This window comes from Leopardus geoffroyi, chromosome E1, assembly GCF_018350155.1.
Source record: "Leopardus geoffroyi isolate Oge1 chromosome E1, O.geoffroyi_Oge1_pat1.0, whole genome shotgun sequence".
In the NCBI taxonomy this organism is placed as follows: domain Eukaryota; kingdom Metazoa; phylum Chordata; class Mammalia; order Carnivora; family Felidae; genus Leopardus; species Leopardus geoffroyi.
This window is the reverse complement of record NC_059330.1, coordinates 8,616,299-8,687,044: the sequence shown is the minus strand read 5'-3', so window position 1 is coordinate 8,687,044 and position 70,746 is coordinate 8,616,299. Positions and strand designations below refer to the sequence as shown.

Below are 70,746 nucleotides of genomic sequence, written 5' to 3'. Positions count from 1 at the left end.
ACTAAGGGGAGAAATGGACCCTCCGTGAGCTGCTTTCGGATTGTTCAATACAGGTAAATTCTAGTTTATCAAGCGGTAATGGCAAGAAATATTCATAAGTTGGTGGCTTGCTCTTGAAATGTGTTTTTTTTCTTAATGTTTATTTTGAAAGAGCATGTTTATTTTGAATTTTCTTAATGTTTATTTTGAAAGAGCATGAGCAGGGGAGGGGCAGAGAGAGAGGGAGACACAGAATCCGAAGCGGGTTCCAGGCTCTGAGCCATCAGCACAGAGCCCGGTGCGGGGCTTGAATCCACGAACTGCGAGATCATGACCTGAGCCAAAGTCAGACGTTCAACCAGCTGAGTCACCCAGGCGCCCCAGAAGGTCTTTTCCTGTGGCATTGGTTGGTAGTGTCATTCTTTGCTAACCCACAAAGGCCGGTCTCAGCCACATGCGGGAAGTACCCACCACATGCTGTGTTAAGTAGGTTGTGTGGCCTGGTTCGGAGACACGATCACCATCTTATACGTTGTTTTCCCAGGAGACGAGTGGGCTTACACGCAGAGACAAGAAACCATGTTTGTTCAAAAAGTCCTTGAACCAGCTGCCAGATGTCTGTTGAAATAGAAACAGGGAGGTGTGGGTGACAGGTCTGGCCTCCGGGAACAGCTGGGCGTCACTTCTGTCTCAGGGATGGGCGTGTTTTGGTCAATGGCCGAGGAGCTCATCCGAGGGCTTGAGGGCTTTTTCCTCCCTGGGGACGCCTGTCCGAGGCCCTTGGCCACTTCCGTCAGCCGTCAGTCCTGAAGGAGGAGCTGGAGATCCAGAGACCCACAGATCCAGAGGCTTTCCAATCTGATACGGTTCCTTCTAACCCAGGGTAATGGGATGAGCGAGGAGGCTGGTGTTAGAGGTTAAACGGCAGCGTCTGGTAGGTAATAGGGTCCGTGGATATTTGGCCAGACAGAGGACACATCTGTGTGTGGCAGAGATGATGCTGACCAGATACCGAGGACTGTCTTACATCATCCTGTCTCCTGCACACCTCGATGGGATTCCCTTGATTAGTTTTGGCCAACGGACGCCGAAGAAAAATGTCAGGCCGGGTGGTTCAGAGCCAGCGTGCCTCTTTCAAACTTCCTTCCCCCACTGATCTTAGATGGCACTTATTCAGATGACGTATCACGGGAAGAAGCAGGAGTCTTGGGTCCTGGAGTCATAGCTGGGAGTCGAGCCCTCATGGACCCCGACTGGCCCAGGAGTGAATGAGAAATGACCTTTGTTGGGTAAAGCCACTAAGATCGGGGTCCCTTCTGTCTTCATCAATACACGAGGCAGGGGTGAGCCTCTGCTCAGCTGGAAATGACGGCTGCCATCCTGGCTGGTGTGCCCAAGCGTCCCAGTTTTCCAAGGGAAGCCAGACAGAAATGGAGGTTTCCGCATGACTCCAGCTTGGAAACGCTGGCAGTGAGTTCGGGTTGAGAACATCGTGGCCCCGTGGGGTGAAGACATGTATGCTCCACGTCCTGTGGAGGGCAGCTTTCTCCTAACTCTGTAGGGAGCACTGGAGGGTAAGTCGCACCTCGGAAATGCCCCAACTCAAGGCAAGGGCCTTGCGCTTTCGTTGTCCTCAGCCTGGCAGTCTGGTTGATGGCCAAGATGGGGGTGGGAGGCCGGTGCGGCAGCTCCCGGGCATCTCTGACTCTCCGTGCCTGCAGGTGGAGTGGTCCAGAAGCCCAAGGACAGCCCTTCACAAGAAGATCGTGCAGGCACTGGCCCTTGGAAACACGATGACGAGGCAGGTTGAGCCGCAAACGCCCAGAAATGGTAAAATAGGATTTGACTGTATTTCAGCGGGGGGCACCGACACGATCCACGTTAGGCACAAAAGAGGTTGAAGGGGAAAATGTTTTGAAAGCAGCGTCACCGATCGGTGGAAAAGAGAGTCATTTTGTTGGCGGCTCGTGTAGAAGTCGTAATTGTTGTTCTTTATAAGCGGACGGTAACCGTGCGCCGTTGGGCATCTCGTTGAATTTCTCCAAGCCTCGGTTAGCTTGGGAGCGTCTGGTTGCCGCAAAGACCACAGAAATAGTACGTTAGGCACTTAGGGCCTGGCGCTATCTTGGTGCTCACTAAAGGTCCTTCTGGGACATCCCAGCATCTCCCTAACATCTTCGGGGGCACCTGGGTGGCTCCGTGGGCTAAGCATCTGACGCTTGCTTGGTTTCGGCTCAGGTCATGATCGCGTGGTCATGGGATCGAGCCCTGCGTCGGGGCTCGGCACTGAGCGCTGCTTGAGATTCTCTCTCTCCCTCTCCCTCTGCCCCTCTCCCCTACTCATCCTCTCTCTCTCTCTCTCTCTCTCTCTCTCTCTCTCTCTCAAATAAAAAAATAAATACATGTCCTCAGCATCTGCCTTCCGCACATTCCCGGTACCCCTTTCCGATGTTGCAAGCCCCTCCCCCAGGAAGAGGCTGCAGGGGACGCTCCCTAATGCCCTCTAGATTTTTTTTCTGGGATTTACTGATGCTCCTGCCGTCCGCAGATTAAGGAAGCGGTGGTTCCATCGAGGAGAATGGTTGCTGGGAGCCGAGGGGGGTCATCTCGCTGGCTGGAGCGCCCTTCCTGCAGGCTCTGCCCTGGCGAATCAGGGCAAGGCTGGCACGCAGACGGGCATTCTGTCAAGACGGTGACTCACGGGCGGTTGCGGAACAAAGGGCTCAGTACAACTGCCTCTTCTGGCCAATGAGGTGCTACACGTCGAGAGTTATTATTTTGTTATTCAGCACCTTGCCCAAGGGAGGGTTCTGCTCTTCACAAAAGTTGTCCTGTTATTTGATTTTCCATAGGCCTTGCCCCGGGGGGGGGGGGTGGTGGTGGAAGAGATGCCATTCGGCTTAGTGTCCAAAGCAAAGCTTTAATAGTCAGGCTCCCGCCACCGAGGAGAGTTCACGGTCCTGGGCCAGGGGCTCTACGTACGTAAGGGCCGGCCTCAGCTGTCTATGCAGAAATTCTACTCCGAGTGTGGTCCGCCCAGGGGACCTCTGCCAGCTCACGAACTGGTATAAGGCTGCTGTGGGAGAAGTCCAGAAACTGGGAGTACGAATTTAGAAGCTTTCACGGTAGTTTCACGTTGCACGGCGTCCAAGTCCACCATCAATGGACGCATCCATCTGGTATGTCCAGTGGGGTCAGGCAGCTTACTGATGGATCAGAGATAAAGAAAAAACCAAACACGGTGCTTCGCCTCAGTTAGGGTGAGCGGTCCTGCTCGACTCTGCATCTCAGCGCACCCCCACAAATCCACGGGACTCTTTACAGACCCGTAGCCTCTCCACGGAATCACAAGACTCTCAGAAAATGCCGGAGAGTTTCCAGCGGGTCAAGTGATTCCCACAGAGCCCGGGGAATCTGCTCCATCTCACTGACCTTACCACTCTCCTCCCGCAGGGAATCAGCTGAGCCAAGAATTAAAGTCAGTTTTCCGGGGCCCCGGAGCGCCAAAGGGGAGTGCAAGTCAATTTGCTACAGCAGGAAATTGACTGCCTCTGCCCTGTGGGCATAAAGTCCTGCTGCTAAAGAATGTATTTGGCACCTAATCCCAACTCTAGGATCCTTAATGTATCAGCTAGCTCTTTCTGTGTAACAAAGTGCCCCAAATCTTAGCGGCTTGGAACAACAAGTTATTAGTTTTCACATTCCGACCGCTGGCTGGGCTTTGTGTGGCTTGAAGGTCTGGGCCAGGCGCAGCTGTTCTCCCTTGGGGTGGCTCACGTTTCCGGGGCCTCAGCTGGCATGGCTGGTCTGTCAATATCCGGCAAGGTTCCCTGGGCTTGTTCGGATGATGGGGGAATAGTCTCCAGTAGTAAGAGGGTAAGCCCCAATGAGCAAGCACTCTCTAAGCTTCTGCTTCTGCCAAGAAATTTCCGCCGGCCCAAACGGCTCACACGGCCAGGTCCAGGCTCAAAGAGTGGGGGAAGAGATCATGCCTTTGGATGGAGAAAATAGAAAAGCTATCTAGCACAGAGGCAGGTGTGTAGGGATGGGAATCTTTGTGGATATTGGCTTTGGGTGCCAAGAACACTTAGTCATTTTCTGTTGACTCTCTCATCAGGGAAGAAGCCAGCAAAGTCCGGTGACCTTAGTGAGAGGAACTATATGGCTTTTGTTTCCTTTCTAGAAGGAACCACCAGTGTAGACTGGGAACTGATGCTTCAGTTGTGCAGCTGCTGATGCCACCAGCCGATTTCAGCCTTACCAGGCATGCACACGTAGCCGTGTGGGTAAGGATCTGCCACTGAAATTGCTGGATACACAATGGGTCCATCGGTCCCCTGAGCTGGAGACCACCTTAATGGCGTAGGGCTCTCTGGACTGTCAGGAGACTATGTACAGGTCTATGAACTACGTTGTTATTTGTCAGAGCTCCATGGCTGAATAGTTCACGCCTTCAGCCGCGTAACAGGTGCTCTCCCTCAGCCCGAGAGCGAGAAGATCTTTCTTCGGGTCTTCTAGTTGGCAGTCTACCCCGGCAATCCACGCCAACTACGTTCACTCCGGCCTCTCTGAAAATGGGAGCCACGAAGCTGGGTTATCTTAGGAAGCTGGGAACGGCCTGTGCGATGCTACCGCTGGGATTCTTCGGTTTCTCTGGAGGATTTTTTGCCCTTCTCTGCGTGCGTGGATCCTGGGGTCATCGCTGAGTTTCCGTGTGTCTGCTCCAGTATCTTCTGTGACTCACGTCTCTCTCTGCATAGGTGGGGGTTCGTGTGAGGGACTTTGGGATGGATCTAGGAAAAAAAAAAAGACAGGGCCAACAGAGGGAGTAACACGTAACACACTTTATTAGGTGGTGCTCGGGTAGGTCCCTCTTAGCATGAGACTGTCCAGAGGCTGTCGTGGGCCCAGAGGCTGCCATCCAAAAGGAAGAGGGAGAAGAAAGTCCTGGAAGACAGGATTCCAAAAGGGGGCGTATGTGTCTCTGCAATGTTGCTCATCAACACGGTGGGGAGTCTCTGGATCAGAACTCTGAAGGGCCATAGCAGCTTGGGGTCTTATAACTCTAAGCCTCCATGTCATTGATGGCCTCCAGATGGTCGCATGGGGTATGCAAAGCAGACAGGTTCTAGATGGATAGAAATCTGCTCTTTGGGGTTATTTTTAAAAAATAATCTGATGTGCAAAAGTTTGAATTAGACACAGCAGTCTTTCGGGCAAACAGGTCTCAGTTTGCAGTGAGAAAGCCACCTTTGGGAGGCTCATATAACACCATAACTGGGTTCCGCGGTGTTCTTCCAAAGACCATGATGAGGCCACCGCCCGGAGTTGAAACAACGTGGTCTTCTCCAATAGAAGAATAAACAAGTGACAAGGGAGGTCCTGAATGGCCACTGGGAGTGACGTGGCACGGCATGACCTCAGAGGACGTCCACCCAATTCCTTACTCGGGATCACACTGATGAATCTCTTGGTCGGCCTCCGTGGATGTTTTCTCTTCCCTGCTGGGGGAAAGTTAGCTGGCCCGGAGTCCTTCGCTGAAGGCTCCTGTCTTCAAATCGGTCTCTTCCTTTCCTGAAATGTCTATAGTCCGTTTGAAGGAATGCCATTTCTTCCATTTTTCCCTCCTTGGTAAAGACGAGAAAGAATGTCAGAGCTGGAGAAGTCACATGGCCCAGTGTTCCAAGAAAAGGTTCCAGGGAACCTACCTCTTGGAGAGAATCTGGGCACAAAAATTGTGTGGTCTAGTAAATTTAAAAAATGCTTCATAATCCGGTCCCTGCCTAAGGGTCCGAAGACAGAGTTGTGTGTTCAGGGATCCAAGATCATATAGGGGTGAGGCACAAGACTGTGTCAAGTAGCCCCCCACCCCCCCCCCGCCAGGAAGTCTCTTGAAATTACCTTGCTGGGAAGGGCATTTCAAAAGGGTCCTGAGGTATCCCAAAGGTTGAGGAATTCACGAGGTGGTGAAATTCAGATAGTAATTGTATCTTGATTTCATTATGGTTGCACACCATGATGGATGAATGAGGCATGAAAAGAGAGAGAGAGAGCGAGAGAGGAAGAGAAGACAACGTGGTTGGTGACAGACCATTGACAACTGTGTAAGACTCTCCCCCCGTTGGTCAAATGGACCATAACTGGTCAGTGCACTTTTACTCATCTGATCTACATCTGACCATGTTTGTGCTGTGAGTCGTACAAATTCTCAGATTCAAAGTCTCATAACTAGACCAATGGACTGTTGGCTCATTCAAGGTTCCAGGACACTTCCTTTTTTTTCTTTTGTTTTGAACTCCCGAGTCTCCTGATGTATTTACATAAGTACCAAAAAAGGTTGCCAAACTCACGGTCCGTATAAATGCTTACATTTCACCGTCGACATTGTAAGAGGTACAATCGATTTCACCGTAAGATGTGCCACTTAATTCAACACTGACCTGCTACCCTTGTGTCTGGGTGTGTGACTCCATTTGGGGACAGTACAAGAGATGAAGCCAGACTTTGCCCGTGGCTCTGGGCCACGTGACCCCTCCCTGGGGTAGGCCCAGTGCCCACCCCCTCCGTCTAAGCCGGAATGTCACAGATTCGTCTGATGGAGGCACAAGACTGAGATGTGTGATAATCAACCACAACTCGCCCGGCGGTACGTTCCATTCCACGCAAATGTGTTTTTCCCATTTTACGTTGAACTTGGAAACATCGTGTTGCGCTCCTGTCTCCAAACTCTGCAGTCTCGCAGATATGGCTTTCGTTTTTGTTGCCGTGCAACTGGGGATATGTCTGAAGGTATACATCTGTTGGCCTCTAGAGGTTGAGAAGACAGGGCCTTGTCTTTGGAATGGCGCAGTTGACACTTTGGCTCTACCTTTTGCCAGCTGTGTGCCCTTGGCACTACATTAACCTCTCGGTGCCCCAGGGATTGTTGTAGGAATTAAATGAGAGGGTTAGCACGGTGCCCCAGGAAGCAAGCTCCCCCCAAAATTATAGGTATAGCACTTTGTAACTTTTCCCTCCACTAAGCATGCATTGTTGACTTTTCTTCATTTCATTAAATACCCTTCCTCAGCATTATTTTTTTTAATGTTTATTTATTTATTTTGAGAGAGAGAGAGAGAGCGAGACTGCGCTAGCAGGGGAGGAGCAGAGGGGCAGAGAGAGACCATCCCAAGCAGGTGCCACGCTCCCAGTGCAGAGCCCGATGCGGGGCTCGATCCCACGAACCGTGCGATCATGACCTGAGCTGAAATCAAGAGTCAGATGCTTAACTGACTGAGCCACCCAGGCGGCCCCTCCCCATTAGTTTTAGTATCTACATAATATTTCGTCTAATGACCGCACCCAAATTTCTCCCCATTGCTTAAGATTAAGGATGCTCACATTTTGCTTCATCGTAAAAAAGAGCTGTCGCAGCCACATTTTTGCATATCCGTCCCCGTTGTAAGACACGGTTCTAGGATTTTAATTTCTGGATCAGAATTCTAAGGTAATTGCCGCATGAAACCCAGGCTTACCACTGAAATCCCCTGGATAGATATTCGCTGGCCTTTAACAACCAAGAGCAGACATACTTGAACGGCCTTGAACTTCACAAAGGGATTTGACCTTTGCCCGTGAACTTCTCTGGCTTGAGCTGAGGTTTCACACTCGATATGTGGTTCAGGGACTCCGAGATGAAGAGAACGTCTGTGCCCAAGTTCATTTTGAGTGCAAGTGCCTGCAGCTCAGAGATGCCATACCTCGATGCACCCTGGGACTTGTTCACTCGGGTTGCCTTCCAGGATGGCTTGTGCACACCTCGCTCTTCTTGCGGGAGATTGATGCCCCTCACCCCCTCACCCCCCGGCTCGGTGTGGCCTCCTCTACCTGAATCAACCATTGCCTTGGCTTATCACAGACCTTTCTGTCCACCTTCTTCCAAAAGGACAACCTCTGACATTAAGCCCAGGCTGCCGTCCTTGGCATTGTCCTGCCTGGACTGAGGGGCCCAGAAGATCCGTCCATTCCTGCCCGTTCTAGCCATTGCTGGGTGGCAAGATCCATCACCCTCCCCACCTTCCGGGGGCCTCTCTCCCTCCTGGAGCAGAAAAACATCCCCGAGGAGGGAGAGCCTTAGAAAAGTTTCAGAGTTTTTCATCTCCAGCCCAAATCACTTTCGGACCCTCTCCTGCTTCAGTGGCTCCCGGATCCTTTCTCTGCTGGCTCTCGACGTGTCAGAAAAGCCCACTTCCTCGCCTTCCTTTGGCATCAGTGGAATCTGGCTTTCCTAAGCAACAAGCATCCGGGAACAAAGAACCCCTTGTACTTTGCATCCTTCCAATGGCAAAACACGATCGCTGTGCTTTCGGGCTCCCCCAGGTGAAGGCGCTGGAGATGATACATTTGTAACTTTTAAAGAGGTAATTTAGGGAACAGCCCTGTGCCAGCTTGAGTGTGTGTGTGTGTGTGTGTGTGTGTGTGTGTGTGATGTGTGTTCAAGCTGCTTCTACCTGTTCCTGCTGTTCGTAGAGAACGTCTTCTGGGGGCTTGGATTTGCCACAAATTCCGAACATGTCTGTTTACAGAGATCCGCTCAGGGAAGTCAAAGAGGGTCCTTCCATTTCTTTTTATCTCCGTTCTCCTCCTCCTTCTCTTTCTCTTTTTCCCTCCGTCCCTCCTTCCCTCCTTGCCTTCCTTCCTTCCCCTCTGTCTCCCCCCCTCCCCCCGCCACCGCCGGGCTCGAGCTTTTAACACTAAGCTGCTCAAAAGAGCCAGTTGAGTCTTGATGAGGCAGTAACCTCACTTTGGAGGACCTTTTCCGACCAGATGTGTCCAGGCCTGGCCAAGAACGCCCACACAGGCTGCCGGCTGCACCGAAACAGGAAAGGCTTCATCTGTCATGTAAACACTCCCCAGAGATCGACCCAGTCAGTGCCTGGCGAGACAGACGCTCTGACGACAGCTTCATCAACAGGACCAGTGCCCGATTAAGACTCACCTCTGGTTTTCCCTTGTGGGGGAGGGGCGTCCACATAATGGAAAAATCACAGGTCTGGAAAGCGGAGGAACTCTGTACTCGCCCGTGGCCGGGGGACACGCAGCAAATGCCCCGAGCCCTGACCGCTCCGCGAGGAAGACGGTCCTGGTCCCTCCCTGTTGAACGAGACGCTATATGCAACGGCAGGGCAGCGGCTCTAAATGCAGGAAAAGGAAGGATGGGCTGTGTCCCACCTCTGGGGGCTGCCGAGATCCCACTCCCCGTGGACAATACCGATGGTCTTAGGAAATCGACTTGTCACACCTGCGAGATCCACCCGGCACAGGGCTGGACGGGTGTGCGACCCGGAGGCCTGGTTGGCACAACAAGGCAGGACCTTCAAAGGGGAGCTCACAGGACTAGCGGAAACAGTGGAGGCTTTGGGATATTTTCTCGCCTTTTTAAAAATAAGTTTTTAATGTTTATTTATTTTTGAGAGAGAGAGAGAGAGAGAGAGAGTGAGAGAGAGAGAGAAGCAGGCTCCAGGCTCCGAGCTGTCGACACGGAGCCCGACACGGGGCTCGATCTCACAAACCGCGAGATCATGACCTGAGCTCAAGTCAGACACTCAGCTGACTCAGCCACCCAGGTGCCCCCTTTCTTGCCTTTTTAACGGGAAAAAGAAAGGTGGCTGTAACGATAGGTATACCGTATCAGGATCCACGCCTGGTTCGTACATGGCCTTTGTCATGTTCTCGTGGGGTGTCTGGAGAAAGCCACTCGGTGTCTTGCCGGGCCTCAGTTTCCCCTCCTATGAAAAAAGGGTGATGGGGCACCTATTTCATAAGGTTGTTGTAAAGATTGATAATCGCATGGAATGTTCAGAACGGTGCCCGGCAGTTCGAGGGACCCCGGGGGATAGTCTCCATGTCTCTGAGGACACGCAGCTCAAAACAGAGAGGCTGGGGTTTCTTTTGGCTGAGGGGGGCCACCAGAGTGAGGAGAGAGGGGGCCCAGGAGGAGGCAGAGGGCCTGACCCAGGTGGGTAGACACAGGGGTGCGGGGGCCTGATGGATGGGCCGCTGGAACACAGCAGGGACCGGCTCTGGGGGCTGGAAGCTTCGAGGAGCTCATCAAAGAGGGCTCAGCCAAAGCCCGCTGGTTTTCAGGGCTTGGTTGCAGGAGACGGGGGGCGGGGATCGAAGGACACACGGGGCCAAGACAGCAGGTCCTGGGACAAGGAGCTCTTGGAAGGATGGAGGGCTGATCAGATTGGCACTATCCAGCCAGAAGCAAACTCCCTGCTTCCCACCTGCACCCTGCCCCACCCCACCCTTTCTTCCTCTGAATTCGTAGCCCTTGGGCACAAAGGCTCTCAGACATCTTCAGGTTTAGTCCGGCCTGAGGGCCAGCCACAGCCTTCAAGCAGGATCTTGGGGACATCAAGGCAGGGGGTTGTCTGGGGAAGCTGAAAACCTTGCTCGCTGGGCCCTCCCTCACCCCCTAAGTCAGGGGAGGATTGAGGGAGCTCCTCTCTCTTTCTCTTCTCTCTGTCTCCCTCTCTCACGCACACCAAATATACACCTACGCCCCTCTTTTACCTGGCAAGGCTCTGAAGCATAACCTGTCTGACGCTACAGCCCTCACTGGGCATTACTTCCATTTTGGGCACCGTGACCGAAGGCAGCGAGGCAGAAACAAGTGACCGTCCGATGCCTTCTGACCGTCTGTTACCCACACCCGAGCCCCAGCCCGGACCACTGAGTCAGCTACTCTCGCACACGGGCCCAGGCCAGGCTGCGTGCAAAGCTGTCTGTAATTTTACTGAGCAGTCGGAGCTAAGGAGACCTGAGGCCAGGCCCGGTGACACTGTTTCACTGCGCCTGGAAAGATCCTGGCTGATAGCAGGACGGGCAGTGGGCCTCTGGGACCCCCACTCCGGACTGTGGAGCCCGACAAAACGTAAGGTGTTTGTGGCCAAGAGAGACTTCCCCAGACTCTACAGGGCACTACGGATTGGCATCCCTGTCCTAAGAGGTGGGGAAACTGCCAGAATTCCAAGAGACTCCTTCAATAAAACTAAGAGCCCTTGTCTTGGGACTTCCACCCAGGAGACTGGAGGGGACACATATAGTGCAAAGAGCCTGAAGAAACTAGTGGCCTCCTTGGCCCAACGCTCCGTAGCCTTGCAACTGTCCTCCCAGCCTATCGTTCCTATCTATTGACGGTTCGAATGCCTTCAATCGAGTCTGGTTGACTTGGACCGAATGATCTCACGGAGGTCAACGTCATCCGCGTGATGCCCGCGCTCTTTCAAATGACGATACTGATTTAAAAAAGAAAAAAAAGAAACTTATCTGCAATTAACACATAGGACACCCCACACGGCACATTTCCTCCTCGGAGGAAAAGAGCAGGGCCTCTGGGGATCACTGTAGACCAAGCTGGGCACTGTCTCTTTAAGCAGAAGAGGCTGAGAAGCTCTCAGGCCACCATGACATATCCCAGCATTGGACCAGCCCCTGAATAAACTGGAAAGACGCCTGGCCTGGCTTCAGTTACACGGAGCACCCCCAGGGAAACATCTCGGGGAGCCTGGTTGGAAGCAGTGGGGCTTACAACCTGCCAGCTGCTGGTCTCTCGGCTGCCCTGTGGGGAGGGCCCCGCCTTGGCATCCCTCGTGTTTGGAGCAGAGAAATCCGCGTGGAGGAAGGGGTTACACCATTCGGCCCGGTGAGTTTTCTTGGCACACTGTCCCTCTGCAGAGTGGAAGCTTATGCTTCTCCGAGAACTGCCCAGTCCCCCACCCCCTGCAAATCACAAATGGGAAGGGCAGCAGGGGAGACAGGGCTTTTGTGTTGCAGATGACCGACAGACAGAGGGTTTTCAACTCCTCCTTTAGAAGCTGGGTATATACTCTGGCTGGGGAGGGGAGAGGCTCTATCTGAGAGCGTCTGGAAACCCCAGCACGTCCAGATTTGAAGGGAGAAAGGGGACCCGATGCTTTTTTTTCCTGATGGGACGGAGTTCTGCACACACAGCTGGCTGGCAGGGGACCTTGGGTTGGGAAGCAGGTTAGGGAGAAGCTTCCACCGGTAGTCAAGCCCTGGCCTGGCCCTGGGTGTGGCCAAGCCTGGTGGACACTGCCCCGGGCGGTGTTTCGTCTTCCACCCCGGGAGCCGCCGAGCAGGCAGGAGACAGGCGAGAGGCAGTAAGGGAGGAGCAAAAAAGGGTTCATGCTCATGGGTCCCAAAGCTCACAGCGTGGTGTCACCTGCTTAGGGACTAAAATCTTGGGAAGAAGAAGAGGCAGGCTGTCGCTTACGACGTGTATTCTTTCCTAGATGCATACCCTTCGGTAAAAAGGTTACTTGGGAAAAGAAAAAAAGAAAAGGAAGAGAAAGAAAATCCTGAGTTAAATATGCTAATTATCTGGAAAGTGCTTAGAATAGTGCTGGGTACATAGTGTCCACATCAGTGTTGGTGGAATAAATAAAATAAAAGTCTGAATGGCATGAAGAGAGGCCATAGTTGCTGGGGCATACCTGACCTATAAAATGACCCAGGAGGAGAAAGCACACTGTCATTCCTGTGGTTGGTTATGCTATTGGCATAAGCTACTTTAGCTCACGGGGTGGGCTGGCGGCGGGGGGGGGGGGGGGGGGAGGGGGGAGGGGGTGGGGGCTCAGCCTTGCTTGATGTGAGGGCAAAATGTGATATAACGGTAACCATGGTGACAGTTTACTGGGTCCTGGTCCCTATTACCTTCCGGACACTATGCAAACTGCCTCACACACCTTGTCCCCCCTACTCGCCACCTCTAAAGTAGGCATTGTCGGTCCTGCTTGTAGATGCAAAAATGGAAGCTCGTGGAACTTCAGGTACTTGCCCCAATTCAGGACTCTGAGTAGTCAGCTTTGTCTGAGCCCAGAGCCAGCGTGCCTAAGCGTTGCCCCACACCGCCTCTCCCAGACCATGTGTGCACCTGTCATATAATGCGCATTGAGCCAAACTTTCATATGTCGTCTTTTTAATTGGCTAATATAAGAGTTTTTAAAAGACCGTGGTTTGAAGAGTATTTCAGATAATGTATTTTTTTTTAATTTTTTAACGTTTATTTATTTTTGGGACAGAGAGAGACAGAGCATGAACTGGGGAGGGGCAGAGAGAGAGGGAGACACAGAATCGGAAGCAGGCTCCAGCCTCTGAGCCATCAGCCCAGAGCCTGATGCGGGGCTCGAACTCACGGACCGTGAGATCGTGACCTGAGCTGAAGTCTGACGCTCAACTGACTGAGCCACCCAGGCGCCCCCAGATAATGTATTTAGACTTAAAGACAAGAATATGCAATCAGCTACCATAAGCAGGTACTTTTTTACAATTTATTTTTGTTTATTTTTTGAGAGAGAGAAGCAGAGAGAGACAGCCTGAGCGGGGGAGGCGCAGACAGAGGGAGAGAGAGAATCCAACGTAGGCTCTGTGCTGTCAGCCCCAGGAGAGGCAAACTCGGAACCAGAACCGAGAGATCATGACCTCAACCCAAGTCAAGAGTCGGATGCTTAACCCTTCTGAGTCACCCAGGCGCCCCTAAACAGCTGGTTTCAAATAGTAAAATAGTATGGAGTTGTCTCAATCAGTTGGAATGATGAGGTTTTATGACAGGACACTAGCCGTCGGGGTGTGTGTGAATTGCTGCATTAGTAAGGAAAGACATTTAAAATCCACATGAAGGCTCTGGACTTGCGCACCCACTGTCCCATCGAGAGTCGTATTTGGGCCCACCTGCGCCACGCCCAGAAGGGCTAGCCTCTCCGTCCCTGTGACGCTGGGCGAACCACTTTCAGGCGACTATGAATCAGCGGATTTCCCTGGCTGATCTTCCCCCACCTCGATGGCCAACTCCCCACCCAATGGCCTGGGGACGCCAGCGGAGGCTGGGAGCCGGGCCAGGCGAACTTCGCCTGGAGCATACCCGGCTGTGGTCCGGGCTAGCAGGAGCCAGACCCCCTTCCCCCCGGTCGCGCTGTGCTGTAGTCGGCGGAACTCTCCCTCCTCCTGCTAATTGTCACCCAAGCGGGGCCCGCAAAGTGGGTCCCTTGAGTCCTAGGGAGCTGGCACGCGGCCTGGGCGCAGACACGGACAGCGCGGGAGGGCGCGGTGCAGGTGTGGCCAGCACAAATGCCAGGGCAGGCCAGGCGCGCCAGGACCCGAGAGGTGAGGGCCGTCTTCCTGCGCTTAAGTGCTGGCTTCCCCCCTCCCCGGAGGAGAGGAATCCGGCCTCGGTCCCCGCGTGGGCGCAGTGCACGTGCGTGCGCCCCGGCGGGGGCGACCTCGGGAGGGCTTTTCCCACGTGGCCGAGGGGGCGGAAGGGCCAGTTTATTGGCCGACACTTGGTCTCCAGGAGCTCGGGGAGCCAGAGGAAGCGGAGGTGAGAAAGCTCAGCCGCCGGCTAGTAGCGAGTAAAAGTCCCAGCGGTTTTGCAGTGATCGACTTTCTCCCGAGGCGGATTGAAGGCCGAGTAACTGTCTCCCGCCCTCCCTCCCTCCTGCCCTCTCTCCTCCCCCGAGTCCCGCCCCCCTGCACACGCTGACCCAGGGACACACCCTACTGCAGCGACGCAGACAGGGCGTTGTTCCCGTTAAAGGGAAACGCCGGGAGCCTCCCTCTGGCCCCTCGCTTCGCGCGCGCAGCCCCGCAGCGCAGCTGTCTTCGGGGACGCCAGCCGCCGAGCCAGCCGCGCCGAGTTTGTGCTGGAGGCCACTTGGAGGAACGGGGACAACTATCCCTTTGGGCCGTAAGTGCTTTGGTAGGGACAAGTGGAGGAGATGGAGGAGAAACGTGGGCATCTTCCGTCGATGGTGCCAGAAAGCGCGGAGCAGGCGCGGGCACTGGGCTGGCCAGGCCCGCGAGCTGTCTTTCCGAGCTCGCACAGGCGGACCACGGTCTGGCTCGTCTGGTTCTTGCGGGGCTTGTAGGGACACCGTGTGGCCTTGCCTTACGGTCCCTAAGTCGTAAGGGGCGCGGGTGGCGGTGTGGGGATATGCGGCAAGGGCTGAGCACTTTGGGTCTCGCTGGAGACGCGCCTACTTGGGGACTCATTGGCAAAGCAGTCCCTGCGGTGGACCCCGGAGATGGGGCTGCTGGCCCCCCGTGGTCCCCTCATTTCTAGCCATAGACCCGATTATCCTTCTTTTGTCCCTCCCGGCTCTAGGAGCCGTTGGATTTAATTTAAACCGTCTGGGAGACAATCCGAAAGCCGTGCTCATTTCTTCCCGTACATTCCAGGGGTTCCTTGGACTGTGTTGCTTAGGGAGAGCAGCGGAGGGGCCTGGTATTGGGGACTTTTAAAACGGAGCTATTGAAACGTGGTCTCCCCTGGCTCAAGGCCCTGTGCTGAGACGGTGCCCCCAAATGCAGCTGGCTTCCACAGCCATAGTACCCTCTAACGGGTCACCCCAGTCTCCATTTCCCCCCAAGAGCAGTAAAACGAGGGGCTAGGACCACATAGCTGCGTGGGGGAAGCTGTCCTGCCGGCTCTGGCGGGTTGCGGTTCTCCTGGGACTCAGCCCTCCACCCTCCGCCTCTCCTTCCCACCGGACATCTGCCACCCCCCCCCGCCACCCCCCCCCCCTCCTCCGTGCAGGCTCCTGGGCGCGCGTCCCGGCGCGCCGAGGCCGAATCGGGTCGTGTCTCGGCTCCGCGTGCCGGGGGCGCAGCCGGGACCGGGGAGAACCGGCGAGAGGCCAGCCTGGGAGCGCAGGGCCCGGCCCGCAGGGGCTGCGGCGGGAGGGGATGGGGGGGGGGAGGTGAAGCGCGCGGTGGGCGGGAAGCGCAGGGGTCCGGCCACTCTCTGCGCCTTTCTTTCCTGCCCACACTCCCCCGGCTCTGCGCCTCCTCTCCGGAGCCGCCGGTGTGGACGCCAGGCTGAGCCGGGGCCAGGACGGCTCCCCGGCGCTGGCAGAACCCGGTGGAAACTTGGGAGACTAACGGAACGCGGAGCGCACCGGGCCTGGGAAACCAGCTCCCCGCCGCGCGCTCTCCCTCGCAGCGTGCCGCTGGCGTCCCCGGGCCTCCGGCAGAAATCGGGGCGCCCACGCGCGGACCCCCAACCGCCACCCTGTAGGGAAAGGGGGCTCTCTCCTCCTCCTGCCTCCTTCCCCACGTGGGGCTGTGCTCCGGAGGCAACCCCGAGTGGGTGGAGGTGTGCCGTGGCCTCCGCTGGTCATTCTGGGAAGAGCTCTCCTCCCGGGGTGACTTAGACGTGCGTACCCCCTCGTCTCGTCCCCGAAGCAAGAGGTGCCGTGTGGCCGGCGGGCCCCCCGCGGGCTGCCGGGCGGGGATGCTGCGGCCGGCTGCTGCCCTCTCTCGGCCGGACGCCGGGAGGCGTGCGGGCGCCGCGACCCGGGCCGGGCGCGCAGCCAGGCCCCTGCATTCCGCCGGCGCGGGGACCCTCCCTCCGCGCGCTCCTCCTCCCTCCCTCTCTCCCTCCCTCGCTCGCTCGCTCGCTCGCCCGGGCCAGTTGGTTGGGCCTCACGTCCAGCTTCGGCTCTCTTTCCCGGCAGGCAGGAACTCCGCTGAGCAGAACCAGCCGCCAGAATGCTCCTCTTGTTGCTGGGCATCATCGTCCTCCACGTCGCAGTGCTCGTGCTGCTCTTCGTCTCCACGATCGTCAGCGTGAGTGCCCGGCGGGCAGCGGGGAGGTGGGCGCGGGCGGGGCACCCGGACCCCCCCCCCCCCCCCCAACCGCCCAGGGCTCGGGCCTCCCGGGCGGCGATTCCTCCAGGTCCGCGCCGCGTCGTGATTTGCAAACAACGTGAAAGTCTCGGGCGGCCCCCGGGGCGTTTTTGCAGTTTCTGGCAGGCTGCCCCCTTTCAGTTGTTTGGAGAAAACCCGAGCAGATTCAGGGGTAGGAGGGAGGCGATCGCCAGACTAGGTGAGCGGCGCAGGCCTCCATTTAAGCCAAATAATTTCAGTGCAGAGACTTCAGGGTTTCCCGACCTTCATTTGATAAAATTGCAGGGTTGTTTTTTTTTTTTTTTTTTTTTTTTTTTTTTTTTTTTTTTTTTTTTTTTTGTGTGCCGTAGGTTCCTTGAGGAAGGAAGTGGAGTATTTATGAAGGTTTGTTTTTCTCCACATGTCATGGAACACCCTTTAGGGCTGGAAATGGGAAGGTTAAAATAGGCTCTTCCGGAAAAGAGTTCACAGCCCCCGGTCTGCTTTGTGATGTGGGCATAGCACCTTCCACTCTAAAGCCTCCTCTGTATGAACACAGAGTGTGAGTGGGGAAGGGGCAGAGAGAGAGAGAGAGGGAGACACAGAATCCCAAGCAGGCCCCAGGCTCTGAGAACCTGGCGCGGGGCTGGAAGTCAGGAACCTTGAGATCACGACCTGAGCCAAAGTCAGATGCTGAACCGGCTGAGCCACCCAGGCGCCCCTACTGTGGTTTTAACTTCTTAACTGACGCGTATCCAAGACGTGATATTCTTGTCCGTTTCCAAGGTTGAGAAGTATGTCAGAGTGAGAGATTGTGATGTTGGGGATCTTGGATTGTTTCATCGTTTGTAAGCATTTTTACAACCTCTTAATCTTGTGGGATTGATAGGAATTAGGAGCCAGGAGACAGGCTCAGAGAGGCAGTAGCTTGGGGGAGCGACACCCAAGAGATCCGGGGTGAGGAGAGCCGGCTTGAATGCAGGTGTTCTGCCTCGAGTTCATAGCTCCTTCTGCTATAGGACATACTGTTGCACGTACTAGCTTGTGTGCGTGTGTGTGTGTGTGTGTGTGTGAGTGAACTTTTCTGTTCACAAAGTGCTTTTCATTTGTGAAACGCTGGCCCTCCGCCCAACACCATGTCTGAGCCAGACCCCCACCTCTCTCCTTTCCCCAGTGTGACTGTGGCCTCTGGCTGGGCCACCCTGGGCAGGGCAGGGGCAGGCCAGGTAGACGGGCGGATGAGGCCGCTCTTGCCTTCCCTTCCCCTTCCTCTCCCCTTCCCTTCGCTCCTCACCACCCTGTCTGATCGAAGATGTCTGGTTCTTTCTAGCAATGGATCGTGGGCAATGGACATGCAACCGACCTCTGGCAGAATTGTAGCACCTCTTCTTCTGGAAACGTCCACCACTGCTACTCATCGTCAGCAAATGGTGAGACTGGGTCTTTGCTCCATATTTCTCAGTCCAGACCTGGAAACCCTTGTTCTTGGAAGACGCAGCTCAAAAGTTGTTGCTGGGGTGGGGCAGAATGCAATAGGGGACCGGGAATCCGAGACAGGAGAAGGGCAGAAGTTTCCCTGGCTAACCTAAGACCCCGGCTCTCACTGCACATGATCTCTCCCCGGAAAGATGCCCTAGAAAGCACGGTGCTTCTTGTCAGCAAAGAAACGTGGGCACAGATAAGCCATAAATGTGGCACCATGGCAAGACCTTAGGCAGACCCAGTTGGGTCTTCTGACCCCACTGGTATCCTTGCTTTGGTGGCTGTCTCTATCCAGAAAGGTCCTGCCACTGCCTGTTTCAGTGACGGTCCCAGGGGGTAGTTGGGCCAGCTTTTGGTCCCCCGTTGGCAAGACTGTTTTTCGAGGTCGTGGGCCTCAGTGGTGATGCCATTTGGCATTCCAACCTTTGGGTGTTTCCTTGCGGCAAGATGGTGACTCGAAGCTATTTGCAAAAGGCTAAACGCAAGCCTAGGAGTGCCCTTCGTGCGGAGGACTGTGTTTCTCCTTTGTCCTCGGCATCATTGCTTGTGAGATATTTGAAGCGGGGCTTACTTGCATTCCAGTTAAGGGATAATTGGCAGTGAGGGACCCTCTAGACACCTCCTGTACTCAGAGGAGTGCTCAGACGCAGGGGCCCCCCGCGTCTTTGGATGTGGAGAGGCAGCGGTAAATGAGGTGCCTTCTCTGAGGTGGCTGGGTGCTGTTGAGTGTCACTGTGGACCCTGAAAGGGACCCTAGTGCTTGGTGTTGAGGACATCGTGGGCTGGGCTTGGCACGGGCCCGTGCTCCAAAGGATACGTCCCCAGCCTGGAGAGGGAAGTCGCTGTAGGATTTGACAAAGCTTTCCTGACATCCCGGGTTTTAAAAGACCGAGCAAGGACAGCCTCCGTTGCTGCTGAAGCTACTCATGATCTAGTATTTCCGTTGGAGATGTTACAACTGCTGACAGAGACCAGTTTGGGTCCAGCTCCATAAAGCAGGCAGGGAAGGCTCTGGCTTTTGCACGGTGCACAAGCTTTGTGTCCCTGCGGGCTCCGCACCCAGTGACCCCCAAGCTATCACTGAAGCATTGCAAACCCACATCTCGAACCTCTGTATGAAGAGAAACTTCTAGAACACTTACGGGGCAGTGTCTGTGGGGGAAGGATCGGCGAGGAGTAGAAAACCCTGCTTTATGTTTTCGCTTTCCCCCGGGGGTGGGGGGCGGGGCGAAAACAGAAAGGCCTCCGTCCTCATGGACGTGAGCGGCCCCGAATCTTTTCTCGGAGTGCGTGAAGGATATTGGATGAAAAACATCCTAGACGGGGCGTAGCGCGTTTGCATGGGGAGTTGACAGCCGAGTAACTGAAATGAAATACTCGTGCATGCCTGAGAATGCGGTGATAGCCCTGTTTGCCCCCAAAGCCACAGCATCCGGTGCCCCCCCCCCCCCCTCCCCAGGATCTGGTTCAAGTTCTCTGAAGACTCCAGATGGGTGGCGCCCCCGCTCACTACTGACACCTGGTGGTCACCAGTGGTGACGCGGCCCCAGAGAGTGGTTTTTCCCCAGGCCTCAAATGCCACTCGGGGTTGGCGTGAAATCCTGGACTCTGAGGTCCGGACGGGGGCAGACGCTCAGCTGTCTAGACTGCGCTCCAACCGTGCATGGGAAGGAGGGCAGCCTTCACCTCGGGGCCGGTTACTGACCCCTGGTGCTGCACTTGACCTGGATGTGAATGGCTGTCATCTCTGGCCAGCAGCCCATCTCGTGTTATTTTCAGCAGGCCCCTTCTCGTCTCTCAATTGGCTCCCGATGTGCCAAGCTCGCCTCTTGGGTCCGTTCACGACAGCTTTGGGGTCTTTCGCGTGGGTTCCCAGTCCACCTGGTCGCTTTCCTAGGGTCACCCGGGAGCCTGACTTCTCCCCTGCGCCTGCCTTCTCAGATGTTTTGAGGGATTTGGGCTTCTTCGAAGTTAGACGTTTCCGTGGAAGCTTCCCCAGTAGTTGTTATCTCCGCTGACGGCTCCCCGGCCGGTCAGCCTGTGTTACGACTTCAGCTCTGACCAGGGGCGGGGGATCCTCTGGGCCTCCTGTGCTTTGCCGATCGAGTTTAACAATTTCCGAGGCAAGCCACAGACGCAAAAATCTGCAGTTACAAACATTAGACTGCCTTGACGAATGAACTGAGATGTGCGTTTGTGCTCAGGCTGTTCCAAACGTCCTCTGGGATGAGGTCCTCCAAAGTGATCTGTTACCGAGAGCGACAGATCGCTAAGTATGTTACAGGCGCGTTAGGTGAAAACGTGTCGGTTGACCTGACTGGCTGGCTTTTACCGAAGGGACTTGAGTTTGTACGTGCGGGGCCCGGGGCATGACATCTGCCCTTCGTTTTCTGTGTGAACGGTGCCCCCTGCCGTGTGAACCTCATGGAGGTCAACCAGCTGGGTTGTGTAGTCTGAGGGAGAAGTCTTAGATCTTTCCGTCAAGCTACCTCTTGCTATGAGAAGTGGTTTTAACTGTCTTACCTGCCTTCTCATTTTCTGAATTCGTTTCCATACCTTCTGGGTCCATCCTTAACTTGGCTGCAGGTGGGGGGCGGGAAGAACCTTAGGGGGGGGGCCTGTTCATCATGACCTTGTATTGACGGCCTCCCCGGGCCCAGGGAATACGAGCACTTGGAAATGGTGGACCTTGCCCTTGAGGGGCCTGAGCCTCTCTGAGGAGCCAGCAGATAAGTGTGGGGGGGCAGGGGTGAATCACTGGGAAGGCAGCATAGGCCAGATGCCCCAGGAGTGGGGGCAGGCAGACAGCGCCAGAGTTCAAGGGAGGAAGTCTCGTGTGGGAGGTGGAATCTGATCCATCCTCCAGAGGATGGGCAGGATTTAAATAAATACAGGCAAGGAGGAGGATATCCCTACCAAGGCAATGACGTGACCCGCAGCAAGGGGACAGCAGTGCAGGGGACGTGTTGGATCCGTCGGCTAGTATTCGGATGAGGATTAAAATTGACTGCAATGTAACAGCACCTCTTCAAGTGGCCGTGGCTTCCGTAAGACAGTTTCCTTTCTCTCGGGAAGTCGGCGGCCTGAGAAGAGAGAGCTACGGCGCTTTCGTGAAGTTGTCAGAGACCCAGGCACTTTCTAGCTCTTTCCTTTGCTGCTCTCTCTTGAATGTGGTCCTCATCCTCATGGTCGCAAGGGCTGCCGATGCTCCAGCCATCTCATCCAGGCTTCGAGCGATAGGGCGGAGAAAGGAGGAGGAGAATGTGCGCCCTTCCCTTTCCATGGAATGTCTCCAGAGAGACCTCACTCACACTGCTGTGTGTGTTCTTTTATAGGAACTTAGTCACACAGCCACACCTAGTTACCAGGGAGGCTGAGGATGTAGTCACTTGGCCTCGTGGGAAGCACGGCTTCTCGATTCCTAGAAATTTAACAGCAAGCACTCCCCGTAAGCCTGGCTTGAAACACTTCTCTCCGGGGCTGTGACCTTTCCCCCCTCTGTACCCCGTCATACTCTTTACCATAGCTCCGCTGGGTCCTAGGCAGTTTCTGGGCAGAGCCCCGTCCTTGGCCTTAAACTTCAGATGGAAATCTTGACTAAATCCCATAGGATTCTACCTGAATGGGCCCATTCCCTTGAAACCTCATCTGGAATTTTCTGCCTTCTGTTAGTTCCTTGATCATGAACTTCCCACCTCCGGGGCCCGCCCCCTCTCTGCCTTTCTCCCTTACCCTGTTTTTTCGTGTGCGGCTACTCCCTGGCTGCCTGCCATATACCAGATACTGTTGTAGACAGCAAGGATGTAAGAATGAACAAAAGCTTGCATTTTACTGGGCAAAACAGCCAATAAGCATGAATAAATTTGGGGGCAGGGATGGGAACTACAACGAGAACGAAAACAGGGTAATGTGTAATGAGGGAAGGGAGGTGTCGTGCGGGCGTGACCCCTTGGGGGTGACCGGGAGTCAGCCACAGGAGCATCTGGGGCTGATTCGAGGCAGAGGGGACCATCTCATGTAGGAAAGAGGCCTGGCAGCATTGAGGGACAGAGGGCAGGCCTATCTGGTCCTTCTAGAGCCTAATAAACAGTTTGGCGCATTTCTAAATAAGTGCATTTCTAAATTTTTTTTTTTTATGTTTATTATTTTTTTTTTTTTTTTTGAGAGAGAGAGACAGACAGGCAGGGCATGAGCAGGGGAGGGGCAGAGAGAGAGAGAGGGAGACACAGAATCCGAAACAGGCTCCAGGCTCCGAGCTGTCAGCACAGAGCCCGACGCGGGGCTCGAACTCACGGACCGCGAGATCATGACCTGAGCCAAAGTTGGATGCTTAACCGACTGAGCCACCCGGGTGCCCCGTGTGTGTGCAGTTTGAAAGAAGGGGCCCATGCTCGACACGAAAGCATGAAGGCAAAAAGTCAGGCCCTCCTGCAGTCTGTCCCCCGGAGCCTCCGTCGGCCCCTCCGGTGTATAAGGAAGGACGCCGCACACAGGTGCCCCCGTTTGCCAGTGACCCCGGGCTGGCCTCTTGCACCAGAGTGTGGGCTGGGGCCAGGATCGCAAGCTAAGAAAATGAGCCCTCGATGCTTTTCCTTTCCCTTCCAAGCAACGACGGCCACAATAAATTCGTGGCAGTCAAGCTCGTGGGCGGCATTCGATGGATGCTTTGCATTGAGAATTAGAACAATCTAAGCCTCGCCAGTCTCCGAGGCCCCCCCCAGCCTGAGCCTCTCGGCGGCACTCGTTCTCTGGGTCTTTTCGACGATTCCAGACCTATCCGTCTGGTGGCATCGTCATTCCGGCGAGGGCATCGGAGCATTTGCTCGTCTGCGGCTCGGTGCTTGGGCAGATTTTAGAGGACACCGGAGGCCCTCTGCCCTTACGGGGTTGTGTTTTGCAGTTTAAAATCTTTGTGGCTCCGTGGACCAACCCACAATCTCTGCCCAAGTAATGGCTCTCGCTCTTACGGGCCCGTGTGGGTTGTTGCCAAGGCCCTGGCGGGACAGGGAGGGGCCGGGGGGGGGTGGGGAGGTGGTGCCGTAATGCTGATGTTTCAGCCCCCGGAGCTCCCCGTCGGCCGCCAGCATCCAGGAGTTAATTCTGAATGCGTGTGCAAACCCGCGCCTGAGCCACGTGGCCCTTGACGCTCACAGTCTTCGCTTCTGGAAAAAAAATTTAAGTTGCGTTCCCAGGATTTCCGCAGGGTCGAGAAGGCGTCTCTCTTGCATCTGGGGAGCAGGGCCTGGCCGTACTGTGGCGCGAGGTTGTGGGCGTGGGTTTTCGGTGCCCGAGAGAAGGATGTCTGGCGAGAAGCCTCTGGAGCGTGTCATCCATCGTGGGCACGCACCGGCACTCCCAGTGTTGGGCAGGACTTGGGAGATCAAGTCCGACCCTCTCCCGCCGCACCTCACTTCAGGCCCCACTCCAGTACGCCCGCCACACGAGCATCCTGCCCGTGATGGGGAACTCACTACCTTTCAAGAGAACCTCTTGCATTTTCCAAGCGCTGACAGCACATCCTTTCATTCAGTTTTTGAACGTACCGAGCGCATCCTGTGTACCAGGCGCCGTTCCACAAACCAGCCCCACAGACCGAACCAGAAAGACCACGTCTCTGTTTTAGTGGGGCGCACGGGTCCTTGGGGGAGGCACAGAATAGACAATAAACGAGGGCGGGGAGTGGAAAGGACCCTGTAGGAGACGGGATGGTGGCCTCGAAAGTCACCCACGGTGGGGGAGGCTGGTTACGGAAAGGCCTCTTTCTTGCCCTCTCGTGGACAGACTTCAAGACCGGAGGGACCTGTCACGTGAAGGACCACAGGGAGAATATTCCAGGAGGTCATGACAAGGGGGCAAGACCCTGAGGCGGGGAGGAGTCCGGCGTGACTGAGTGTGCTGGCTGGACGAAGGGGAGTGAGGTGATGGGGGGAGAGGGGCTTGGGGGCCGTATTGCCAGGGCCCCAGAGGCCACAGACTGAGAAGGACAAGTGAGACACCATTGATCTTAAGCAGAAGGGGGGGCGGGATTCGATTTGTTTCGAGGGCTCAGGCTGGCCGTTAGGTTGAGGGTAGGGATTGGCGGCCAGGCCCTGGGATCCAGAAGTCTGTAGCTCAGGGCAGAGGGCCGGGCTGGAAGGTTCATCCAAGTACCGCCTGTAGAGGGCAGGCACCCAGCCTCTCCTTGTCCCTCTGGAGCTGGGGCGGTGCGTGGGCTTGCCAGGTGGGCGGGCAGAGAATCGGGGAAGCTCACACCGTGCTCCCTCTTCCCTGTCCAGCTTCCGTGAATTGAAACCTACAGAAAGGCCGTAGGATCATTTAAATCGCGCGAGAGAGTTCAAACACGTCATTGACCCTCTCCGCACCCCTCCCCGTGTGTGTCGAAGTTGAAAACCCAGTAGCCTGGGCATCTTGCCTTTTGTGTGCACCGGGCCTGCCTCTGACCAACTGGGAATCTGGGGCAGGTGCCCTGGGTGCCGAATAGAGTGAGCACGGAAAGGCAGCTACCACGTCGTGTCCCAGAGCGTCTTCACGTTCCGGGTATACTTGTGACATGGTGGGGGAGTGTCCAGAGTGGAGGTGACCTTTGAGCTGGGCCTTGGACGTTGGGGAGAATTTCAGTAGGCGTGCAGGGGAGAGAAGGACGTCGTGCTAGGTGACGGAGGGCCATTACCGCGATTGATGGGGCAGGGGCTCTCTTCTAGCTCTTGACCGCCACGATGCTTGGCCTTTTTGAAAAGGCTTTAGGAATCAAAAGGAGAGGGGGCTTCTGGCTATTATTTTGCAGAGAAAAAGCCTTTCAGACCCAAAGATCCTGCAAACAACCCGGGCATCCCCCTCACCCCTTACACACTCCTGGCTAATCGGAGACTACAGCTCGCGCACAATGCCTTTCTGTCCCCCTGCTGCCATTTTCTCTGGCCAAACCCAACATTTCCAAGTGGTCCGCTCTAAAAAAAAAAAAAAAAAATTTCTGATAAGTCCATTGGCAAAATCGGAGAAACACTAAAAGCTAAGGGCTGCTTCTTTGATGGCAAGAATTCTCTTAGCCTTTAACGTAGGTTGTAATTAACATCCGAGGGGGGAGATTAACGTACTTGACCGTGGAACCTGTCCCTTGTTTCTGTTTTTTTAAGTCAACCAGTGGGTAAGTGGTCCCACAACAATTCTTTTTTTTTTCTTTTAATATTTGTTTATTTATTTATTTTGAGAGAGGGGGAGAGGCAGAAAGAGAGAGAGGGAGAGAAAGCACAATAATTCTTCGAGGGACACAGCCTAGCCTCACCTGATCCCGCAGTTTCCAGACTTTTCCAGCCAGAGCATTTTCCAAAGGAAACCTAAGCCGCCCTAAGTGTTTGCAGGTATCCTCTGTGCCATATTACGTTCCCTTTTGGAGCCCAAGGTCTCGTGAGCAGAATGAAACTGTGGTCTCAGACCCCAGTTTGAGGGGTTCCTCTGTCCACCCCTGAGCCAGTTAATGAGGCTTAAGCAGGAACACCTTGACCCGAAGTTTCTTTCCACCTGCCTGACATGGGCGTGTTCGCTAGTTTGCTCTAATTAACAGGCCCCCACGATTCCGTATTGGGCGGTTCTGTATCCTCTTGTGTGGGTGTAGACCTCCCCCCCTCCCCCCCACCCCACCCCCCGCCCGCCAGGGTGTAGACGCACGCGGGGGGCCGTGCACGTGCTCCAGCGGGTGGGTGAAGCCTTAAGGGCAAAGGCCACGTCGTTCAGGATAGAGGCTCCTCGGCGTGTCAGCTATTCCTGGAGTGGCATTCATAGTGACAAATGAGGAAAATGGCAATTTGTGTGGTGGCCGTGGGCGGGGCGGTCTGAGGGTGCAGAGCCCGGCCTTGTTGGTCACGTGCTGTGGCAAAGAGCCCAGCCTTATGCCCAGGTGTGCACGTGCCTGTCTTATCTCTTGCATTTGGGATTTAGCCCCTCTGGTGGCTTCTTTCTTGGAGGCTTTGTTTCTTTCATGGCCTCCCCGGTGTGTGCTCTGACTTTCCCTCAGCTGTCTGTCCTCTCCCTTCCAAGAAAACCTGTTCTCTCGATGGAAACAGAAAGCGTTTGTGCCTCGCTCAGAGAGGGACCCCAGGGTGGGGCAGGGGACGAGAGGGGCAGGGGACTGACTCTGTGCCGGCAGTGAAAGCCGCAGAAGGGCCCAGATGATCTGGTGCTTTGAAAAGCGCCTCATCCTTTCTGAGCCCGTAACTCACTGGACTCCAGGCCCCGGCTAAGAATACAGCTGCGGGGGCAGATGTATTTCCTTCATTGCTTAGCTGCCCTGGCAGCAGGAATCTGACCTTGAAGCGAGCTTTGATCGTGGAGTAACTCAAGCTTGCCCTTCTCTGCCGGGGACGCTGGGTCAGCCTGCCTCCGCGGCCCACATCCGCAACCTGTCCAAAAGCTCTTGGACGCGGCACTCTCATTAGAACAAGGTCTCCAAAGAGTTTTCAGGGCTTTAAATCCCTGTGCTCTGCCCCAAACGCTGTCGCCGGAGTTCTGCCAGGATTTACCGGGCATCCACTTGGGGGCCAGCCACCGAGTGAGGAAGACTGTGGGTGCCCAACGTGGGCTCAACTTGCAGTTTGAGAGACAGCGTGTCCCCGCGCTGGGGCCGGGATGGGGGTGCGGATCTGTCCCTGGGCCTGTTGGCCTGACGTTACGTGTGCTCCGTATAAATCAAGCTTTCTGTCTGACATCGATCCGTCATCGATAGCTCTGTGCCTTATACCAGACGTCCCTCCACCCTAAGCATGATTTCCTGTACGTCTGATTGGCTTTGCGATAGCAGAGCTTGGCCACGTAGAGGCTGCGGGCCGGACCTGGCCCACCGCTCCCTGATTTTGTACGTAAGGCCTCATCGGGTGAAACGTACACGTTGGCCAAGACCGATTTGGTGCTAAGAAGGCAGAGCCCGATGGTTGCTGCCGAGACCGTACGTGTGACCTGCAAAGCCAACAATATCGACCATCTGACTCTTTACAAATAGTCTGTGGAACTCTGAGCTGAAAGTGAGATATTCTGGAGTGACGTCAACGTTGTTCCAGGATACTTTGGAGTTCTGGTTGGTCCCCTAATAAAATGGCTGGTGTGAGCCCTGTGGTCCACCCCTTATCGTGACTGGAGTCACCCGGATGGAGGTACCCCCAGAACCCTGGAACAGTCTGTAAATGCTTACTTACCCTGATCTTCAACATCAGCTGCTTTTTTTTTTTTTTTTTTTTAAGTTTATATATTTATTTTGAGAGAGAGCGAGAGAGAGCATGAGTTGGGTAGGGGCCAGAGAGAGCGTGAGTAGAGTAGGGGGCAGAGAGAGCATGAGTAGGGGAGGGGCAGAAACAGAGGGAGAGAGAATTCTAAGCAGGTTCTGTGCTGCCAGCACAAAGCCCGACATGGGGCTTGAACTCATAAACCATGAGCTCATGACCTGAGCGGAGATCAGGAGTCAGACGCTTAACTGACTGAGCCACTCAGGTGCCCCAACATCGGCTTTTTAAATCGGGTTATTTGTATCGTCTTGTGACAGATCTTTTATATCAGCTTGTTTGATCCTTGCGACCGCTCTACGAGATTGTACGTCGTGTTAGAGAAGAGAAATTCAGAGCCCCAAGCATGGCAAGTGGTAGTGAAGGGGGCAGTCAGCAGAAGTGGGTGACAGAGCCGTCCCCTGGGCCTCTGTAACTGGACTGAATGACCGCTGGGTGGTCAGGCTTCATATATCCTCACAGAGGATCGAACACCTGCCATGCCAGGAGCATAGATACCTCCTCTCCATTACTGTCCGCCGTGGGTCTAGTCCAGTCCAGATGAAGGATTCTGGCTCTGGACCAATGTCCTGTGAACTTCAGAATCCCCTCAGGACATCGTCGGCTTCCTTTGGAACAATACTGACAGGGCTCTCGAACCTTCGGCCGGCCTGTTTGGGGCTGGAACGCAAACTTCTCCCTCCTGGCTCAGCGCTGTTTTTTCCCTTCTGTCAACACGTGGCTTCTGATTTGATGGCATTTGAAGAAATGTGAAGTCCCTTTACTCTTTGCAGGTGGAAAACCGGTCCTGTCCAGATTCCAGCCATTCTTTGAGTTCCGGAATCCTCACTTATTGGGGCCTGTGAGGTTTTCTTTACCTTCTGATCTTTTAAATTAGTTTCAGTTTATTCAAAGATTACATGAGAGTATTCTCCGTATTAAAAATAAACCAACTGATAGAGATCATTTAAAAAATAGCTTTAATGGTTATTTATTTTTGAGAGAGAGAGAGAAAGAGACAGAGCACGAGTGGGGGAGGGACAGAGAGAGAAGGGTACAGAAGATATGAAGTGGGCTACCTGCTGACAGATTCTGAGCTAATTCTACAGCTCAGAGCCCGACACGGGGCTCGAACTCACGAACCGTGAGATCGTGACCTGAGCTGAAGTCGGACGTCTAACCTACTGAACCACCCGGGCGCCCCCGAAACGGTACAGACCTTGACAGAAGACCAGACTCTTCTCCATTCCAGCTCTAGTTCCTGGGGGCAATCATTGATATCAATCTGGCACGTCCTTGGCTCTTTTTTCAATGAACACACACACACACACACACACACACACACACATTCACGCATGTGCGTGCGCATTTACGCATATATAGTGTTTTGGTGTGTATTTACACAATGACATCACGTCGTGTATATACCTGAGTCTTTTCGTTGTCTTGAGGGCTTTTCAGTGGTTATTCATTTTCTAACTCATGATTTTTTAACTGTTGCAAAACATTCCATTGCAAGGATTTACCTTAATTTATTTCCACTCCGAAGAGTGGTACCACAGTGAGCATCCTTATTCATTTCTCTTGGAGCCTATGTTCAAATGTTTATCCGGGGTGTAGTGATTAAACCGTGGGGTCGTGGTATTGGCATTTAAAGTTTTATTTTTTTATTATTTTTTTAAATGTTTATTTATTTACTTTGGGGGGGGGGGCACGCATCGGGGAGGGGCATACAGAGGGGGAGAGAGAATATCCCAAGCAGGCTCCGTCCACACTATCAGCACAGAGCCCAATGCAGGGCTCAGTCCCACAAACAGTGACATCATGACCTGAGCCAAAATCAAGAGTCGGACGCTCAACCGACTGAGCCACCCAGGCACCCTGACATTTAAAAATTCAAATGGATTCTGCCAAATTGCTGGGCACAGAACAATTATTATATTATCATCCCTCTGAACGGTATACAGACATATCTCTCATACATGCACTCTGTTGACATTACCAATCGTCTTGATTTCAGCCAGTGTGATAGGTCAACATTGGCATCACGTCCCTTCTGGATTTCACTTGTGTTTTCCTGGTTGCTAATGAAGTTGGGCACCATCAAATGTGTTTATTGGCTGTTCGTATTTCTCTTTTGTGAATCGCGTGTCTCTGTGGCTTTATAATTCTACACTGAGCCTTTTGATGCCTCTGGAATTGAATTTTGTGGATGATGCGAGCTAGAGATCTACTTGGGTGTTTTGACAAATGGATGGCCAACACCACTTGGTCTCTGTTGTATCCTTTCCCTACTGAGTTGTATGTTGTGTTTATTATGTACTAAATTCACAGGTGTACTCTCAAAGTCTTAATTCTGTCCTGTCGTTTTATTTTTCTTTCATGGCTAATACCACATTGTTTGAGCTGCTAAAACTTTATAAGTATAATATAAGCTTGTAGCATAAGCTATATAGTGTAATCTAATATAGTAACATAAAAATATATATTATATAATTTATGGTTATAATCATACTATGTATACATACATAATAATACATGTATATATGTTGTATATACATATATATATAATATATGTTTGATATCTGGTAGGTGATGTTCTGCCTCATTGTTTTTTTTTTTGTCTCTTTTTGTTTTTTCCTGTTGTTTTTGTGTTTGGTTCAACATGTTTTGGCTCTTGTTGCTTTATTGTCCTTTAGATAAGTTGTTAAAGCACGTGTCACGTTCTGGCTGGGATATTATTTAGGATAATATTGAACGTGTAGATTGCTTTGGGGAAAAGCGGCATCTTTATGACTTTGAGTGTTTCTGTCTGGGGACATAATATGTTTCTGTGCCTTTAGTACGTCTTCTGTGTGATTTAGTAAAATTTGTCTGCCTTATTGATTCCAATAGAACATGGATTCCCCATGTTCTTTGGATTCCCCAAAGAACATGATTCTTTAGTCAATTGTATTTTTGTCATTTTTAAATTCTATTAATCTCTGCCCTTCTCAGTAACGAGTCCATTGATTTTTGGATTCATTATTCCTTTTCTAATTTCTTGAGTTGAAAGTTCATTCTTTGTCATTATTTTTTATTGTTTAGTAATTGTTCTAAGGGTGTCCATTACATGCTAAGTATTGCTTGGGCCACCCGCCTATAGATTTGTCACGTGGTACAGCGGCAATCCTTGCTGAAGACAGTTTTGGTTTTTGTCTCGATTTCTCCGTCCAGAAACCATTTTTTAAATTTCCAACGTTATCTTGGTCAGTTTGTTTTTAATTTCTACTTTGTGTTTGCCTCAAGTTGTGCCGGTATGACTTCTGCTTCCTTTGAAATTTATTGAGATTTTTTTGATGCCTGATACGGAGTGTGTAAGACTGTTCCTCGTGCGTTTGAAAATAATTCACGGTCTTTGTTATCTGGATGCAAATTTTCTATATATCTACTAAGTTGACTTTGTTAACCCTGTTATGAATAATCTCTCTGCTTCTGTGTTTTTGTTTTTGTTTTTTGCTAGTTGATTTATCTATTCTGAGAGAAGTGTGCCAAAGTCTTTCACCGTGATTGTGACTTTGTCAATATCTTCTCGTATTCCAATTATCTTTTGCTTTATACATTTTCCAGGATGTGTTATTATATGCATAAAGGTTTATGACTGCCATTTCCTTACGGTAAACTGGATCTTTCTTCACTAGGAAGTATCTCTCTTTGGCCCCTTTCATCTTTTTCAACTTACTTATTTATTAAAGTTTATTTATTTGAGAGAGAGAGAACGCGTGTGTGCCTGCACAAGGGGGGAAGGGACAGAGAGAGTCGGGGAGAAAGAGAATCCCAAGCAGGTTCCGTACTGTCAGTGTGTGGAGCCCGATGTAGGGCTTGAACTCGTGAACCGTGAGATCATGACCTGAGCAGAAATCAAGAGCCGGACGCTTCAACTGAGATACCCAGGCACCCCTCATCTTTTTCAATTTAAATTCTGTTTTTTTTTTTTTTTTCTGCTGCTATGATTACTATAATTGCTTTCTTTTTATTAATATTTGCCTGGAGCCTCTTTTAAAAATCTTTTGATTTTTCTACCATTGTTTGCTTGAGATGTATCTTCTTGTCTCAGACTATAGACAGGAATTAATGTAATTCAAGGTGAAATTCTGTGTCAACGAGGGACTCGAACCCATTCACATGTATTGTGATCGGTGATTTGACTGGACTATCTTCATATATGTGATTTATTTATTGTACTTATGATTGAAAAGCTTCTTCTTCAACTCTGTATCTCCCAGAGCCAACCTGAGAGCTGGGCTCGCAGCAATAGATGTTCAACAAATGCTCATCGAATAACATCTTCCTTGACCCCTGGATTCTGATCTGATTTGACCACGTACGGCAGAAGCCCCCCATTGTAATGGGGTTGGGACCAGTGCTCAAATTATTAGTAAAAGAAGTTCTCAAGAAGGCTTTAAGTTCCCTTTTTAATTCTAAGGGATCTTTCCTCTTCGTGTAGATTTAATGTCAAAGATTTGAGGTCTTCTCGAAGTGTGAGGTCTGTTGTTAGGGGTGAGTGGGGGGTAAAGATTTCAGAACTGGGGGAGGAAATCCGGGATACTGTCTGTATCAGCCATGCTCCCTGGGAGGGAAACTGAAGAACGTTTCCCAGCAAAACTGAATCACTGTTTTCAGTTCTGGATTTGGGTCTCACGTATCTTTGTGTTTCCAGACTCACCTACCAGAGTCCCGGATAATTGGCTTACTCTCGAAAAGACAGTATGCCGGCAACATTAACTTCATGGCAGGCTCACCTAGAGGGACTGAATATGCTGGAGAAAGATGGCACCCAACCGGGGACATCTTTTTCTTACCTGAGTTGACACAGAGACTGAAAACCCAAAAGAAGCATATGCTCTGTCATGGTGAAAAGGATGCTAGACTGGAATCAAGGGCCTCTCAGGTTTGATCGTGCCCAGCTGGGCCCATCCAAACATCTCCGGAAATCTCTTTCCGTACGAAGGAGCTGGATTAGTTGATCCGGATCCGACACTTCTTCCAGCCGTGTCTGGAAAAATCTTATGCTGAAACCCTGGTGACAGTTAACCCAGCCAACACCCTTAAGATTCTGCCATGATCTCTTGGTAACTCAAACCAGGTTCATCTTATTCAGTGACTGACTATAAATCATGGAGCTTTCGTAGCGTTGAGTACCGCGTTCAGCACCAGTGTGTGTGTTCTAAGCCTTCACGAAGTAGCCAGTTACTGAGCGGAGAAGATAAGGCCCTGTGGCTTCTCCAGGTGCTTTGCCTTGTGTAGAGGAGCACCCACCCCGGTGATTTCTTTGGCACTTGGAAGAAGGGACGCGGGTGACAGGCGGGCAATGCCAAATGCGGGTCTTCGAGTAGGACACCGTAGGCTCCCTCCGTAGGCTGAACCCAGGCCGTCTCCTCTCCCTTCCTTCCAGAAATGGCACTATTTTACCATAGATGGTGAACTACAGGATTCTCTTTTCCGCCTGAAATTTAGTCGGAAGCTTGGAGATTTGATCCGAGGCTTGGGGGAGGGGGGGCAGGTCAGGCATTCAACAAAGATGCGGAACTGTCGTCCAGCGTCCCACCCGGTGACCTGTCGGAGCACGGGCTGCTCTGCGCTGAGGTTCATGAGTAGGATCGAGACCGGCCAAGATCCAGCTCGGCTGAGCAAATGGGTTTTCGCTGCAGGGTCTTCTCCATCAGCATTTTCTTCCAGTTTCCTGCAGAATTGCCTTTGGCTCTGACCAGCACTGTTTGTTCTTCCCAGCCAACCCCACCATCTCCACCTCTCCTTGCGGGGGTGGGGTTGCTGATATTTTGGACGGTGGTTTTGAACTGTGCTTGGAAGACAGGGGTTCCAATTGGCAAGCCCCTGAGGGCAAGAAGAGAGCGGACGGTGGGCGGGGCTCAGAGGCAGTGGGCGGGGCTCAGACCCTTGGCGAAAAGACTGGGAAGGCGTTCAATAGATTTTAACTGGAGTTTAGCTCCTCGTTTCGGGACGCTAGTATTTTCTTGCAGCCCTTTCTTAAAACGGCCACAAGCAAGCAGGTGTCCCAAAAGTGGATCGTCTGAGTTCAGGCTGACTTCTAACCCCAGTGCCTCTCCCCTTCCAGAATGGCTGCAGTCTGTCCAGGCCACCATGATCCTGTCGATCATCTTCAGCGTTCTGTCCCTGTTCCTGTTCTTCTGCCAGCTCTTCACTCTCACCAAAGGGGGCCGGTTTTACATCACCGGAGTCTTCCAGATCCTTGCCGGTGAGCTGGGGATGACAAACTCCACGGGGGAAGCTGTTCCTGGGTCTCCAAGGCTGGGGAGTGACTGATGTTTGTGAGTCTGCACATTGGGTGGTTTTTATAAAGCACAGGGGTGCGTGTGTGTGTGTGTGTGTGTGTGTGTACCTACGCATGCACCTTAGAATTTGAGAACTCTCTACCTCCCCAGGGAACAGGGTAGATGGGAAATAAGACTTAGGGACTCGAGAACGAAGGTCCATAACCCAGCCAGACCTAATACCGGGGACGGAGCCACGGTCTGGACACATCATCGGAGGTGAATGTTAATAAGGATAGGAGTAGAGCAAAGGCCACGCTGGAGGGTTGTATCCCTGCACGTTGCGTGAAGCCCCAAGGAACCATCCTTCCTTCAGCATGGAAAGTGGCCCCAGTGGGCGGCTGAGGTTGGTTTCAGATACGTGTCTCCCACCTCCAAGCAGTGGTGAAGCCACGGCACATTCTTGCTCTCCTTTACCCCAGCTCCGGGGCTCCACTGGGCTTTGGCTTTCTGTTGTCCTTAGGTGTCTTCACTTTGGCACCCCCCACACGGCATCATTTCCTAACATGGGGCCGTGACAACACGTGAGAGGTCTCATTCCTCTCCTCCTTTTTTTAAAAAAAAATTTTTAATGTTTATTTGTTTTTGAGAGGGAGACAGAGCGCGAGTGGGGGAGGAGCAGAGAGAGAGGGAGACACAGAATCGGAAGCAGGATCCAGGCGCTCAGCTGTCAGCACAGAGCCCGACGCGGGGCTTGAACTCACGAACCGTGAGATCAGGACCCGAGCTGACGTCGGACGCTTACCGACTGAGCCACCCTATTCCTCTCCTCCTTAAACCGCCTTCCAGCTCCTCCACCGGATAGGTTATCTGTATGTACGATGTGCAGAGTCCGAGAAGCTTCTCTTATAGAGGGTGACAGCTTCCGACTTTGTCTCTAGATTCTGGCCAGTGTCTTCCTTCACTGACTCTTCTCTTCCTGTCTATTGACTGCCAGTTGACTGAGTCAGAAGGCACTGGAGAGAAATTAAGAGAGGCGGTGATGGATCCTATAATCCGTGTTAACAAGTCACACGCTCCCCGTGCACCAGAGAGCATCTATGTACTGTGAGATGTTCTAGATGCCGGCTGGCTGAGTAGGCGGAGGGCTAGGCTGTCCTCTCTTGTTTTAGTTGGTTGTCAGAATGTCCGTGGTGCTGAATCACCACCCTGGGCTCAGCGGCAGTCATTGGAGGGTTGATAACAGCCCACACGTCTTTGGTGAGTGCAGATGTAACGGCTTACTCATGGCTGTACGGTAAGACACGGGCTGAGGTTAGATGTTGATGATCTTTTCTAGAAGCCAGAGAGTACCCCCCCCCGCCTTCCCTGGAAAAAGGAGGGAAATTGGACAGCTACTTCTCATGAAATACTTAAATACGGCATTCTGGTACGTGCGGTTTTAGGATGTGAAAACCAGATAGGGCTTTGCGGCTTGCATAGGTTTAGTTAGACCAAGCAAGCCAAGCTCCTGGAGTGGTGCCGGTTTTATTGAGTTACTAATTATGCGGTACGGTATCATTCCTAGGTGTGTTAGAAGAAGAGTTATCAATTAGTCATTCCCGTTTCTGAAAGTAATACACAAAACTGGAACATGGTCTGGGGATTTCTTTTTTTGGCTTACCATTTACAGTTCGATATCAAGTCGACTGATGATCATAGCTGTTGCATCAGTGGATCTGTCCTCCAGAGAGAATAATACAGACTTAGGAACCAGAACTTTCATAAAATATACATATATACACACACATATACACACACACACACACACACACATATATATGCATATATATATGCACACACATATATGTATATATATACACACACACATACATACACACATATATATGCATATATGTGTGTGTATATGCATATATGTGTGTGTGTGTATATGTGTGTATATATACATATATGTGTGTGCATATATATATGCATATATATATATGTGTGTGTGTGTGTATGAGACCTATACAAGGGTGTTATTTTACTGATAAACTGAGATCAGGAGAGGATAATGAATAGCCAAGGTCACCCAGCTCAAGCAGGAACAACCAGAAGCCCACACTTCCTCCGATACCATGTGGACTCGATATAGTTAGCAACCTCCTTATGGTTAGAGACAACAGAATCCGCCCGAATTGCTACAGAACGGAAAATGCAGGGCGGACACTCCACTTTTTCCAAAATATAGTTCCTCATGCACCCTCACTTCTCTGTTTTGAATCGCCTCTGAACTCGATACAAGCCTTTTAGAATGCTGCTATTTAAAAAAAAAAAACAAACAAACAAACGCTTGGGGCGCCTGGGTGGCTTAATCAGTTAAGCATCCGACTTCGGCTCAGGTCATGATCTCATGGTTTGTGAGTTCGAGCCCCGCGTCGGGCTCTGTGCTGACAGCTCAGGGCCTGGAGCCTGCTTCGGATTCAGTGTCTCCCTCTCTCTCTCCCCCTCCCCCACTGGTGCTCTCTCTCTGTCTCTCAAAAATAAATAAATGTAAAAAATAAATGAAAAAAAACCCCTCTATGTCTAAAAGCACATGATTTGTTCTTCATTTCTCCCCTTCCAGTGTAGCTTCTTATCTATCATGGGATCCAACGTTCAGTTATCAGTTCATCAGCCTAGCGGCCCCGGTTTGAATAGAAAGTGGTGTTGGATGAGAAAAGTCAGGCCACAGTAGCGGTTGTAATCTACCAGCCCTAAGGAATGTTCTGTTCTGAACTGTTCACCCCAGTTAGCGGGAGCTGAAAGCAGGGGGTCTGGGAGCCACAGGTTCCCCGCCCCACCCCCCGAACGTTGCGTTCGAACTTGATCTACAGGGTCTTCCCACTCAGGTTGAAAACTTCAAGGAGAAGAGGCTTCGCTTGAAGATTTCCGTGCTTCTGCAAAGCACTGAGGCGTTTTAAGCGGAAGCCCTTGGCATATTTTCTGAGTCTCCCAATACTTTCTGCGCTGCCTCTGCCTTGCTTCCCTTGGAAGGATCCAGCTGTGGTCTTCGTAGACCACACGCCCTTGGGTGCAGGAAAGGCAGATGAAAGGTGTGGGGGGCTCTCGGGGCTGACTGTCGATGTAGGGAGCCGTCTCTGCCTTTCTCCAGATTACACGTCTGTGTGTGCTTATTGGTCTGCCGCCTGATTCCCTTCTACGTGTCGTAATTAGCAGGTCTTAACATTTACGAGCTGTCTTCCCTCGATTACATACTTCTCAGGTTGGCTGCTTTTTGGGGATATAGCAACAGGTGTCTTCGTCTAGTTCATTGCTTTTTTTTTTTTATATTAAAAACATGTTTTTTGATGTTTATTTTTGAGAGAGAGAGACAGAGCACAAGCAGGGGAGGGGCAGAGGGAGAGGGAGACGCAGAATCCGAAGCAGGCTCCAGGCTCTAAGCTGTCAGCACAAGACCCGATGCGGGGCTCGAACTCGCAAACCATGAGATCATGACCTGAGCCGAAGTTGGATGCTTAACTGATTAAGCCACCCAGGCACCCCAGGGTTTTTTTTTTTAATAACAGAGCCACCTAGGCACCCCATCTTTTTAAAATTTTTTAATATTTATTTATTTTTGAGAGAGAGAGAGAAAGAGCACAATTGGGGGAGGGGCAGAGAGAGAGAGAGAGAGAGGGAGATGCAGAATCCGAAGCAGGCTCCAGGCTCCCAGCCGTCAGCCTGGAGCCCAATGCGGGGCTTGAACTCATGAACTGTGTGAGATCATGACCTGAGCTGAAATCAAGAGTCAGGCATATAACCGACTGAGCCGCCCAGGTGCCCCGAATAAAGAAGGTGCTTTTAGAAAATTCCAGTGCTCAGCCTTTGTCCGTGGAGAGCTCTTGGGAGGGGCTGCTCCCTGGGTGACTCTGGATCAGGGCTTAGGAACCACTGGTGTGGCCATCGAGCTCTTTGTAATCCCTCGGTCTGGTCTTACTGGACTTTCTCTGCTGATGACTCTTCCCAGTCGGGAGCCATAGATTGTTCCAAACCCCGTTCTTAGAGAAGAGCCGTTCTGAATCAGTGTCTGGACTTCGGAGTCCTTTTTATTTCCAGAACCTGCAGCCGTCTGTTCTCAGACAGCGCTTACCCTGGCCCTAGCTCTGTTGGGCTGGGTTGCCCTCGATGGGAGAACATCAAGAAATTCGCAGAAGTACAGACCCGAAAGACAGATCCACGTGTTGATTGATTTCGTTACTTGATGCCCTGCACCGAACTCCGTGCATCGAAGGCTCCATAGAAGGCCCTGAATAACCCGCTTGTTGGATTACTGGATAATTGTGTTCCCTTGCCGCAAACTCGGGTCACGTGTGTATAGCTTACTATTTATTGTGATTAAGAGGAACAGAAAACCCGGGCAAAGGAGACTCCCGAGGGAGGGTTTCCATTTGTTCTGTTTCGTCAAACAGACTGATAGAGATCTAGGGCTTTAGAACGAAAGGATTTTGGGGGATGCATAAAAGCACGATGCCCTCCCTGTTCCCAGGGGCTCAAAGGCAGCTGTGGTCAGACACCACATTTAGAAACCTCCCCCTTAGGAATGAACTAAACCAGGGGCGCCCGGGTGACTCAGTCGGTGAAGCGGCCGACTCTTGATTTCCGCTCGGGTCATGATCTCGAGGTCCGTGGGATCGAGCCCCACGTTGGGCTCTGTGCAGACAGCTCAGAACCTGCTTGGGATTCTTTCTCTCTCTCTGTCCCTCCCCTGCTTATGCTCTCTCTCTCTCTCTCTTTCCCCCAACCCGCAAAACAAATAAATTAAAAAAAAAAGAGGGATGAACTGTTTCAGATGCTGCTCCAGCCGTGCCCAGGTCAGAAGCCAGTAATGCTGTGGGGGTGATTTTCTAAGCAGCATTTGGGGGCCGAAAGTGGAAACCAGCCCGGCAGTGCAGAGAAGGCTCTGTGTGGGTCTGACAGAGAGCCCAACGCTTTCAGAGGAATGGACCTTCTAGCCTCTTCCTGCGATGTTTTGTCACCCTCAGGAGGGGGCGGGGGAGGACGTGACTCACAGGTGTTCACTCATCCAACCATCGCCACAAGGCAACTCCCCCCCCCCCCGCCGTGTGCTTTCTAGCAACTTCTCTCAGGCTTCCGCTCCGGGCCCTCCAATGAACAGCTTCCGCAGCTGATGTCCACACGCTCTCTCTCTCTCTTTTAAGTTAGTTTATTTATTTTGAGAGAGAGAGAGAGAGAGCACACGAGCAGGGGAGGGGCAGAGAGAGAGAGAAAATCCCGAGCAGGCTCCACGCTGTCAGCACAGAGCCCTCCGCGGGGCTCGAACCCACAAAGCCACGAGATCGTGACCTGAGCCGAAACCCAGAGGCGGACACTTACTGACTGAGCCACCCAGGCGCCCCGTGACGGGGATAAAGTCTTGAGTGGCCAGCTCTTCTGTGTTGTCTGGAGAGGGTCAGAGTCCCCCACTCACAGCTGCCTGCCCTCCCAGACTCAGGCCTCTCCCAGGGCATCCCTGTCACTGCCGGGGCACACGCCGCTCGTCCTTGGAGAAGGCAGGACACTGCTGGTGTGACCGCAACCTCCCTCACCTTCCCCACAAGGTGGAGGGGTGGGGAGGACCTTCATCACCACGCCCCCACCTACAGGTCATTGAGAAAGCGACTTTATGGGGACCGCCCATTTATGGGAACACCTGTGCGACATTGGGAGGTCTGTCGTATGGCATTAACTCCCCGTGTTCCAGGGCACCGCTATGGCACTACACGCAGACCGCCTTGTCGTCGCGTATACCCTAAAGCATCAGTCTCCCGACGACCGTAATTACGAAGCGCGTATCCGCTCTTTGGCTTTGCGAGCGTCTCAGCCGGTGGCTCGTGGCAGCGAAGCTCAAGGTCATTTAACCCCCGAGATACTCCTCGGCGGATACCCTACAGACGAGGCCGTCTAGTGAGTCACCGCACTGGCGTGTCCCGCCTCCCCCTGTCCCCCGTGGACGCCGACGGAACGTGTGCTCTCTGCCGGTGAAATCTGGGCACAGCTGGTCTGCACAGCCACCGCGGCTTTGTTCCTGCCCGTGCTGGGTAGACGCGGGCCCCATTCGGAAGCCTCGCCAGCTTGACGAGCATGGGCCTGGCCTTTTGGCACTCTGTTCCCTGGGTCACACTTGTCTTTCTATAGCCCTGCCCCCAGGAGGTAGCTGGGTATCGACAACTTCAGTATCCTTGAAGTTCAAGTATTTCTTGAAGACAAGAATTTGCACCTTGAGGAGGTCAGCCACGGAGCCGTTGGGGAAGATAATCGGGGATCGCGGACGCCAGGGCGAATAAAGCGCGTTCCCAGCAGAGCCCTCAAATGGCAGTTTGCCGGCCCTTGGTTTTCCCTCTACCCCGGGCATCTGCGCTGTGCCCCTAACTTTCTGTAAGTAGCAGATCCTGGATCCGATCCCGCGGGAGCTGCGGGACTATTGTGTGGCCTTCTCAACAGGGGCCACTCAAGTGGGAGCTTTCTTCTCTGACTGGGAGAAGGACGGTCTTATCAGGGTGGCAAATGTAGTATATTCCCACTTACGTGCTTTGTTCAAACAAAGTTTACAGTGTCCAGCGAAATAGCAGGGAGGTTAGATGTAGGTGGCCTGGGACATTGGGAGCTTTGGAACCACAGGAATCCCACATAGCACGCTGGGTTTATAATAGAGTCACTCAGAGCCTCTCAAAGACCCTGTTTTCAGGAGGGAACAGAGGGAACAGAGCGGGCTTTGTGGGGCGCCAGGCTGGGGTGCTGACATCGCGGGACCCCTCCCTGCAGGGGATGCTGACTGTCACTGTGGGCGCGGACCATCGCTCTTGAACTTGCCTGCTTCAAGAGTCCCACACCAAAGGGCTGCAGAGGTGGGCAGGGGAAGGGCCACCTGATTTATCTCTGGACCCGATAATCTTGCACGCTTGGGGCTTCAGACCCGACCTTGAGGGCACCAGGAACTGTTAGAAGGGACCGAGTGCAATGGAGCTGGATAGATTCCTCTCTCGGCTTCCCACTCATATCCTATCCCCCCTCTTCGTTTTCCTCTCTCTGTATCCTCTGTCTGCCTAACGGTGCCCGTTGGCATTGCCTGCTTGGTCTCCTGAGTGGAAGTCCTGCCAAGGGGCTCTGGGGTCTGCCTGGACCCCAGTGCTCTTGCCCTGGCACAATTCAGATCGTGGCCAAGTGCCCCTTCGCTTTACTGGTTCAGATGACATCACCACCCATTTGAACAGCGCTTTACGGGTTTCCGGGTGCTCCCATGCCCCACCCTCCCTGGAGAGCGCTAGGTGGGTTTATCTTGTGAGTCGAATTCTTGCTGGCCACATCCTTCTGTCGACGAGGCGTTGGCGACAGTCCGAGGAAGAGAAATAGGGCAGAAAAGATGACAAACGACCTTGGAGATGCTGGTCTGGGTCCCCTCGATCAGAAGCAGAGAGCAGATTCTTTCCCCTGTTTCTGTATCTTCGAGACCCTTCCTCTGCTGCCAGATCCAGAATCAGACATGCTTTTCTCCTTTTCTCCTTCTCCTTCTTCTTTTAATTTTTTAAATCTTTATTTTTGAGAGAGACAGAGTGTGAGTTTTGGGAGGGGCGGGGAGAGAGGGAGGTACAGAATCCGAAGCAGGCTCCAGGCTCTGAGCTGTCAGCACAGAGCCCGACACAGTGCTTGAACCCACGAACTGTGAGATCATGACCTGAGCTGGAGTCAGACATCCAACCGACTGAGCCGCCCAAGTGCCCCTTTTCTTCTTCTTCTTCTTCTTCTTCTTTTTTTAAGTTTATTTACTTACTTATTTATTTATTTCGAGAAAGATACAGAGAGCGAGAGGGGGGAGGGGCAGAGAAAGAAGGAGACGGAATCCCAAGCAGGCTCCACGCTGTCAACGCAGAGCCTGACTCGGGGCTTGAACCCCTGAACTGCGCAAGATTGTGACCTGAGCCGAAATCAAGAGTCGATCGATTGCTTAACTGGCTGAGCTCCCCCAGGCGCCCCTCAGACATGCTCTTTGAGCACAGCGTTATCTGCGGAAGATTGGGTGACCTTCTTCCTGGTGTGTGTGTGTGTGTGTGTGTGTGTGTGTGTGTCAAGAGAGAGGAAATGGTGTGGGCAGGTGTCTGGAGTCCTGTGGAATCTGCAGCGGGGTGGTGGACAGGGGGGCCCTTCCCCACCTCCCTCCCCCTACCTGTCCCTGTCTTTCCCCAGGTCTGTGTGTGATGAGTGCAGCGTCCATCTACACGGTGAGGCACCCAGAGTGGCATCTCAACTCTGACTACTCCTACGGCTTCGCCTACATCCTGGCCTGGGTGGCCTTCCCTCTGGCCCTTCTCAGCGGCGTCATCTACGTGATCTTGCGGAAACGCGAATGAGGTGCCCAGACGGTTTGGTCTGAGGCACTGAGCGTACATCGGGGGAAGGGAGGAAGGAAACCAGAAAAAAAAAAAAAAAAAAAAAGAAAGAAAGAAAAAAACCCAACCCAAAGCAACCAACCAAACAAAAGAGCTAGCCAAAAAAACCCAAACTCAAACCAAATCAAACAGAAAGCAGTTGAGGGGGGGGTTCGTGTTGACTGAAGATGTATATAATATCTATGGTTTATAAAACCTATTTATAACACTTTTTACATATATGTACATAGTATCGTTCGCTTTTTATGTTGACCATCAGCCTTGTGTTGAATCTTAAAGAAGTAGCTAAGGAACTTTTACCTCCTAACCGTATAATCGAGCTCTGTTCTTTTGTTCTGTTTTGTTGTTCCTTTTGTTTGGCCCGGACGTAAAATACTTCCCATCTTGCCCCTTCCCTTTTATCGGAAAGTAGATACCTCCCTTCACTCCACCTCATTCAGAAAACCAAAGCGTGGGTGGGAGCCCCGACTGGCCAGAAGCCCTTTTACTTGGTGGGCGACCCGGTGCGTCGCACAGAGACAGGTCCCGCCCGCACCTCCATGCGAAGCCATGGACAGAACCCCCAAACTGGAGCCCTCGGCTTTGGAACACTTGCCCTCGGCCGTGAGTGTCTCAGCCGCACGTCTAGATGAGAAATCGGTGACAGCAAACCTATGAAATGGTGCTATGGATTTACCATTCCTTATTATCACTAATCGTCTAAACTACTCACTGGAAATTCAATTAACGGTTTTACGACATAAAGTAGAATGGACACCTGAGTAATTCTGTGTCATATAAATGGTTTATAACTGCTTTTGTACCTAGCGAGGCTGCAGTTATGACAATAATAAATAAATAATAAACACAGCGTTTACTGCTCCCACATTTTTCTTACGGTCGGAGCATCGGGACCAGCCTCTAGACCCCTCGGGACCGCGCATTCCCAGGACTCCTCTGGGTCTAGACTGTTCTCCGCCTCCAAGGACTGTCTGGCAATGACTTGTGTTGGCCACCGACTGTACCTGTATATAAGGTGCCCTTCTGATGCTAAGACTCCAGACCCGTTTTTTTTTTTCTTTTTTTCTTTTCTTTTCTTTTCCTTTCTTTTTTTTTTTTTTTTTGGCTTTGCTTTTTCTGATTTTATACCAAGTGTGGACTAAGATGCATTCAAATAAACATCAGAGTAACTCAACGATCTCTCTTGGGATTTTGTGGGGACCTCGGCGCGCGGGTGGTGGGGGGGTGCACTTTAGAGCCGTAGCAGAGAGCAAGGTTGAGCTCGTGGTCTGGGCTCCCTAACAAGCCACAGGGAGCACAGTGTGCCTTCCGTAAGCCCGTGCAGATGTCTCGTGACCGAGGAAGAACAGGAATTGCAGCCGAAACAGAAACTGGACATGGACGGGAAGGGGCTTGCGTGTTCATTTAGCTCAGCTCCCTCTCTCTGTCTCCCGCTGTCCTCTGGTGGCCCGCACGGGGACCAGGGGACGTGTCACGTCTGCGTCAACCTAACGTTCGGGGAATGTTGGCGTGAGCGGCACAGACCGTAACCTGTACAAGGAGGGGAGATGTGTTAATAGTGGAAAGGCGACAAGTTGGTGACTTGAGACTGGGCTTTCAGGTGAGATGTTAGCACCAACAGAGCTCCCGCTCTGGGTGTGGTCCTGAGGGAGGGAAAAGGCCGACCGTGCCGTCTAGCTCCCGGTTTCTGGGCTGCGTCTCGCTCATAGCCACGTTTACTCGTTGACGTGTTATTGCGCGTTCGCGATACACCAAGCTCCCGGCGCGTTCGATATTTTCCCAGTTCTTGTCGAGCATCTGTGTGAAACTGGGCACCAGGGATCAAGAAAGGATCGCATACTTCTTTTTAAAAAAAAAATTTTTTTTTCAACGTTTCTTTATTTTTGGGACAGAGAGAGACACAGCATGAATGGGGGAGGGGCAGAGAGAGAGGGAGACACAGAATCAGAAACAGGCTCCAGGCTCTGAGCCATCAGCCCAGAGCTGGACGCGGGGCTCGAACTCACGGACGGCGAGATCGTGACCTGGCTGAAGTCGGACGCTTAACCGACTGCGCCACCCAGGCGCCCCAGGATCGCATACTTCTTAATCGCAAAGGGTGATGGTTTCGCGAAGAGGCGTATGCAGACAGCCATACGGCAGCGAAGAGCACACAGATTAGGCACCTTAGGTTTGAACCTGCCCTTTGCCCCTTACCTGCTGTAGGAGGCTGGACAGGTTATTACGACTCTAGGATCCCACATCCTCACCTGTAAGATGATGCCAAGGCCAAGTTTATGGGATGGTAGACAGGAAAAAGATGAAATGTGTAACGTGCTTAGCACAGTGATCGGTAATTCGAAAGCACATCAGTGATTATCACAGATGTGACGATTGGGGTGTACCGAGAGGAGATCTCGATTCTTCTGAGGGATTGTCAGTCTCAGGCCCAACGCGAGAATCCCCCATGCGGGGGGCCGCCCCAGAGATTTGGATTCCTTCTGTCTGTGTTGGCCCCCACCTGCCTTGATGGATCTAAAAGACTCCACGCGTCCTTTCAGACTTCAGTGTGCCGATGAATCACCTGGGAGGCTTATCAAATGCAGATCCTGGTTGTGGAGGTCTGGGGTGAGGACTTCCATTCTGCATTTCCAGTTCCTGCCTAAGTGATGCTGACGCCCCGGGACCAGGTCCCCCGGACCATGCTTTAAGTAGCAAGGGCCACAATGAAGCCACCTTTAGTCACTACATACTCTTTGGTCTCTGAACCCCGGTGATAAGAGGGCGTCCCCCTTCCCAGGTTTTCAGTAGTGACCAGCTAACTCTGCTTGTGACTTGGGTAGAATGGGTCAGGTGGTACAGACGGCCATTCCTGTGCCTGGGAGACGTAGGTGGTTGGGAACACTGGGAACCTCACCAACTTGCACTTGGAAAAGTCGGCTTTTGTGTCACAAACTTGTTTTTATAATATTTGCCTAAAAGTTGAACATGCCTATATGTGAGATCAAAGAAGAAAACCAAAAGTGGTCCAAATCTTCCCGCCTAGGTAACGTTTTTGGCATTAAAAAAAAAAAAAAAAAGTAATATATATCAAGGGGCATAACATCCTAAAGGCATCTGGAGGGAAAAGTCACACGTGAAAGCCTCTTTTTCACCTCCCCATAGTCTCTTGTCAAAGCTAACGTAAGACATAGCTTATGATGTCTTCCGGGAGAAAAAGGCAATGCCACCATAGACACATCCATCCATTTATTTAAAAAGTGCACATCAAGGGACGCCTGGGTGGCTCAGTCGGTGGAGCATCCGACTTCGGCTCAGGTCATGATCTCGCGGTCTATGAGTTCGAGCCCCACGTCGGGCTCTGTGCTGACAGCTCAGAGCCCGGAGCCTGCTTCGGATTCTGTGTCTCCCGCTCCCTCTGCCCCTCCCCCGCTCGCGCTCTGTCTCTCTTTCTCAAAAATAAAGAAGCAGGAAAAAAACTTAAGAAATCAATAAAACGTGTACCTGAAAGGGATCAGACTACCCGCACTGTTTTGCACCAAGCTGTTCTTTTCATTTAATGATCCAAATTGGAGATCTTTCTACCTCAGCACAGACCTCATGCTTTTCAACGAGCTCCGGATTTCTCGCAAGCTTCTGCGTCGTGTTCGTCAAGCCTCCCTAAGCCCTGGCTCAGCGCTTTTTGCCTGGGTGGAGACACATCCACAAAACGGGTGGCTGCTACTCTCTTTCCAAGGAGCAGACCTCAGCTGCCCCGGAGAGTGAAGTTCAAGCCTCGGGGTGCGCCCAAGAACGGTGGCAGTGCTCGGAGAGGGCAGCTGGGAGGACGCTGAAGGCCCAGGCTGCATTATAGGCCACTGGTTTGCAGGCCAGAACATGATGCTACCGGTAGGAGGAAGGCTCCTGGGGTCAGAGCAAATAATCAGACCCTGAAGTGAGAAACTGTTCCTTCAAAGGAGTTAAAGTTTGACTGGATGAACTCGTAGACCAGTTGATGACCCAAGGTGTTGCTGAAAACAGCAGAGAAACCGGCAGTAAATGAATGGCATCTAACAACGGGATGTGGTCTGGGAAAGAGAGCAAGAGAGCCCTATGAATCCCCTGTCACGGTGAACATTCCAAAGCGTCCCTAGCTACCCTCCCCAACCCCCCCCCCCCCAAGGAACATCAGAGGCTGAACACCGTGCGGAGGAAAGAGACCTCACTAAAATAATCCAGTCGGTTACTAAATACAAGCATGCCTCGTTTCATCGCACTTCATAGATCTTGCATCGTTTACAAATTGCAGGTTTGTGGCGCCTGCGTTGAGCGAGTCTCCCCATGCCGCTTTCCCGTCAGCATTCGGTCACTCTGTGCCTCTGTGTCACGTTTTGGGAGTTTTTGCGATATGTCCGTCTTCTTCAGTATTACATTTGTTACGGTGATCTGTGACCAGGGATGGTGCCTTGCTAAAATCTCAGACGATAGCATTTTTTTTTTTTTTGGCAGTAAATTAGTTTTTTTTTTTTTTTTTTTTTTTTTAATGTTTTACTTATTTTTGCGACAGAGAGAGACCGTGCATGAGCAGGGGAGGGGCAGAGACAGAGGGAGACACAGAATCCGAAGCAGGCTCCAGGCTCTGAGCCGTCAGCACAGAGCCCGAGGCAGGGCTCGAAGTCGTGAACCCCAAGATCATGACCTGAGCCGAAGACGGACGCTCCACCGACTGAGCCACCCAGGCGCCCCCCGACGCTCTTAAAAAAAATTTTTTTTAATTAAAAAAAAAATTTGTTTTTAATGTTTATTTATTTTTGAGACAAGAAGAGACAGAGCATGAACAGGGGAGGGTCAGAGAGAGAGGGAGACACAGAATCTGAAGCAGGCTCCAGGCTCTGAGCTGTCAGTACAGAGCCTGACGCGGGGCTCGAATTCATGGACCGTGAGATCATGACCTGAGCCAAAGTTGGACGCTTAACCGACTGAGCCACCCAGGCACCCCCCCCCCCCAAATTTTTTTTAATACTTATTTATTTTTGAGAGAGAGAGGGAGATAGAGCATGAGCGGGTGAGGGGCAGAGAGAGAGGGAGACACAGAATCCGAAGGAGGCTCCAGGCTCCCAGCTGTCAGCACAGAACCTGACTCGGGGCTCAAACTCAGGAGCTGTGAGATCATGATCTGAGCCGAAGCTGGTCGCTTCACCGACTGAGCCACCTGGGGGCCCTGACATTCTTTTATGATAAAAACAGCCAACAAACTAGGAATAAAAGAGAATATCCACAACCTAATGAAGTCCATCTATAAAAAAAGAAACCCTCACCTAACATCATATGTATTGGTAAAATAGTGAGTGCTTTCCCTCTAAAATCGGGAAGAAGACAAGTGTGTCTCTATTTAACATTAACTTGGAGGTTCCAGCTAGGACAATTAGGGAAATTAGATGAAACAAACAGAAGTCATCAAGATTAAAATGGAAGACTGAAACTATCTGTATTCACAGGTAAATGATCTTGTATACAGAAAATCCTAAGTAATCCAATTAAAAAAAAACGCTTAGAACTAATAAATGGATTTAGCATAGAGGCAGGGCACAATATGAACATACAAAAATCAGTTGTTTTTCTATATTTGCAATGAATAATTAAAAAATGAAATTGAGAAAGTAATCCCACTTAGAATAGCATCCAGAAAAAAAAAAAACCTTAGGAATAAATGTAACAAAAAAGTGAAAAACTTACCGTGTGAAAATTATGGAGCATTGATGAAGACATTAAAGAAAATCTAAGTAATTGGGAAGATAGTCTATGTTCATGGATTGGAAACTTTACCATTGTTAAGAAGGAAAATGCTCCTAAATTGTTCTACAGATTCAAGGCAATTTCCATCGGAATCCCAGCTGCCTTCTTAATTAGAAATTCACAAGCTGTTTCTAAAACTCAAATGGGATGGTAAGAGACCCAAAGTAGCCAACACGATCTGGCAAAGGAACGAAGTAGAGGACCCTTATTTCTGGATTTCAAAACTTACTACGCAAAGCAATGGTAATCAAGACGGTGTGGTATTGGCCCAACAACAGACATATAGATGAGTGGAATAGGGTTGAAAGTATAGAGGTAAACCCATATGTCTATGATCATATATCATAAACCCACATATATTTGATTGAATTCTATGATCATAAAATACCATCAACTGGGTCTTCACAAAGGTGCGAAGACCATCTAATGGGGAAAAATAGTCCTTTCAACAGATAGGGCTGGAATAGTTAAACATCCACATGCAACAAAAAAAGTAAATTGGACTTTTATTTAACAGTATATGCAAAAATTAACTCAATATGGATCAAGGACCCAAATTTAAGAGCTAAAAGTATAAAACTGTTGAAAGCTTAGGCGTCATCTTTGTGACCTTGGGTTTGGCAAAGCGTCTTAGCTATAACACCAAAAGCATCAGCAACAAAAGAAAAAAATCAATACATTGGACATCATCAAAATTAAAAGCTATTGTATTTCAAAGAACACCATCCAGAGAGTGAAAAGACAAACCACTGAATAGAAGAAAGTACTTGCCAATCATATATGTGATGCAGAACCTACATCTAGAATATATTTGTAAAGAATCCTTAGGGGCACCTGGGTGGCTCAGTTGGTTAAGCGTCCGACTCCGGCTCAGGTCATGATCTCACGGTTCATGGGTTCAAGCCCCGCATCGGGCTCTGTGCTGACAGCTCAGGGCCTGGAGCCTGCTTCGGATTCCGTGTCTCCCTCTCTCTGCTCCCCCCTCCCACTCACGCTCTGTCTCTGTCTCTCCTTCACAAATAAATAAACATTAAAATAAAATTAAAAAAAAAGAACGCTTATATTCAATAATAAAAAAGATGAGTGATCCAATTAAAGCAGGGGTGAAGGACTTCAGTAGACATTGGTCCAAGGAATAAATATAATGGCAAGTAAATACCCCCCTCCCCGCCAAAATGCTCAGCATTGGAAGTCATCAAGGAAATGAAAATGAAAACCAGAAGGAGATGTTAGTTCATACCCCGCTAGGTTAGCTAGAATCAGAAAGTCGGACAATTGATTACACATGTTGGTGAGGACGTAGACAATTTGTAGCCCCCATACACTGATGGTGGGAATGTAAACAGCACCACTCGTTTGGAAAGCATTGTCGGTTCCTCAAAGGATTAAGCATAGAGCTACCGTATGACCTAGCAATTTCTGTCCTGGGAATATACCTGAGAGACACAAACACACAAAACACAGAAGCTGGTACAGGGATGTTTATGGCCGTGTTATTCGTACCAGCCCAAAGGTGGAAACAACCCAAATGTCCATCGACTGAAGAATGCATAAATAAAACGTCATAGATCCCAATGCCGGGATATGCGGTCAACGTGGGTGAAACTTGGAAACCTTATGCTAAATGAAAGAAGTCAGTTGCAAAAGGCTGCATATCGTATAAGTCCGTTTCCTTGGAAGTCCAGAGTGGGGAACACTACAGCGACAGAAATTAGATCAGTGACGACTTAAGGCTGGGAAGCGGGGCTGGGAACGCAGCGTTGTGATAGCTCACAGGTACCATGGTTCCTTTGGAGGTGATAAAAATGTTCTAAAATTGACTGTCCTAATGGTTACATATCTTCTCCTGGAAATGAATATACTAAAAACCAGTGAATTGTATCCTTTAAATAGGTCAGTTGTGTACTAGGATAATTATATCTCAATAAAGCTGTTAATAAAAAGAAAGAAAAGAGATGGTTGTCTGTTCCCGCTGTTCCTTGTTCTCTCATTAAGTCTGTTCTTTCTGTTTGAAAAGTAATCCGCCTTTTATTTTCATGGTTTGGTTTTTTTTTTTCTCCTAAAGGGACAAGATTCTTTTTTTGTTTTTAATTTTAAAAATTTTTATTTATCTTTGGGGGGGGGAAGGGGCAGAGAGAGAGGGAGACACAGAATCCGAAGCAGGCTCCAGGCTCTGAGCTGTCAGCCCTGATCGTGACCTGAGCCGAAGTCAGACGCTCAACCGACTGAGCCACCCAGGCGCCCCCCCCCATGTCCCCCCCATCCAAAAGGGACACGATTCTTATTTCTTCTAAGCAATAAAAATCAAGGCAGGATATTGAAGATGAACAGCTTACATATTTCTTCACTAACAGAATCTTGGGTTTTCGGGGGTGCCTGGGTAGCTCAGTCGGTTGAGCGTCTGTCTGACTTTGGCTCAGGTCATGATCTCACGGTTTGTGGGTTCGAGCCCCGGGTCGGGCTCTGTGCTGACAGCTCGGAGCCTGGAGTTCATTTCCGATTCTGTGTCTCCCTCTCTCTCTCTGCCCCTCCCCTGCTCATGCTCTGTCTCTCTCTGTCTCAAAAATAAGTAAAACATTAAAAAAAAAAATTAAGAATCTTGGGTTTTCCCAGGGGACTGTTTTGATGACATTTATTTTCCATCCTGGAGCTCGTCTGAGAAATAGTTCAATCTCAGGAATTTATACAAATGGAGTTTTGATTAGAAACCGCCCTCTTAGCAGCTGCCTTCTGCCGGGCGTTCAGACTCGGGAGTGTCCTGTTTACAAAACGGCAAATGGATGGAGGAAAGGAGCAGCTCAGGGCGTCAGGCATGCTTTCTTCCAGTTTCTTTTCTCTCCAGGATTTTGTACCCTCGTGTCTTAGTAAACCCTAAACTCCAATTTTGTCTGCAAGTCTTCAAGGGCCTGAACACGGCTTAGTCTTTCTGCCCTTAGCATCTGCTTCTAGACAGCTTTGCAAGCTCTTGGTTTGCTGCTGATTACTCTCAAAAAAATTTTTTTTTCACCTTTATTTATTTTTGAGAGAGAGGGAGACAGAGCACCAGCAGGGGAGGGGCAGAGACAGAAGGAGACACGGGATCGGAAGCAGGCTCCAAGCTCTGAGCCATCAGCACAGAGCCAGAGGCAGGGCTCGAACTCACAAACCAGTGAGATCGTGACCTGAGCCAAAGTTGGACGCTTAACCGACTGAGCCTGGCTGATCTACTGGCGCAAATCCTGGTGGTCTTAGTGTCAAAATGATGCTCTCAAACAGATTTTGAGAAGTTTGGTCCGATTGTTTTCACGGTTCTCAGCCAGGAGAATTTATCTGCTACAAGCTGGTGTACAATTCCCTTTTAATTTGAAAACAAAAATTCTTTATTTACTTTGAAAGGGTTTATGTTAACTTCATAGATTTTATTCGGAAAAAAAAAACAACAAACCGTATCTTCCCTTGTGGGTTGGAGGGGTCAAGCCCGGCCTGCCCCGAAATGTGCCACTTTGTCACATTGATTATTTTAAATGAAAGTTATTTAAGAGACAGCCTATGCTGGAAGGGCGTTCGGACCCTCTGCTTCCCCCTGAAAGCAGGACATAAATCTCCCACGTGGAAACATCCTCCCTATATTGCAAAGTAAAAAGAGGGGGCGCCTGGGGGGCTCAGTTGGTGAAGCATCTGATTCTTGGTTTCAGCTCAGGTTGTGATCTCGCCGTTTGTGAGATCGAGCCCTTCACTGGTCTCCGCACTCACGCAGAGCCTGCTTGGGATTCTCTCTCTCCCTCTCTCTCTGCCCCTTCCCTGCTCATTCTCTCTCTCTCAAAATAAATAAATACACTTTTTTTTTTTAAAAGACACCAGAGACAGGGACTTTAAAGCTGAGAAAGCTGCACAAACAAACCTTGTTACTTTTTTTACTAACCTACTAACTCAGCCCAAGTTTTGCTTTAGAATTCCTTAGTCATTAAAACTCCCAAACACCCATTCTCCTTATCCTGTAAAGGTCTCACAAATTTAATGTGTCCTTGTCCAGAAGGTGTGAAACCTGCCTGCCTCTGTCATTTCTTTGGGTCTCCATTTTGTTATTGGGCCTCTATGCCTGTGTACTAAAACTTTGGGTTTTTCTTCCGTCGTTAACCTGTCTCGTCTGAATTTTTGTTTCATTTTTTTTTTTCAGTTTATTTGTTTATTTTGGGAGAGACAGAGACGGCATGAGTAGGGGACGGGCAGAGAGAGAGAGAGAGAGAGAGAGAGAGAGCACAAGTGGGGGAGAGGCAGAGAGAGAGGGAGACACAGAATCCGAAGCAGGCTCCAGGCTCCGAGCTGTCAGCCCAGAGCCCGACGCGGGGCTCGAACCCACGAACTGTGAGATCATGACCCGAGCCAGAATCAAGAGTTGGTCGCTTAACCGACCGAGCCACCCAGGCACCCCAACAAGCATGTATTTCTTGATTTTCGATAGGAATTTTGACCAAGAACTAATTAATTAATTAATTAATTTCTGAGAAGTTATATTAAATGTGACCAGGCTTTTCCAGTCTTTATCAAGAACCCGTTTTGTTTTTGTTTTTTTTTTTCTGTTTTCAATCAGCTCTGACGGGAAATCCTATCCACATTTTTCTTAGTATCGACTTATCCATTTTGCTAGCGAGCTAAAAGCTACCTTTCATGGGGCCATTATTCTTTTGACGAATTGTTGGGTTATTTTTAGTAGTTTATTGAGGCTTTTTTGGTGTTTATATTTATACACTAGATTGATTTTGAAGTTTCTGGTGTGGTTTCTTAATACGTTTTAGTCTTAGGGTTCTATACAGGCTGTCACAGGAGTGGAGACAGCTCTGTTTGTTATGTTTCGTTACGGGACTTCTGTAAATACAAGTATTATTGGGTCAGCCATGGAAATTCTCTGGCTCTAGCAGAGTGATCCTATGAGCTTTGGAACAGCCCTGGTATCTTCCTCAGTTTTCTGTTTCACAATTTGTTTCCTATGGAAGTGTTTGGACTCTTAATTTACTTTGATGATTTATATATTTTTCTAGGACATCATCCACTTTCTTCAGGTTTTCTAACTTACTTTTTAAAGTTATACAGGCGTTTCTAATTATACTTTTAAACCCTCCGTATCAACTTTCTTGTTCTTAATTTTGCACATCTGTGCTTCCTTTTTCTTGATGAGCCATGGTGGTGGTTTCCCTCTCCTATTTTCTGGAAAAATATTATTTTTGTTAATTTGGCATATTTTTTCTTTTTCTTTTTTTTGGGAACCTTTATTTATTTTTGAGAGAGAGACAGAGCATGAGCACGGGAGGGGCAGAGAGAGAGGGAGACACAGAATTGGAAGCAGGCTCCAGGCTCCGAGCTGTCAGCACAGAGCCCGATGCGGGGCTCGAACTCACGAACCGTGAGAACATGACCTGAGCCAGTCAGATGTTTAACTGACTGAGCCACCTAGGCGCCCCAAAGTGTTCTTATTTTCAATGCTGCCTGTAAAAATGTCTTCCTAATAAATAAAAAATAACAAACATACCAGTGGAAGAATGGTTGAATATTAAAAGCAGGCAATTTGTGATTTAAAAGGTGCTAAACATGAATCAAAAAATAAAGATTAAAGCAAGATCCTTTTTTGTGGTCTGCCGAATTGGAAAGAAAAAAAAAAGTTAGTATAGAATTATGAATTGGTATAACCTCTATGGAGGGGCAATTTGTTAACATATATCAAAATTATTACATGTGAAAATATCCTTTGCCTTAGCAATTCTACATTTTGGGTTTTACTCTAAGAGAGTAATCAGAGCTGTGTGAAAAGATTTAGCTTCAAAGATATTAATGTCAGACTTGTTTATAATAGAAAACTTGGAAATAATAATAAACTGTTTCAATAAATTATGATACACCCATAAAAGGACTACCAGACAGCCATTAAAAATGAAATGTAGAAGAATATTTATAAAAACGGACATATAATCAGAATGCATTGTAAAATGAAGAAAGCTGGTTATAAAACACCATTTTATTTTTTTATTTTTTATTTTTTTTTTTTAATTGTTTTTTTTTCAACATTTATTTATTTTTGGGACAGAGAGAGACAGAGTATGAACGGGGGAGGGGCAGAGAGAGAGGGAGACACAGAATCGGAAACAGGCTCCAGGCTCTGAGCCATCAGCCCAGAGCCCGACGCGGGGCTCGAACTCACGGACCGCGAGATCGTGACCTGGCTGAAGTCGGACGCTTAACCGACTGCGCCACCCAGGCGCCCCTAAAACACCATTTTAATGTAATTCTGCTCATTTCAATTTTGCACATTTTTATGGATTATCTACTATATATTTTTTTAAATGCTTTATGCATTTTTGAGAGAGAGGGAGAGCACAAGGTGGGGAGGGGCAGAGAGAGAGGGAGACACAGAATCCGAAGCAGGCTCTAAGCTCTGATCTGTCAGAAGACAGCCTGCCGCGGGGCTCGAACCCATGAACCCGGAGATCATGACCTGAGCTGAAGTCAGACGCCTAACCGTCTGGGCCACCCAGGCACCCCGATTATCTACTACATTATAATAGATTTACGGGAATAAGGTTATATTCTTTGTGAGGGAGAACACTTCTCTGCCACAAAACTGGTTCATAACAAAAATCTCAAAGTGTTCATAGAGTCATGGATCTCCAGGTCAACGTGAAAATGAAGAAACTCCTTAACTCACACTCAAAAATGTTATTTACTTGTGGACACATCTCACCCTCTGTCCTTTTCATTGCCTTTTAGACATCGCTCCTGCTAACAAATTTCTCATGGAATTGACAGAAAGTTCTCAGTGAATGTTGTTGAATTGAATTGTGACCCTTTGCTTTCAACTGGTTAGATTACATGAGTATTATTAGCGTGTGTGTGCGTGTGTGTGTGTGTGTGTGTGTGTGTGAGTTGAGGATGGAAATGTGGTATGAACTCAGTCTGTGTAGAGACAATGTCAGTTTGTTTTGTTGGCCACACAAATGGGAAGACTGGCTTTCTACACTTCTGTGCACCTGACTGCTGGGAATTGTAAGACAATTCACGGTTGATCGACCTATTGGTTTGACATAATTGATAATGTCTTTTAGACTCGATCATTCACAATCTAATCTGTGGATTCCAAAATGTCACTCTACCTGTTTAGCATTTCAAGCGGACATTGTTTGGAGTTTATATCAGTCTTTCTTTCTTTCTTTTTTTTTTTTTTTTAATTACAAATGGAGCCCAGAGGAAGGCAATATAAGATTTTAAAACGCCCAACCTTTATCACTACGTCATAGATTTAGAATACAAAATCTTCAGCATGCTGATCCAGGTTGGGCAGGCATGTAGGTTTAAGAGTTGGAGAGGTAGGGTGACCACCTTGGGATGCCTACACATTTAGTCAAGGTCTAAATCTCTGAGAAAAAGTCAGTGAGCCCACATCTCAGATGGATGGCAGCCAAGCCATCAGGGTGTTGAGTGAACACTCATGCCCTTCACTCTTTTTAACTACTTTGAATTCCATAAAGTATTTCCCGGGATAGTTTTATAGCTCTGCCAAATTAAGGATAGCAACAACAAAAAGGCATTCTTCGGGAGCATTTTCCCAAGACTTAGAGCGTCTTCCTATAGTCATTATGTTCATCCTCAATCAAATGAATGTTCTTTACTTTACTAAATCAGGGCCTTGGCTTCAAAAGTATTTTGCAAAGCTATCATTACCCAGGTAGACAGGTGACGTCAGTCTCAAAAGTTTAAATTACGGGTGCTTTTTCTACCGCGAAATAGGCATTTCAAGGGGTCAATTACAATTCACGGGTTTCAAAATAGATTTCCAGTAGAGGGAGCCCTTGCTCGGGTAATACAATGGGGGGACCATTTCTATCCTTGTCCTTGTCACCTTCATCAAAATTCACACAGTAAAGACTTAGGGTAGAATTCATTTTCATATTTTTCCACCCCTCGGGTCTATTTGTACGTTAACCGCAAGATTTGTTTTTTCTTCGAAAGGAACCAAATTACTGATTCTTTGCCTGGATCCCAGGGCAGGAATCCCCCAACCTGGGATTGGACCAATTCTGGACCCTGGCTTTGGTGCCTGGTGATTGACCACAAAGCATCGAATATTTGAGCGCCGTCCATCTGTCCTGGGGGCTTACTGTACTCATTTTGCAGTTGAAAGATACATACTTATTATTAACCCGTTAAGAGGCTTTGAATGGGTGGTTGGCATGTACCTTGGAATCACATTCATCCAAACCTTCTTAATTACCATGCAGTTTTCAGATAAATCTCAGAGGAGTAAAGTCAAGGGCAGGATGGATCCCAGGTGTGGACCAGCAAGAAGGTGCGAGCCTGGGGCTCATCCATTGTCTCCGGGGTGGGAGCATTCTATGAGCGCTGTCTGGGGAATAAAATCAAAGTGGTTTCTTGGTGATTTCTCCGAGTTAGACAAAAAAAGCCGGACTCGTCATCGACTGAATCCCGGGGTTGTGTCCGTCATGCCCAACAACGGTTTTGGCTTGTTCTTTTCATTCTTGAAGGGGCCAGCTTTAGGAACCGATCCGACTTGCCGTTAAAAGCCACGCAGACTCAGAGGCGGCCCAAATGAGGGGGAGGGTGGTCATTGTGTGTACAACGATGTAATCTTCTCAGTACCCACGTGATACAAACGAAAGAAATTAGCCTAAGTCTCAACATCAAGGTTCAGCTTTTATTTTTTTTATTTTTTTATTTTTTTATTTTTCAACGTTTTTTTTAATTTATTTTTGGGACAGAGAGAGACAGAGCATGAACGGGGGAGGGGCAGAGAGAGAGGGAGACACAGAATCGGAAACAGGCTCCAGGCTCCGAGCCATCAGCCCAGAGCCCGACGCGGGGCTCGAACTCCCGGACCGCGAGATCGTGACCTGGCTGAAGTCGGACGCTTAACCGACTGCGCCACCCAGGCGCCCCAAGGTTCAGCTTTTAATTCATGCGCTCTGGGCCTCCTGGATTATTTTACACGGTCTCTATTTACCGGATTTCTCCAGAGAGTCCTTCCCGCTCCTGATTCCACAAAAGAAGAGTTTGCTGTTGCAAAACCTCAGTTTTAAAAGCTGACTTTGCTCTCTGTCTCCCATAACCTTTTATAGAATCTGCCCTTTGGGTGGAAGGAAAGTCCAGACATCTGGAGTGAAGAGACTGGAGTTCCGAGACAGATTTTGCGCATACTTTCGCACCCCCTCTTAGAATGAGAGGTGGGCAGGCGGGGGTGGGGGTGGGGGTGGGGAACCTCGGAAGCCTCAGTCATTTGCTGTAGGTGGGTTGCGTGTACTTGAAGGATCGAGCTGAGCTTTGGTTTTTGCTTAAATACCGAGCACTGAGAAACTTCTGAGTATTCGTGAGCAGCCTATGTCTGCACTCTCCTTATAGTAGCCACCAGCCACAGGTGGCGATTGAGCACTTGACATGTGGCCAGTGTGACGAGGGAGTGAATTTTTAACTTTATTTAGTTATCATTAATTTACATCTCTCTCTCTCTCTCTCTCTGAAAATAAATAAATAAACTTTAAAAATAAAGGGGGGGGGGGTGGCGGTGCCTGGGTGGCTCAGGCGGGTGAGCGTCTGGCTTCGGCTCAGGTCATGATCTTGCGGTTCCTGAGTTCGAGCCCCACAGTGGGTGCCGTGCTGACAGCTCAGAGCCTCGAGCCTGCTTCCGGTTCTGTGTCTCCCTCTCTCTCTGTCCGCCCCCAGCCCCCCCCCCCCCCCCCCCGCTTGTGCTCTGTCTCTCTCTCAAAAATAAGTAAACATTAAAGAAATTTTTTTCAATAAAAAAAAGGGGGCACCTAGGTGGCTCAGTTGGTTAAGCCACCAACTCTTGATTTCAGCTCAGGTCATGATCCCGAGGTTTGTGAGATCGAGCCCTGCGTGGGGCTCAATACTAACAGCCCACAGCCTGCTTGGGATTCTCTCTCTCCCTCTGTCTCTCTCTCTCTCTCTCTCTGCCCCTTCCTCACTAGCATTCTCTGTCTCTGTCTCTCTCAAAATAAATAAATCAGCATTTTTAAAAATTTTTTTTCAACGTTTATTTATTTTTGGGACAGAGAGAGACAGAGCATGAATGGGGGAGGGGCAGAGAGAGAGGGAGACACAGAATCGGAAACAGGCTCCAGGCTCCGAGCCATCAGCCCAGAGCCCGACGTGGGGCTCGAACTTCCGGACCGCGAGATCGTGACCTGGCTGAAGTCGGACGCTTAACTGACTGCGCCACCCAGGCGCCCCATAAATCAACATTTTTTTAAAAATGAAGAAAAAATTGAGGCACCCGGGTGGCTCAGTCGGTTAAGCGTCCGACTTCGGCTCAGGACACGGTTCTCTCAGGACACGGTTCGTGAGTTCGAGCCCCACGTCGGGCTCTGTGCTGACAGCTCAGAGCCTGGAGCCTGCTTCGGATTCTGTCTCTCCCTCTCCCTCTCTCTGCTCCTCCCCCGCTGGCGCTCTGTCTCTCTCCGTCTCTCAAAAATGAATACACATTAAAAAATTTTAAATAAAGACGAAAAAATTTAATTTACATTGACTTTAACCACAGTATTTATATATACTTATTCCATGTTGGAATGCAAATATTTTAGATATACTGGTTTAAAGAGAATATATTTTTGAAATGGATTTCATCTGTCTTATTGTGCACTTTGGAAAGTACTGTAAAATGTATTTGTTGAGTGTACAAATAGCCCATTCCTTTTCACTGTGGGCAAACGTTCCATTGTATGACTAACACACCTTCTTTTTTTTTTTTTTTTTTTAATTTTTTTTCTTTTCAACGTTTATTTATTTTTGGGACAGAGAGAGACAGAGCATGAACGGGGGAGGGGCAGAGAGAGAGGGAGACACAGAATCAGAAACAGGCTCCAGGCTCTGAGCCATCAGCCCAGAGCCTGACACAGGGCTTGAACTCACGGACCGCGAGATCGTGACCTGGCTGAAGTCGGACGCTTAACCGACTGCGCCACCCAGGCGCCCCACACACCTTCTGTATCCATTCACTTGTTAGTGGACATTAAGGTTGTTTCCGTTTGGGGACAATTACAAATAAAGTTGTTATGGACCCGCGTGCACAAGTCTTTGAATGACCATATGTTTCTTTTCCTCCTGGGCAAATAACCTAGGACTGAAATGACTGAATCCTTTGCTCGGTGTGAGTTTAACTTTTTAGGAAACTTCCACCCTGTGTTGCAAAGTGACTGCATCATGTTCAGTCTCCACCAGCAGAGATATGAGAGCGCTGGTCCTTCCACATTTTTGCCATCGTGTGGTCCGTCGTCAATGTTAGCCGTTCTGTGAGGCCATTGAAAATATAGATGCGTCGCTGCCCCCCGGTTCCTGGCACACGGCTCCTAAAACCTTTGTAATTTCCTAAGTGATGAGAACACTTGGTACTGATTTCCTGTCTGTGAAGTGGTGTCCTATCCCCTTAGACCACAGGAGACACGCAGAGAGCAGCCGTGACTTTAGATTTCTGGGACAGTTAGCGCCTGCCGCACCAGCATATGAGACAAGAGCGTATCTTGAAAACTCAGAGAGTTAAGGTGTTTTTATATCTTCTTTCTTTTGTTTTTCGTTTTAATTGAAGGTTCATTAACGTACGGTGTTATATTAGCCCCAGGGGTCCAATACAAACGTTCAACAATTCTATGCACTTCTCAGGGGAAATCAGATCAGAGAAGGTAAGTGACTTAAATGTGGAGTTGCCAGATTTGGCAAAACAGATTACAGAGAGCCCGGTTGCATGTAAATGTCAGATAAACAATGAAGAACTTTTGGTATGTGTAGGTGCTGTGCGACAGTTGGATATATTTAGCACCAAGAAAAAATTTGTTTCTTTATCTGGAAATACAAATTTAACTGGGTGCCCTGCATTTCCTTTCCTGGCAATCCTACTTCATAGCTAGTTGGTGTCACTTCTAAACCCAAGATGTCCTAACTGCAAAGTTGTTTTACTCTACTGCACTGACTCGTCATGCAAGAATTAAATCTGGGTGAGATTATTTTATTATTATATCATTTATTGTGTTTTCTCATTTTATAGCATATATTCTTAAGCTCTTTTTTTAAAATTAAATTCTTATTTTATTTTACTGTAGAGAGAGAGAGGGAGAGTGTGCACGAGTGGGAAAGTGGGCAGAGAGAGAGGGAGAGAGAATCCCAAGCAATCTCTGTGCTGTCCTTGGGGAGCCCGATGCGGGGCTTGAACTCACGAACTGTGATGTGACCTGAGCTGAAACCGAGTTGGATGCTTAGCCGACTGAGCCACCCAGGTGCCCCTATTATTAAGCTCTTTTTAAATAAAATGCTTGTGTATTAAAAACAGAATTTTTATTTCTTATTGGTCTTGGACCTCTGTGCCTGGCACAGAGCTCCTGAAACCTTTGCAATTTCCTGGGTGTTTGGAGTGTCTTGTTTCTCATGGGCTCCCAGATGGCTCTTGGATGAAGCTGGTCACCAGGAAGATCGAGAAAGATTGAGCCACGTTAGAAGCTTGGCGTTTCTGCCCCAGCCCCCATTTTCTTGAGAAGAGAGGAGGTCTGGAGATGAAGTGAATGATTGATCATGCCTGTGTGAGGAAGCCTCCATAAAATCCCCAAAGCATGAGGTTTGGAGAGCGAGCTTCGGGTCTGGTGAACCCCAGGAGGTCTGGGAGAGTCGCATGCCCAGAGAGGGCATGGCAGCTCCACAGCCCTTCCCACACACTTTGCCCGATGCGTCTCTTGCCTGTTGCTGTTCATCTGTCTCCTCTGTTGTGCCCTTTTATAATAAACAAGGAAACATAAATAACCTGTTTTCCTGACCTCTGTGAGATGCTCTTGCAAGTTAAGCGAACCAGAAGAGGGGGTAGTTGGAACTGTCTACAGACAGCAGGTCAGAAGCACAGGTGACTGACATTGGCCTCTGCTGTGTGTGTGTGTGTGTGTGTGTGTGTGTGTGTGTGTGTGTGTTGAGGGGGACAGTCTTGTGGGACCGAGCCCTTAACTTGTGCGATCTGATGCTACCTCCAGGTAGGTAGTGTGAGCATTGAGTGAATGGTAGCACACCTAGTCAGTGTTGCATAGAATTGCTTATGTGGCGTAAACCTCACATTAGGTGCCCAGAAATGTCAGAAATGCAGTGTTCCTGTGTCAGCAGTTAAGGAGACTCGCAGGAGAAATACACAGTAGGGAACACCTAGGTTCTCTCCCCCCTCCGCACGGGACGGGGAAGTTGAGTGGGGTTTTTCTTTAGACACATTCTAATAATTATGCAATCGTATTTCCTTTTTAATTCGCTTTTAATTCGCACCCTCATCTGAAGGTTGTCCAGCATTTTTTGATGTGCTTGCTTTCAACCAGTGTCTCTCTCTCTCTCTTTTTTTTTTTTGGTAGTTTCAAGTTTTTGTTCAAATTCCAATTGGTTAATGTACGGTGTAGTATTCGTTTCAGGAGTAGAAATCAGTTTATTCTTCACTTACATATATAACACCCGGTGCTCATCACAAGTGCCCTCTTGAGTACCCATCACCCATTTAACCCATCCCCCACCCACCTCCCCTCCAGCGGCCCTCTGTTCGTTCTCTGTAGTTAAGAGTCTGCTTGATGGTTTGCCTCTCTCTTTTATTTTTTTCCCCTATGTTCATCTGTTTTGTTTCTTAAATTCCACATATGAGTGGAATCATATGGTATTTGTCTTTCTCTGACTTCTTTCGCTTACCATTATACCCTCTAGATCTATCCGTGTTGTTGCAAATGGCAAGATTTCATTCTTTTTTATGGCTGAGTAATATTCCACTGTATATGTGTATCACAACTTCTTTATCCAATCATCGGTCAATGGACATTTGTGCTCTCTCCATCATTTGGCTATTGTTGAAAGTGCTGCTATCAACATTGGGGTACAAGTGCCCCTATGCATCAGCACTCCTGTATCCCTTGGGCGAATTCCTAGCAGTGCTATTGCTGGGTCATAGGGTAGATATATTTTTAATTTTCTGAGGAAACTCCACACTGTTTTCCAGAGCGGCTGGACCAGTTTGCATTCCCACCAACAGTGCAAGAGGGTTCCTGTTTCTCCACATCCTCTCCAGCATCTATAGTCTCCTGATTTGCTCATTTTAGCTACTCTCACTGGTGTGAGGTGACACCTGAGTATGGTTTTGATTTGACACACACACACACACACACACACACACATATATGTGTGTATATATTATATATACATTGTGTATGTACATTGTATCTATCTATCTATCTACCTATATAATGTTTATTTATTTTTGAGAGAGAGTGTGCAAACAGGGGAGGGGCGGAGAGAGAGGGGCAGAGGATCCAAAGCAGGCTCTAAGTTGACAGCCCTGAGCCCCAATTTCTTAAAATAGGTATAGGGTTATTAAGATTTCTATTATTTCTTGAATGAGTGTGGTAGGGTGGGTCTTTCAAGGAATTTGCTCATTTCATTGAAATTACATAACCCATAAAATTTATAAATTTGTTTACAAATTTCCTAATTTCCCTTTTATCGTCTGCGTGATATAATCCAGGCTGGCATGTTTCTCAGTCTTGATGTTGGTTACTTGTGTTCTGTCTCTTCCAGGTCAGTCTATCTAGCCTGGGATTGGCAAACGACAGCCTGTGAGCCAGTCGTGTGTTTTAGGAATACATTTTTATTGGAACACAACTTAATTTATTTGTTTATGCATTGTAGATGGCTGCTTTCTTACTACAATGTCAAAGGTGAGTAACTGATTCAGAAACTACATGTCTATGAGCCTAAAATATTCACCACCTGGTCATTTAGGAGAAAGTTTGATTTTGGGGGGATTAATAGAATATTTTTTAATGATTCCATTAGTATCACTCAGGGTTCAACCAGAGAAGCAGAATCGGTTGGAGATACATATGCCTATGAATAGGTGAGAGAGAGAGAGAGAGAGAGAGAGAGAGGGAGAGATAATAGATGGATGGATGATAGATACTTATTACAAGAAACTAGCTTAGATAATTATGGGGGCTGGCTAAGCAAGTCTGAAATCCATGAGACAGGCAGTCTAGAAGAGATTATAAGTAGCCTCGACCGCCATAGACATGGGCCAAAGCTGTTGTTTACAGGCAGTCAGGAAGGGAAAATCCAGCCAAAGGAGGGCAATTGTAGAGTCAACTGTTGTTTAGTAACTGGCTCAGGGACCGCCTAAGCCTTCTTTTAAGACGCTTCCACTGATTAAGCCAGGCCCACCAGGATAATCTCTTTACTTAAAGCCAATGGATTAGAGACAGTAATTCTATTCCTTCACTGCAAATCCCCATCAGCATTTGATTGAACACTGGGAGAGGTATGTGTGTGCCACAAAATGTTATTCTTCCTCCTGTTCTGGGAGTTTACTTCAGCCAAGCTGACTCACCAAAAACCATCACAGGATTTTATTTCCTTTGTGGACTTATCTGCTATAGCTCTTTGCTTTGTATTTCAGTGCTTCAGGGTCTTAAGATACATCTTCGGGGCGCCTGGGTGGCTCAGTCAGTTGAGCGTCCGACTTTGGCTCAGGTCATGATCTCTCTGTGAGTTCAAGCTCTGCGTCGGTCTCTGTGCTGACAGCTCGGAGCCTGGAGTCTGCTTCCGATTCTGTGTCTCGCTCTCTCTCTGCCCCTCCCCCTGCTCATGCTCTGTCTCCTCTCCCTCTCTCTCAAAAATGAGTAAACACTGAAAAACTTAAAAAAAAAAAAACCAATTAAAAAAAAAATTAGATAGTACAAAACTTGTCATTTTCTCCGTAAATACTCATGTTTTGTAAAGAGCACGTGTTTGTGTCTACCTTTCAGTAGACATTTTTACCAAAACGATTAGCTCTTCCGCATTAGCTGAACATTAAATCACCTCCCCTAAGCGTGGTTAAGAAGACAATTTGGTGTCTGTCCAGGAGTGAGAGTTTTAACTCAGCACAAAAGTGTTGTTACCTGCTCACACTTCGCTGATTGCTGTGCAAGTTGGTGCAGGTTGTGGTCAGTTTGGCAACTGAGTATTTATTAAACTGAAAAATGCTATACTCTTGATCCTGCAATTCCCAGCTAGGTAAATTATTTGACACACACACACACACACACACACACACACATATACATATATACATACATATATATACATACACATACACATATGTGTATATATATGCATACACACACATATATGTATATATACATATATATGTATATATGCATATATGTATATATGCATACACATTATGTATATATATGCATATATATACATGTATATATATGCATATATGTATATATATTTGAGAGACAGTGTGCAAGCAGGGAAGGAGTAGAGAGAGAGGGAGACCGAGAACCTGAAGCAGGCTCCAGGCTCTGTGCTGTCAGTGCACAGCCCGACGCGGGGCTCAGACTCACAAACCATGAGATCCTGACCTGACCTGAAGTTGGACGCTTCACCAACTCAGCCACCCAAGCGCCGTAATTACTGGGAACGTGCTAGATGCAGTTGCCCCCATGAGAAATGACGTGAAATTAAATATGGCAGCAAGATTTGTCAACAGTCAAGTTGTGAAAGCAATATACATGCCCGTCAATAGAGGACCGGTTAAGGAAGGTGTGATGCCTCGGCCTGATGGGACGTTATTCATCTCTGACAAAGAATGAGAAAGTTCTTTGGGTACCGATGTGAAACAAGCACTAAGATACACTCCTATGGAAAACACAATGCATGAAACATTACATGTTTTGAAAAACCACAAGGTGGAAATCAGTTGAGTAGTCTGTCATCGATACGTCAATCTATCGTGTGTAGATGCACAGAATACTTCTGGAAAAAATACGTAGGGACGGGACCCAGATAACTCTGGAGAATGCAGGGATGATTACTTTTCACTTTAGCCCGTTCATACGTACCCTTTGAATATTGCACGGTGGCTGAATTGCCCATCCACACAAACAAACAAGCCCCGAAAGATAAGCTATGGGACACCCATGATTCACAAAGCAGGTAAGAGCAGGCAATGCTATTCTTTCAAATCCTTCCCTCAAGGGGGAAAAAGGAGTTTTTGACAGTGTCTGCCTGTAGGCTAAAGACGGTGAATCCCTTCCTTTGACTGAGTGTGAGAACACAGGGTTTGAAGTCAGAAGCCCAGATGTAAGAGAACTTGATTAGTCCTCAGTAGCCAAGGCTTCCAATGCAAGCGCTGAACATGGCAGCTGGGTGTCGTTGGGAATGTAGAACCGTCCCCTCAGAGCCCGAATATTTTCCTCTGTGGGGGAGACTGCGTGGAACGGTGCATGTGTAAATGTCTGGCGCCTGGCATATAGGTTGTGTTCTATCCATCCCGGAAAAAGTGCTGCATTGAAACCCAGAGAGATCTTAATTTTACGCCCTAGACGTAAAATTAATTTTATGTAATTTTACGCCTCCCCATTCTGAGCACAGTCTTTGCTCATTTGTGGAGTGGAATGAATGATTTTCTGTTCCGGATTCCCCACCGGGTTCCCTTGAGAAAGGCAGGTGGAAGGGGAGAAGAGCTATCCTCCAGGGAATATTGAAGGAGGGAGGGTTGGGGTGTGGAACTTCTGGGTCCCTTTAGCCGTTGCAGGCATTACACAGCCAGCAGGTGTGTGCGGGCAGAGTCCCTTCCGGGGGCAGGAGTGATGCCTTTTGGTAGGGAGGCAGTGCAGGGTGTTTCGGTGCAGAGCTGAGCCCGCAGATTCAGGGTGTCTGTGAGATTTGGGGGAAGGAAACGGAGCGAACCAGGAAGGGAAAGCCTGCAATAAAGCAGGGGTGGGGTGTGAGACGATGGGGAGAAGGGAGGGGTTTTAAGCAGTCTTTCAGGATACATGTAATCTCCCTTACAATTCTCCGAGTCAATAGTTGACGTTTTAATTACTTTCGGTCGCTAGACATTCCCTTGAGCCTGGATCACATAAAATACCAGAATTTATTCAGGCTACAGCCGTGAAATGAGGGAGCTGGGTTGTTAGGGTCCCCCCTGACACTTGGGCAGCTTTAGATGCCTCGGTGGCTTTTTAGAGGCTCGTAAATGCTGTTGGGGGTCTCATAGTCATCCAGCTGTAGTCTTTTCCTCCAGAGAAGGAGCCGAACAGAATATCATGAAGTCTTCTCTTATAGGTCTTGGGACACGATACACACAAGGTGTGACATGATCTGGCCCCTCCGTAACCTCTTAACCCTCACTTCCTCCCATCGTCTCCTTTACCCCTTCCGTCCCATCCATTAGGTCTCATTTTCCTGTTCCCCAAAGATGCCAAGCACACTTGGACCCCAGGGCCATTCTACTGGCTGTACCTTCTACACGACACCCCCATGGCATGCGTCAGTGTTCTTCGTGACTCCTGAGCTAGGTGTTCCATGACCAAGCCTACTTAAAACAGCTTCTCCGCCTCTGTCTTCTGCTTCATTCTACTTAGGTGGCGTTTCTTACCGGTATTTTACTGAGCACTCTACTTACGTATTTATTTGGCTGTCCGCTTGATCGAAGCTTTACAAAGGCCTCACCGTGTCTCGCTTATGGCTACGTTCCCTGTGCACAGAGAGATGGCAAACAAGTGTTTGTTGAGCGAATGAGCGATGTGCAAACGACGGGTCCTCTTTCTTTTTTTTTTTTTTTTTTAATTTTTTTTTTCAACGTTTATTTATTTTTGGGACAGAGAGAGACAGAGCATGAAGGGGGGAGGGGCAGAGAGAGAGGGCGACACAGAATCGGAAACAGGCTCCAGGCTCTGAGCCATCAGCCCAGAGCCCGACGCGGGGCTCAAACTCCCGGACAGCGAGATGGTGACCTGGCTGAAGTCGGACGCTTAACCGACTGTGCCACCCAGGCGCCCCGACGGGTCCTCTTTCTTAATCACTTTGGCAACAGCCACTCCCGAAGTACAGAACTCAGTACAAGACAGCTAGAGGAGAAACAAAATAAAGGCGATGTGCCTAGCTCTTCAAGAGACCACAGACTGATGGGGTGGGGGTCGACAGGGGCCTGCTCGGCATCTCTGGCGTGCTTACAGTGTGACCTGAGTTCAAGATGATGTGGGCAGATCGCAAAGTGAGACACCGTAGAGCCATCCGCCATTTAGCTATTCAGTGCTTTACTGGGTATGTATTGGAGTGTTTCCACACAGTATCCCCGGGATAGCAGATGTGACATTGATATGAGAATCTGAAATTAATCTGAAAATCTGGACTCACAACACAGATCAATTACAGGGCGTCTATTCGCGTTGCAAAAGAATTCTTCGTGGGGCAAAAGGATTCGTGCAGGGTTCCCTGAAATAACATCCCCCCGCCTAGAGTCTCCAAGTGTTTATGTCCAGGTCACTAACGACGTGACCAGGATGGTGTAGGGCAGAGCAGCAGAAAAACAAACCAGTCAGGAGGCCCTAGCAGGGCAAGATCAGTTAAATCTGGAGGCCAATATCTTTGGAATGACACACAAAGTCAATGGGGAGAGGGGATTCCTTTGCCTGGATTTGTGGTATCTCAGTAGGGAGCACAGACACTGGGTGAATGGCACACCTGTGTGTTCTCATTCGTGCCGCACTGGAGGCAGATAGATGCATTTTGCCCTCGGTATGGCGAATGTCTGCTGTGTCCAGGGTCATAGCTAGGCGTGGCCCCCTTGTGGTTGGGCTTTAATTAAGAAGTAAAATTATTAACGTGGCAGATGTTGCTAGCCCGAGGACCTGGGCCCAGTTACATCAAGCAGATGGTCCCGAGCAAGAGACCATCCTTTAAGGAAGAAGCATTTGCAATTCATGGGCACTGGTGATGTTCGTTTCTCTCGCTCTCCAATGTTCTGCTTGTCAAGGGTCCCATTGTGTGGCCAGGGAGCATGATGAATTAGGCAAACCCCTTCTGGTTGGGGACATAGTCTTGCACTGATGAAAATTAAAAGCACCGTCTCCCAGAAGATCAAGAGATCCAGCTCTCCAGAGCGGAGACTTCTCCTGCCCTCCCTTTTTTTCTGCCCGGTGATCCGGCTGAACGTCATCATTTCTGTCCAGGACACGACTTGGCCTCAAGGACCCAGAGCTCTGAAAGAGCTGACTTGCTCCTGCATGAGACTCCTGACATTTTCACCTTGGGACGGGTCCTGATCAGACCTGGGCCTCACTTGGATCCTTTGCCAGGAGGACCAGCAGGCAGAAGCTCAGGAAAGACTACCGTTGGCAGGCCAAATATTCTGGCCGGATGCCAGAAAACATCGGTTCTGCCTTTCACGCCTGGTGCGATCTGGGGCCGAGCCCACACACGCCCGCACGTGCACGCACATACTACCCCTGAACTGCAGTTTCTTCATGTTTTCGCTCTGCAGTAAATAGTTATGGAGGGTCTACTCTGGGCAAGTCAGCTGAAAAAGGAAAGTCATCAAATTGGCCCTCTTATCTCGCAACGGAACAGGGGAGATCAGATGAGATCTGGGTGGGGCGTCAGCTGCTAGGCTCCCCTCCCCGCACGAGGGTCAGTCTTCCCTCGGTGGTGAAGCTCCTGGGGGAGCAGATTTATGAAGACCGAGTCCCTTTGGAGGATGTCTCCCTGAACAGATCAGGGAGGTTCAGAGAAAGCCTCTCCCTGCTTTTTCTGTTTTTCAAGTGCCTCTCAAGGGAGAGATAGAGTGCAAATGGGGGAGGGGCAGAGAGAGAGAGGGAGACGCAGAACCGGAAGCAAGCTCCAGGCTCTGAGCCATTAGCACAGAGCCCGACGCGGGGCTCGAACCCACGAATCGTGAGATCATGACCTGAGCTGAAGTCGGGTGCTTAACCAACTGAGCCACCCAGGCGCCCCAATATGCCCTTGATTCAATCAAAACGTCTCCAGAAAAAGCAAAGAAATCTGTTGCGGAAATGTGTGACCCGTCGTAGACGTGTCCCAATTCTTAAAGTTTTAAAATGCGACACTTGTTAATATGTCTATTTAAAATAAATGAAAGACGCTATGAAAAATCTGGGATTTTCGTGAAGCCTAAAGGTGGCAGCGTAATATTCTAAGCCCTGTTGTGTTGATCTGACTTCACCGCATTTTCATTTCCGTGACATAATGAAGTGATGGGGGTGGGAGGGAAGACGTGTGCTGGTGGCAGAAGGACTTTAGAATTCAGTGTAGAGACCCTGGGGGTCTTTGTCTGTGAAGCAGATATCAACAACCTGAAGAGGGATTGTAAGAATGAAATGTAGTGACAGAGGAGAATTGCAAAAATGAAACCAGGTGACTGATATAAAGGACCCAGCACGAGTCCTGACAGAAAATACGTGCCCGGTGAATATTTTATTCAGACTTCCACGTCTCATGATTTTGTTATCTCCTCACAGTGAATGACTGACAGAATAGGAGATACGGAGGAGGCCGGATAGTTCATGTAAACCAGGTGGAATATGAAAAGGCTGTTTTCCTAAAATATTGAGTGATGACAAAGAGAAGTAGGTAGGGCCGATTCTATAATTGTCAGAACTGCTTTGGATGCAAGTGACAGAAATCTAGCTTAGCTTGCTCAAGGTAGCTCAGATAAGATGAGGGATTTATTAGCATTTGTAACGGGGAAATCCGAGAAGGCAAACCTGGCCTCAGGCACTGTGAGATAATAGAAAATATGAATTGATCTCTGCTTCTGGTTCCTGGCAAAGAGCTTCTAAACCCTTGTAATTTCCCCGGGCGACGGGAGTGTCGTCCGTTTTAATGTGGTGACTCTGGGCCGGCCCCTGAATGGCTCCTGGGTGAGGGCTGGTCAGGAGGAAAACCAAGGATGATTGGAAGCTTAGAATTTTCAGCCCCATCCCTGTGTCTTCAGAGAGGGGAGAGGGGCTGGAAATGGGATAAATAACCGATGGCGGCTATCTGAGGAAGCCTTCATAACAATCCAAAGAGGCTGGATTTTGCAGAGCTTCCGGACTGGTGAACACATCCCCACATGGGGAGGGTGGCACACCCCAACTCCACGGGGATGGAAACTCCCACACTGGGTACCATCCGAGACTCTTCCCGTGTACCTCTTCATCTGGCTCTTCCTTTGCATCCTTTATCATGTCCTTTAATGAACTGGTAAGCATAATTAAGTGTTTCCCCGTGTTCTGTGAGCCACGCTGGTAAATCAATCCCACCCAAGATGGCGTCCCGGAACCTCTGGTTTGTAGCCAAGTTGGACAGAAGTTGCAGGTAGCCTGGAGACCTACTAGTTGTGATTAGCATCTGAAGCAGTGGGATTGAGCCCACTGGAACCTGACCCTGTCTTCGGGGAGATAGTGTCATATGCAGTGAGATTGTAGGACACCCCACTGGTATCTCAAGGAATTGCTTGGTAGAGGACAAGGCCCACACATCTGGGGTCAGAAGGGTTGTGAGTGTGGTGCTTGTGTGAGAGTGGAGAAAACCGGACTGAAGTTTTTCCAACCCAGGCGCACAGGCTAACAGAGGTTTAAGAACACCATCGGGGTTCTGTCTCTTCCCTTCTCCTGAAAATTGTTGCCTTGGCTTGGAAACGTTCTGATAGGTGCCCTGCACACGGCTGCAAAAGGGCCTCAGCAGCCATCGGCCCGTATGGCCCTCAGAGCCCCAACTTCAGAGAGAGGGGCGCATCTCTTCCAGTAGCTTCCACAAAGCCAAGTTCCGAGGAGGACTCTGGCCAACCCTGGGTCATGTATCCACCTCTGTAGTAGTGGGAATGGGGTTAACCCCCTAAACTAGACGAACAGAAATTGAAGGAGTCATTTCCTTAAACAAAGGGTGCTGTGAGACAAAACCCTACGTGCACTGTGGATTATAATTGAGTAAAGATAGTGACTTGGGCACACGTATTTCATTTCTTTTCAAAAAATTTTTAGTGTTTATTGATTGTTGAGAGAGAGAGAGAGACAGAGAGAGCAGGGGAGGGGCAGAGAGAGGGGTGTGGACAGAGGGTCCAAAGTGGGCTTGTGCAGACAGCAGAGAAGCCGACGTGGGGCTTGAACTCCC

At 49.9% G+C, this 70,746-nt stretch overlaps 1 protein-coding gene across 3 annotated transcripts; it reads left to right on the top strand.

Moving 5' to 3' along the window:
- Positions 1-11,415: 11,415 nt before the first annotated feature.
- PMP22 (peripheral myelin protein 22) lies at positions 11,416-42,140 on the top strand. 3 transcript variants are annotated; one of them, XM_045487427.1, is made up of 5 exons: positions 11,416-11,668; positions 16,497-16,608; positions 17,978-18,077; positions 33,493-33,633; positions 41,852-42,140. In XM_045487427.1, exons 2-5 carry the CDS (start codon positions 16,531-16,533, stop codon positions 42,013-42,015), a joined length of 483 nt encoding a protein of 160 aa, XP_045343383.1. In that variant the 5' UTR covers positions 11,416-11,668; positions 16,497-16,530; the 3' UTR covers positions 42,016-42,140. The 3 variants fall into 3 exon arrangements, with proteins under 3 accessions (XP_045343383.1, XP_045343381.1, XP_045343384.1); XM_045487425.1 differs by lacking the exon at positions 11,416-11,668 and adding an exon at positions 14,579-14,728; XM_045487428.1 differs by lacking the exon at positions 11,416-11,668 and adding an exon at positions 15,829-16,195.
- The last annotated feature ends 28,606 nt before the right edge of the window (positions 42,141-70,746 follow it).

Coding starts and splice junctions, on each gene's coding strand:
- PMP22 (XM_045487427.1), top strand. CDS start 16,531: ATGCTCCTCTTGTTGCTGGGCATCATCGTCCTCCACGTCGCAGTGCTC. Junction 16,609..17,977: donor TCGTCTCCACGATCGTCAGC/GTGAGTGCCCGG, acceptor GGTTCTTTCTAG/CAATGGATCGTGGGCAATGG. Junction 18,078..33,492: donor CTACTCATCGTCAGCAAATG/GTGAGACTGGGT, acceptor CTCCCCTTCCAG/AATGGCTGCAGTCTGTCCAG.